Source organism: Lampetra fluviatilis, chromosome 19 (assembly GCF_964198595.1).
Source record: "Lampetra fluviatilis chromosome 19, kcLamFluv1.1, whole genome shotgun sequence".
Classification (NCBI taxonomy): Eukaryota; Metazoa; Chordata; class Hyperoartia; order Petromyzontiformes; family Petromyzontidae; genus Lampetra; species Lampetra fluviatilis.
Genome location: NC_136293.1, coordinates 9,915,906 through 9,976,853, shown reverse-complemented (window position 1 = coordinate 9,976,853; position 60,948 = coordinate 9,915,906). Strand labels below are relative to the sequence as shown.

The 60,948-nt window shown below is 47.4% G+C and overlaps 3 protein-coding genes across 9 annotated transcripts in view; 2 read left to right on the top strand and 1 right to left on the bottom strand.

Moving 5' to 3' along the window:
• Nucleotides 1–801: 801 nt before the first annotated feature.
• On the bottom strand, nucleotides 802–18,446 carry LOC144937644 (uncharacterized). Of its 4 annotated transcripts, XM_078865019.1 has the most exons (13): nucleotides 18,041–18,446; nucleotides 15,884–16,780; nucleotides 15,554–15,650; nucleotides 15,158–15,298; nucleotides 13,377–14,233; nucleotides 12,901–13,213; nucleotides 12,311–12,427; nucleotides 11,659–11,861; nucleotides 10,382–10,660; nucleotides 9,187–9,238; nucleotides 8,200–8,428; nucleotides 7,711–7,795; nucleotides 802–3,859 (listed from the first exon to the last, which is right to left on the bottom strand). In XM_078865019.1, the coding sequence occupies exons 2-13, from the start codon at nucleotides 16,721–16,723 to the stop codon at nucleotides 3,746–3,748; spliced, it is 3,327 nt and encodes a 1,108-aa protein (XP_078721145.1). In that variant the 5' UTR covers nucleotides 16,724–16,780; nucleotides 18,041–18,446; the 3' UTR covers nucleotides 802–3,745. The 4 variants fall into 4 exon arrangements, with proteins under 4 accessions (XP_078721145.1, XP_078721143.1, XP_078721144.1 ...); XM_078865017.1 differs by lacking the exon at nucleotides 802–3,859 and having other exon boundaries at nucleotides 6,241–7,795; XM_078865018.1 differs by lacking the exon at nucleotides 802–3,859 and having other exon boundaries at nucleotides 6,241–7,795; nucleotides 18,176–18,446.
• Nucleotides 18,447–22,572: 4,126 nt separating this feature from the next.
• Nucleotides 22,573–35,517, top strand: LOC144937643 (spartin-like). 2 transcript variants are annotated; one of them, XM_078865016.1, is made up of 9 exons: nucleotides 22,573–22,738; nucleotides 25,680–25,913; nucleotides 26,391–27,087; nucleotides 27,510–27,707; nucleotides 28,613–28,748; nucleotides 29,611–29,856; nucleotides 30,394–30,555; nucleotides 33,271–33,361; nucleotides 34,057–35,517. In XM_078865016.1, exons 1-9 carry the CDS (start codon nucleotides 22,581–22,583, stop codon nucleotides 34,166–34,168), a joined length of 2,034 nt encoding a protein of 677 aa, XP_078721142.1. In that variant the 5' UTR covers nucleotides 22,573–22,580; the 3' UTR covers nucleotides 34,169–35,517. The 2 variants fall into 2 exon arrangements, with proteins under 2 accessions (XP_078721142.1, XP_078721141.1); XM_078865015.1 differs by lacking the exons at nucleotides 33,271–33,361; nucleotides 34,057–35,517 and having other exon boundaries at nucleotides 30,394–33,262.
• An 8,982-nt stretch (nucleotides 35,518–44,499) lies between these two features.
• Nucleotides 44,500–60,948, top strand: part of LOC144937641 (neuronal migration protein doublecortin-like) — a 65,689-nt gene continuing 49,240 nt past the window's right edge. Inside the window, exons 1-3 of one of the 3 annotated variants that reach the window (XM_078865012.1) lie at nucleotides 44,630–44,707; nucleotides 46,839–47,536; nucleotides 55,404–55,921. In XM_078865012.1, the coding sequence (XP_078721138.1) occupies nucleotides 47,155–47,536; nucleotides 55,404–55,921 (900 nt within the window). In that variant the 5' untranslated portion in view covers nucleotides 44,630–44,707; nucleotides 46,839–47,154. Of the gene's footprint in view, nucleotides 44,708–46,185; nucleotides 46,326–46,838; nucleotides 47,537–55,403; nucleotides 55,922–60,948 lie in introns of those variants that run through there. The other 2 variants (XM_078865013.1, XM_078865014.1) reach the window with 2 other exon arrangements.

Sequence of the window (60,948 nt, the reverse complement as noted above, 5' to 3'; positions counted from 1 at the left end):
AGGCAAGGTCGCAGTTTCGTGAATATATTTTTTCAGGAGGCATCTTGAGTCTTTTTTTTTATTTGCGAGTCATTTTGTTTTCGTTTATTTGGCAAATGAAGCCGGCACACGATAGCCGCGACTCTTGCGAATGACGGAACGGGATCTTTTCTGAAATACAGCCGTAGTATTAATCAGGGCGGCCTTGAAACTCTTGCAACAAGCGATGATGATGCCCAAGCACAATCATAATCATCATGACCATCATGGTATGGAGAGACCCTTCAGTCACATTGATTTGATTTACACCACGTGGTCGTAGTGAATGACCGTTACAAGCTACATTAAGGCATTGATCAACTCGTAAAAAGTAATCCATTCATCAGTATAATTTGCTCATCAATCTGCACAACTATCACGAAGACAAATATTTCCCTTATAGCCGAAATAGACCTTTGGGGTTAAGTGCTTAGCGCACACCGAGGAAGGCTGGCACGGGATACGAGGGGGTGGGTGGCCAGCACCACGCCGGGCCGCCTTTCTCCCAATTGTCGATTTTTACAATACGCACCAGGTACTAATTTAAGGCCGAGTCGACCTAGGGGATGCCCCGGACCGGTTCAGATAATCGCCACTGGTGTTGGCCGTGAGCACCACCACTGATATCACAAAATGTCAATGTACGAGGTGTCATTGAAAATTTCATATGGAGTTTATTTAAACGAGTTTTAAACCAGAAAAACATAAAATTTGACCATATTATTCAGCTAATTCGGAGTATTCACATAACATATTTGCACAACCAGAGTTGAATTAAAATTGTCCAAACTTTATTGTACAACATAATAAAACGTCAATTATTAATACAGTATCATACATTTTTTCCCCCGAACGAAACATTTTTTTTTTACTTTAAACAGATGTCTGTAAACAGTCTCTAAGAATTGTTTAAATAACACAGCGCTTCAACAGGGGGTGCTACTGACGATGGCAGGGGATGGAGAAGAATGTGTTGCATATTGCGCACAATAGACAACGTTTGGAGGTATCCAGTTGGCTTATTTACACGCGGCTTTCAAAAAGAGGGTTGTGGGTGCAGTGCCAATGAAAACCTCTCAATGTAAAAATAAAACATGACCGTTAAAACAAAAACATATTTAGGAAATTTCCACCCTTTGGAAAATGATACAACAGCCACAGCGAGATTGGTATTATTAAACCTTTGCTTTTACACTTAGGGTAAAACACTGCGCCCCACCCCCAAGGGTATTAATTCCAGCAGACACAAAACCAACAACCTCAGTAGCGTCTGTACGAGACCTGCTGACTGTGTGCCTTTGGACTGCATCGGGCCTCTGCAAATGGAGAAGTTTAAGGCCACGGCGGCTTCTTTTAAATCGGAGCTAAGACCGATGTTGCTCTAGTTTAGCCTTCTGATTTTATTCCGGTGTCTCGTCATTATGTTACCGTTCATTCACGTGTTCTTCTTTTAATTGATTATTTTATAACTTCTGAGCATCTTCTTGGTTCTTTCGGTAAAGTCACGTAGAATAGAAATAATAAAAATAAAACATAAAATAATTCTCACGACGTTTCGGCCACAACGCAAGCAGCCGTCCTCAGGTGGAGAGCAGGTCTGTCGAATTATTTTATTGTTTTATTTTTATTATTTTATTATTTCCATTCTACATGACTTTACCGAAAGAACCAAGAAGATGAATCCCTGCAGTCACAAAAACTTTAAATCGAATTTTAACTTCTGAGCATTTACAATTGTGGCTTTATCTGAGCTAGTGTGAAGTGGCCTTCAACATTGTGCTATGAAAGGCATTTTATTCATGAAGATTATTATAATTATCAATGCACACATCTAAAAACCAAACTTGACTGAAGCATTAATACTGCACAAATCTCACGTACGTCCAACTGAAAACCGAGGCTCATAGCGCCGTAGTGAAACACTTCCATATTGCGGAGTCAACACGTGTTCCGTATATTCACCGGTCTTCAATGTCAAAGTAAAAACATTTTGGTGTTTACAATCTGCCCCCACCTCTACCAGCAACAGGACACATGATCACAATTGAGAGTTGCAGTTTAATTCAGGAATCAAATCCTCTTGTATGTATTTTTTACCATCCCATTTGTGATGATTGTGGGGTTGTCTTGTTTGTAGTATTTCTTTGTTTTCCTATATATAATGTGCATAACATTTGCCTAAGTATACGTATCGCGAGACTCGATTTTGATTAACCTACTTCATGTTGTTTGTCGAGATGTATCATTGCATCCATCAAAACACTGAATCGGCTAATTAAATGTTTTCTTCATTCCCGCAAAGTAGTCACTCAAATATCAAACAACACAATACTGAGATGGTAACAATTACAGCAATGGAATCGACTTTCTGCAAGGTAATTGAATTGCTTCTACAGCAATAAAAAAAACATTACCACAAACTATTCAGCATATCCTAACTCTAGAAAAATGGCTTTTCTAAACAACAATATAAGCTGACATGTAAAATAACATTTGAGACCTATTCGTGGCTGTGCACTCGCCAACACTGCATTTAAAACCACATCTTAGAATCTGGTAATTCTATAATTAAAAAAAACTTTTTTGCACGTGGTTAAGACTACTTTGTTAATTTTCTGCAAAACCGTTTTAGTCCAAAAACACACTGGGGGGCAGGTCTCCAATCGTCATATTGTGTACAGTATTTGCAAAAAGTCTCTTACACATAAGACACTGCTTCAAAAATGTTGGAAATGTCTTGAAATAAACATTCACATACCGAATGTTTTTAAAATCAACTAATTGTTATAAAATGTAAAAAAAAAATCAGTTTTAAAATGTAACATAAATAGCAAAAAAAATAACATGACAGTCAAACTCAACAGAATGCTTGTAGTAATAAGCAGTTAATACTGCTAAGTGACATACTGTTGGCAATCCAACACCCAAACACGTAACAAGCACATACACGCTTGTGCACGTCTTTAGTGTGCTTACCAATACTACACTGTATACTCTGAAAGGTTTTCCAAAGCGAAGAGCAGATGGCTGCATATTGCCACCTGTACGCTTACATCTGTACAACCTTCCTCACCGGCAAACAAAACATCGCGAGGGCACAGCGCTTCAAGGGAGTGAATTTCGACTGCGGCCATCGGTATGTACAATGGGCATAACCGGTGGTCGAAAATGAATTGTAACAGAGCCTCAATGTCGGTGTTGCCAAGCGCACTGCACAAGTAACGCCGTTAGCAAGATTTTACAAACCCATGGCACTCTCGCCGTGCAGTCAAGCACACGTCGTTTTGGTAACGCGGAAAGATTTAAAAAAAAAATTGCAATCCCCTGATTGTTGACTAACATTCACAAAACATGCACTTTTCTAATGCTTTATCACAAATAAGGAAACAGCATTTTACACTTTTTTTGTGTTAAATAAAAAAAACTATACAACATAGCACCATCCTTGGAGGCTTTACAAAAGCCCAATGTATATATATATATTTGGGAACCCCGGCAATTAAAAGTTCCTTGATGTGCATGACCCTTTGGCTGCTCGCTTACATCGGAATGAAGAACACAAGTTTGTAATGCCACTTTCCTCTCGCTACATTTAAGTGTTCAGCCTCTTTCCTTGTAAGTGTACAAAGGGTTCGCACAATAACTGAAATAATTACGAAAGACTAACCAAAGGTAAATTGAAAATGAAAAAATCAATCGGTCGACCCCGTTACAGCTCTTTACGCTTTTAATCGTCGTCGTCCAACACAAACACCTCGATGACGTCGTCATCCGATGAGTCCAGCACGATAACTTCATCATCTGCAGGATACTTCCTTGTTTGGACCATGCCACATGCAGCCTGCAAGGGGACAAGAAGAACAGTTATCGCCTGTTATTAGAAAACCACCAGCGTACACTATTTCATTGGTAAACCACCACATTGCAAAGTACATAAAATTCATGATCTGATCCCCTCTATGAAGGATGTGATCCCTGACATACAATACCCCGGCGTCTACAAACTAAGCTGTGTCTGCGGCAGCAGTTACATTGGGAAAAGCGACATGTCTCGGACCATGTTCGTGAACATAAGGCAGATCTGAAACACGGTAGGACCAATACCTCGGTCGTGGCTGATCGTTGTTTTAATGCGGTGGGCTCACACGACATTTATTTCTCTAAGACGAAGGTACTTTGCAAGCCCACTGGCTATCAACAAAGATTTGTTCATGAAGCCATCCATATACATAGACACAGACACAATTTCAACCTAGAAGATGGGTACAAACTGAGCAATCATTGGAAGGACGTTATCAACCAGTTTAAGTCATAATTGGCTATGATGTTCCCATCCTACCACCTTCCGATATTGGTTGTGCTTTACGCCCATTTCAAACTTGCGCTTTCACAGTCACTTCATGCGCCGACCCCTTGGTTGCGGCTCTGCGATCTGCCATTAACATGCTAATCTCTCTATAACTTACTGATTTTCACCTGGCAGCCCTTTGATTGGTGGAAAACCAACCACCGTCGGGTTGGGCTGCCCACCACTTACATTATTATTGGCAGCTGACATTTGGGCTACGCTCATTTCAAACCCCTGATAAACAGTTTGCATTGGAATCTAACCCCCCTTTTCCTGAAGACGACCGCTTGTGTTGCGATCGAAACGTCGTCGTTTTTTGTTATTTTTTTCTTTGAACCTATCTACGTGACTTTACCGAAAGACCCAAGAATATGAATTCCTGCAGTCACGAAAGCTTTAAGTCAAGGCTAAATACATAATTCCATGAAGGCCAATGGTCAAGAATGTGCCCTCTATTCACTAACCCACACTGACCACCGTGGTGACGTACAATCAAAAGCTGCCCATGAACCACAGCATGGGGAGGGTACCTCATCGAGCAGTGAGCTGGCAAAAGGGCAGTACATGTACACACAATTATTGGTTAAGAAGATGTGCAAAGAGCAATTTCCCCTGCACTGTAAATTACAAACACGAGAATTGTGAATGTCAGCTAAAGGAAGCCTGTTCATGTTGCTAATAAATCCACAGCAAGCGGGGGAGTTCATACTTCTTGCATCGCTGGCAACAAAAAAAATGCCTTTGCTGGGAATTGTACCTGATACCTCTGTGTTGACTTCTGTACTGTAGCAGTTCCTAAATACACAATGTGTCACATCAGTGGACACAAGTCATAGTTTTTAAGCATCAACCAAACCATACGGGTGTGGTAGAAGTAGTTTTGATGTTGAATACATGTTTTACTATTTAGCACTTTCTGCAATCACAGAAAACATTATTTGTGTAAATCTTAATACACCGTGGAATCTCCCAAATATTTAACACCAACAATATATTTTTGGCTTGAGACTTAAAACCGTATATCGCGTGTTGAAATAGAACATTGTTCTAAGCTCTTTTTTCTGGCTGCTTAAAAAAGACCCAGGAAGGTGCAAATTGAAATGTAAGATGTAAGGATCTAGACTTCATTTAAAGGAAGTCCCAACACAATTGTGTACAGCGCTGTCAAACTACATTTTTCACACCTCTCTGGCAATTTATATTTCTATGATTTGTAGTATTCACTGCTCAAATCTAAAGTGGGGTGAAAGCACAGTGCACGTTTCTGTTGGCAAAAATACAAATAGCTTTGTGGGCCTGTCAATATATTTCTCCCAGCCCTTGCAAAGTATGTCAGCAGCTGCTTTGTGAAAGTTTCTGGTACCAAGCTAAAATATTCTGCATTGTATTTACACAACTCGCTGGCCTTCGCCAATCCACTGCTCGATGAAAGGCTCTCCCCGCATGCTGGGTAAATCATAGGGGTTTCTATGACCATAGTTTCACCATGCTGGTCAGCCCACTTTGGGAATGAGATAATCACTTTGCCGTTGATGTTATTCGTAGCTAAGAATCAAAGGCATCAGGTAGCTGTGTTCATTGTTAAGTACGCTCCACCATTTCACCACCAATCTGCATCCCTCCTGCATAGTGTAAGCATAATCAAATGATGTTATTCTTTCTAGGCAAACCACACGATTTAGTAAAGTGTCTCACATTTTTGCAGTTACCCAATACTTAAGGGCAATTAACTGACCAATTTTAAAGTAGTTTAAAAGTATTACATCAATTAAAGCCAGGCCCTCTCATAGCCAAACCTATGTTCTGTAATGCTAAACCAAGGTTCATAACGTCCTCACAGTACCATAGTCCAAAGTGTGATGAAATTGGAACAACTCTTAACTCATACAAGCGTGAATGTCCCTTTCAGGCTTGCCACAGCTTACAATATGCATGTAAGAAATTCAATCACATGTTAATATATCTCAATGAGTAGTGAGCTAGGAAACTCGAGATAGAGGAACCGGTGGCAAGTGTGCCAGATTGATTACGAATTGAGAGGTGCCCTGGTAAAAAAAAGTATAGGTGGTAGGAGTGAGTACATTTTAAGGTCATTGTGTAGCTATCTGTGGGGAGATACTCCAATAAAAAAAGGAAACGTGAAATATCATATGTTTTAAATGAAACCGGCTCGAGTTTTATATATATATCTATCTGTGTTGAACTTATTTCACATTGTACGTAGTCGAGTGTGCTAATCGGAGGTGCGGGCGAACACCAACAAAGGTATTTCAGGACACCCCTTCGATTGTTAAGATGTAAAGCATCGCGTCTTCTTCACTCTGGAAGATGCAACGATTGCAAGTACAGCCCCAACAGCTCCACCAGTTCAGCCATAAGCTAAAAGCAAGCATCCTAAATATCTAAAACTGATCACATTATCTTGAACTTTCGGTAAAACTCACGTACATAGATGGACTCGTCCATCTGAATAACTGCCAAAATCGCTGTCCGTGGTGCTGACGTTAAGAAAAAACTGCCACTTTTTTCAAATTTTATTGCTGTGTTTTTCACACCTGATGATGATTGCTTGTGTTGCAGTCGAAACGTCGTGAGAATTTTATCGTTTTATATTTTTATTATTTTATTGTTTCCCCTTCTACGTGACTTTACCGAAAGAACCAAGAATATTAATCCCTGCAGTCACGAAAGCTTTAAATCAACATTATCTTGAACGTTTCGCAAAGCTTGAGATGGCAGCGCAATTGACGATTTAAAAACTCAACTACCTGCTGCACTACAGCAGATTGATTCCGAATGCACACGTAAAGCCCTTTTTGCAAATACGCCGCCGAACGATGATGGCTTCCCTCCTCAACATGCTGGGTGTGGGATCATTGAACTGGGAGTAAATAAAAGTGTAGCAGAACTCTTTTTCTTGCACAGACCTGTTGCCCAACTCCTAACACAAGCCCACATAATGATACGTAATTATATAATGACTCATCGCTGAAAATATGTTCCTCCAAGTACAAATCAATTCTTACTTTCACGTTCCATGCATGAAGTCATACATGTGAGAACCAATTAAATATAATTTATGCAAACATTACCTTTATGACAATGGAAATAACGAGAATGAGGGCTCAATGTGACAGACAATGCAAATGAGACAGCGCAATCAAGATATCAAATTGTGACCCTGAATCGTGACGAACAATAAAATTATAGGGAGGGGATGGAATTGTTAAACGGTCAGCATGAACTGTGTTCATCAGCAAGTCTGCATTTTGAGATGTATTTGTGCCACCTACATTTAGAATAGGGAAGCCTGAATGATACCGACAAGCAGGAGGAATACTTACACCGTCGTTCTCTGAGACCAAATCACCGCCTGCCGTATCGCCTACCACCACCTCTGTGATCTCGTCTTCTATTTCCGCCCATCTCCTGCAGTGACATCACCAGAAACGAATTTGAAATATTCATATTACAATGTTGCTCTACATTTGAGAGTTGTATGCGCTCAAGGGGAATACTTTTGTTCAGCAAATAAATTGGCGTAGGAAAATTTACGTCAAGTTTTAAATGTGCCACTCACATCTTGGCGCAATTTTCAAAACACATCAACCGTCGTAGCGATCTGCCCCATCGTTGGTGATTAAGACATCGGTATATTTCACAAAAAATATGGAAATGGAACTTTCGCCAACATGCATTTGAACCCTTGATTCATATTAAAAATAATAAAGGTGTACTTTTCTCAAAGTGGGACAATTTAAGAAATTGCACAATGAGCAACTGTATGCCGATTGTCATAGAAACATGTTTGTGCCTGAAATGTGAACTCTGACCTCTCTAAATCTGCATCATCGACTTTGTCTGGTGACGAGGGTGACGTTGATGCCTCGGCCGCATTACGACCATCACCACCAGCAGTGCTGCGTTGTTGTTCCGACGGTGCACGTGGAACCACTGTGTCAGGGCTGGACCTGGGCGGAGGTGGTGTGTTGTCTACCACAGTCCACCGTTCTGATTCTCCAGACAGCTTCCTTTGTAACTTCAGAAGAACTGGCTCCGTTTCTGGAAGACACATACCCCCCATGTCAACACTGAACATTTAAACAGACACATATGGATGTCTAAACCAAGGTTTGCCAACCTGCAATCTTTGTGACCCACCAATTCTGTCTTTTAAATTCAGCAATCTTTTCCAATCAAATACAAGTAATAAAAAGCCTTCATTATTTGAACGGAAATTACATAGAGGAGAGTAGAGAGATGAGGGCGAGAGAAAAGTTGGATTGAGTCCATGGATTGCGAGCCTGTGGAGGGATCTATGTATCGAGATGATATACAGTAAAACCTTGGATTGCGAGCATAATTCGTTCCGGAAACGTGTTTGTAATCCAAAGCACTCGTATATCAAAGCACTCGTATATCGGTTGTGATCACGTGACGCTCGGCAGACAAACTGTATACGTACTACTCGTATTGCAAGACCTCGCTCGTTTATCAACCTAATATTTATTTTAAAAATTTGCTCGTCTTGCAAAACACTCGCAAACCAAGTTACTCGCAATCCAAGGTTTTACTGTAGTTCCATTTACGAGTGGGAGTGAGAAATCTGGTAATATGTCCTCATGTCATATAAGTTTATCCCATAAGTTTGAAAACGCCAATTAAACTCCAACTTTAGAGATTATACAACTCCGCCAACCTGTCATTATTCGTTTTCCCTGGATGCGCCGACTTTAAAAGGTTTGCTTTGGAAAGTAATCATTTGGTTTCTAAGGCAAAGGGGGCAACACATAATGAGATATAAGATGTGGCGAATGTACCGGATGTTCGCTTGTGTTCCACTGGCCGTGATGCAGCCGACGGAGCGACAGCCTATATTCAAGAGAAGAAAACATGTTATGGTATTAAAACACTAATTTCATGATTTAAAATTAACAGTGGACACCAATATCCTTCCAAGTTTAATGTTCCAAAAAAAGCACTCCAATCCTATGTTGTACCCGGTGTACCATGTCATTATCATAAACAATATCTGCACACTGAAATGTGCACTTTATAATGTTGAACAGAATAACATTTTGCGATGAAATAATTAAGCGTTCATATTTTATCTCCAAATTGCAATGCTAAATTGACAACCGAGCGGACTCAAAATTTCCGTGAGATTTTCTAACAAGATACCAATTACCAAAACACAAATGCTCGGTCAATTCGTCTTATGATGAACATTTGAGAAATGCTACTATAGGTCTCCAATTAAACGTTGGTCAATGAAGTGCCATTTATTTAGTGAAAACATTTATGGAAAGTCAACAAGTTTAAACATTTACAAACATAAATGATCATATTTTACTCACAAACATATTTTTTAATGTTATTCATATTGTCAAATGTGTTTAGGATGCACTGAATACACTTTAAGTCAAATTAGCTACGTGTGATGATATCCAATTGTGGAAAACAAAATACTTTTCGATAGGTGTTGAATAGAAACCATTCAGCTTTGTAAAACAATGGCTCAATATATGAACAGATTTTGATTCGTATGAGCTAATTTTCATCTAATAAGTTTCTATATATTTTTTTTACTTTTCCTACATTTTAAGCCAATTTTGTTATCTCGCATCGCGTTGAGACGAACAAAATCAATTTGGATCTCACGTGACATTTTTCATCTTAGAAAATGGCCCACGGAAATGGATATCACAAAGCTACCTTCAAGTGACCTCTGGTTCACGAAGGAGACAGCTTTCCAATCTACTCTGCCACTGAGAGCAATGTCCGCTGCATTTCAGTTCAACTGATATTTTTAAGTTCTCTGTGTTGGAATGAAGCAAAATCAAGTTCAGAACCAAATTTTTTGCTCGGTTTTTTTTTGCGCCATTATTCAAACCACAGGCAGCAAGCAGGTTCCCGGATTAAAACCCAGGATCTTTGGCAATGCCAGTTTATCAACGTCACTTCTTCAATGGACACCCCAAGCGAGTGTTCAAGATCAGAGATTAAACACAACACCTGTTTGGGGGTAGACTCTGGCCGCACAATAGAGTTAGTAGAAAACTGATAGATTTTCATTCTGTAGTCGACGGGGCCGGCATCGTCCCGAGTCCCTTCTTGGCACCGCTGGATGTTGACAAGAAATCCAGCGACGAGGAAGACGCCCGATCCCAGGGCCTCGCTCACGTGGCGCGAGATGTAGCTGTACACAGTGGAGCGCTGGCTGCTCCAGTCACAGTGGCTTTGCAAGTGCACCACCATGCTCTTGCGGGAGCACGCGGGTGTCTCTTTCTGCAACTGGTTGCAAGAGTTGGCAGGGGCGGGATAGGATAAACAATGTGGGGCTCGCTCAAAGATTCAACATTCGGTTCAAAACAATGGCAAGGAATCCAAGCAGTAATGTCCAAAGATTAGACGGCACAATGATAATAGATCCCTTGACTGCGAGGAAACTGGCTACATTATGAATGCACTGACCAATTGGCTAAATAGCAGCTTAAGAGATGTGCAGGAAAGGCTGCTCACTTCATGAGCCACCACAAAATTAGTCGTAGCTCATGGTTCCAGGTTGTGCAAGCGACAAGCTGCCATTGGTTTCCCAGTCCTCGGCGATACACGCAGGTGAATTGAGTAACTGGAATGAGATGGCTTCATCAGAACTGTCTCAAATAGCCAGGTGCATGCCGTCCATGTAGCATCCCAGGTGAATGGTCCTGGTGTTTACCCAGCACTGAAGCATTATCAAACACTACTCGTGTACTTCAATGACAAACTAAACATAATACAATATTTACAGCTGTTTCTCCATCCACAGGTGGCTGAAGTCCTCCCCACGCTGTGTCGGTCAAGGGAAGTATTTGCTTCACCATGCCAATGAGTGCAGGTTGGTGAACCACCATTAATATTCGCCGTAGCCAGGAATAATGCCACCACTCCACCCAATTATCAATTCATCCATCCATACACATCACTTGAAATTGTAAAATCCAATGTGAGGTGCACCCTTATCACAGTAAAATTCTAAATCCGCAACTCTTATTTAGCCTAGATCATGGGGTTTGGAAACAAAATAACAAGTACTTTTTATTCAAATTTGGTTAAAAACTGCAATACTTCAAGAGCCACAATTAACGTGAATACAAGAAGGTGGTCCTGACTAAAGTCACAAAGCAGTCCTTAAAGAGCCACATGCGGCTCTGGAGACGCAGGTTGCAGACCCCTGGCTGAGGTTATCACGAGCTTCCGTGAGAGCTAGCATTGGCTATAATGTATACAAATTCATGGCAAGGCCCTACCTTCCTGCGGCAGGCGCGTGTGATGGAAATGGCCACTTGGGACACTCCTGGCTCGGCACTGATGGCGTTCTCTTTGACCGCTCCCCCATGTTCATCGTCACTCGCATCCAGAGCAGCCACTGGTTTGCTGCACTGTTTCTTCTTGATCGCCCGTAAGCGTAGGCTGCGTCTTGTCGAGGCTGCGGATCTCGCATTCCTCCTCCCTGAAACAGCAACAAGTGTAACTCAAAGTCAACAGCTGCTTGCACTTTAACACTCTGATAAAGCATAATGGCCATCTACGAGTGCCTCCTTGCATTTTTTTTGTCCAATTCCTCATTAGACATCACTTAAGAAAACAAAGTAAGTGAAAACATAACACATGATTAACAAGAGTTATATTTCCCACCAATAGAAGCATGAAGTACTGCTTATCGCCTGTTTGAAGCCCTCAACCAGTTTTGGAGATTCCACATTTCTATGACAGGAGGTTGAGTATATCAACAAGAAAAATTCTGGTGACTTTCCAAAAACCGAGTAACAAGTAGCTTACTGCCCCACTGTAAGTAATAAAGGTTACAGGAATCAATCAATCCAAGACTTAATAACACACCGCCTTCTTCATATTCAACAAAAAGCTGTAGTGGCAAAGAAAAACTACATTTTTTCTCACCTGTGACTGACGAGCCAGACATTTGCTTTCTCCGCCTGTCTTCCCGTTTTACGTTTGCAAGACGTCTGCGGTTGCACTTGGTATATCGACGAAATTCTACGCTGGAATCTTCAGAATCTGTGCCATATAAAGTAGGAAAATAATTATTTCTAGTCTCCACTCTTAAATTGGTCCATGCCACAATCGAAACACAGCACCACTCCACGATTTATCAATAAAATAGTACAGCGTAAAGTTTTCTCGCGGCTGTGCTTTATAGTTCTCTGATGTGTTTCTGGGTTTTACCCGCTGCCATGCGGCATGATGTCTGATGCTTTGTTCCACGTGTTGGAACCTTCAGGAAACGAATGTCAAAAATCACGCCAACCAATATGGCAAAACTCAATAATACATTGAAAAGTTGTAAACATGCCTTGCGTGGTCAAAATGGTTAGAAACTCTAACCATTTTAGTCAAGAGTCGCTTTATGAAATTTAGTACGCTTTAAGAAATATCTTTCATGCTACATCAGCACATCCTCAACAGAGATGCTAAAAAAAAAATCCATTCGTCACCACATTTCACGATAGTGTCTTGCAGACAATACCCACCTTTTCCATTAAATCCAGCATCAACGTCAGAATCCGAGTCAAGGAAGTCGTCATCTTCCTTCTCGTAACACATATCATTGTCCATATCTTCTCCGCTCGCTTCCGCCTCTGTGCTGCTGTCCACCAAGCCTGGACGTCTCATAAGCACCCTCCGCTTACGTCTGCTGCACACATCGCTCACGAGGCTCCGAGGCTTCGAGTTCAAATCTGACTTTTCCACCTTCACTTCTGGAACCAGCAGAGCCTTTTGGTACTCCCTTGTCATGATGCGCCTTTGCATTTTACGGAACGGAAACGTCCCAGCATTGAGTATCTGCCAAAAAGGGAAAGCACATATTTTAAGTAAATACATTGAAGAAAAAAACTAAAATTATACACTAAGATGCTTCAAACAGACATTCGAAAGGATGCCTGATTTACATTAAATATCTATAACAACCGTATGCTATGAAACCACGAACATAACAGTAACATACCATCTGTGTGGTGAGCGCAGAACTTGCGATCATGGCCCTTGTCTTGGTGATGGCGTTCTTGGGAAGTCCGGCGTCTAGCGACCTCTGTTCCATCCACTCCACGGTGCAATCGCTCTCCTTGATGGCTTCGGCGCACGTCCACGTAATGTAGTTCTGCCCAAGACAAGCCGTGTTCCTGTACACAGTGCGCCCCATCTTCTCGAGAGCCAGTATGGGCCCAGGGAAGCTCGGTACCAAATTGTCACATTTCTGCCGCACGGGCACATCCCAGGCCTCCACAGTACAGATCTTCTCCCGTTTTGGCGTCGCACTGAGCCCTGCTTGTACCTTGCTGTTCGACGTGTTTACATCTGCATTGGCATTCTGGCGATCACAAGATGTTCTGGCTGTAGGTGAGATCCATGCTTCAGTCGCAGTTTCAGCCTCCGCATTAATGCTGTCCACAGCTAAGCGTTTTGCACAGTGCCTGTCACGTTCTTCAGTGTTACTTTGTTTAGGGCAACCCGGGAACGTGTGCGAAGGTGTGCCTGGACTCGCCAACTGTGTGGCGACTGATCTGCTCGCCTCGGTCTCCACGAGCTGCTGCCTGAGTCGACGCTGCCTCTGCTGAACATACTCGAACCGCCGAATGTAGCTGTGACCCGCTTTGTGTGGCAGCCTGAATGGGACGGTGGCTACTGTGGCCTCGAGCGAGCGGAGAGGGGGCGGTTCCACACAAATGTCAGAGCACTCCACCTCCAGGTACTGATCCAGTTGCTCGCTCAGAAACACGGACCTGTTCTCAGGCTTGAGGCTGGGGGTTTTGAGTGGGGCAGCAGTAATCTCTGGAGTAAGGCTTCTGGGAGTGATTGTTTCGCCTAAGGAAGAAAAAACATGCGTATGTATAGATTCTGTAAAGGTTTCCAAAATGCATCACACAATTATATTATGTGTATGTATGTTGAATTTCTTTCGCACCTTACATAGCCAAGTGTGCGAATCGGAAGTGTGGGGGAAGGACAACAAACTAAACACACCAAGGCAAATTATTTCAGTGCTGGTTTTCAGTGAGCCTGTGGGCAACCCTTTGACCAATTTGTTAAACCCTGAATCGCAACAAAACTTTACATTGCAATTTCGTTCGTATTGGATCACCGTTATGAGTTATTTGGCCCCTACGTTGCAGACAAATGGACAGACAGATGAGAGTTAAGGTATTTTTGCTTTCACCCATAGTTGTAAAATGTAAAAAATGCACTCATTCATGTATTTTCTCAACTGCAAGGTCAAGCTGCAATATACTAAACTTAATAGCTGCGTGCACTGAGCTCCATGAACATTAAAAAGACTGTCAAATCAGATATTGTGCTTTAAATAAATCTAATTTCTGAGAGCACAAATGAGTATATGAATTAAGCATGAATATTCAATGATCCTTCACATTGACAAGTCAATGAATCGTCTCAATTCAGGGTTATATTTCAAATAACTCTCTTTTTAACAGTGGCGAATATAGCAGCTGGTATTTGTTGCAGGGGTGAATCCATTACACTCAATATTTTTACTTGTACACGCGCACAGCAGTTTTGTTAATACACTAGCACCCAATGCATGCAGATCCTGGGCGTTATGTCCGTACTTAAGCATAGTACGTTACATTTGATTTTTCTGCACTGACACAACATATATGATTTGCAGCACATAACATTCTTATACACATGATCTGACCTATGTAAGGTTAAGGATGCAAGTTAGATGCCATGTTAGACGTCTAATTTACATTGTGAGGAGTTATTACTTACCGGTGTCCTGCAGCTTAAAGTCGGAATGTGGAGGCGATGAGTGGGATGCCTCTTTGCAGCGCAGTGCATTTGAACCCATTCTCCTTCCAGCAAACTGCCTCCATCCCTTCTTCTTGTGTATGACTGGCGGAAATGTGGCGTCTTTTAAAACAAAACATTTCAGAGTTAATAATAGTAAAGCTACCATGGACATCTAGTATCATCTAATAGTCATGCGATTAACAATTCTATAAAAGCTGAACGGGTGTATCTACATTATTTCCCGTGGTGTAATAATAGCTCAGTTTTTAATACTAATAACATTAAAAATTAAATTTTTAAATGCATGTCAGCCATAAACATTTTACAAAAATGTAAACTGTTCAATGTCCTTCATGCCACACTCGTTATACAAACCTGAGAAACCTGTGAGCTTCGCCTTTATGGATTCATCAGTATACTCATCATGAGGGGGGCTCATTTTCCTTGGTAACCGCATTTCTGACAGGATTTCCTAGATAATTGATAAAAAGCAAAGCACCAACATCATAAAATGCGTTAATTATACAGTGCCAATTAGAGAAATCTGCACAAACAACACTCGTAGTAAGTGATCAAATATTTAGAAAGAAGTATTTTGTTTAAACTTAATACATTTATTTTTACTTATCTTGGTCAGTCGCAACAAGCGATTTGTTCATCATAATTTCTTGTAACCAACATATGTAATGACAACAAAGCAATTACCTTAATTGGTTCATGTACAGTTTTTGGTGCGTGATGGAGTTTGCTATTTAAAACATTATGTTTGCCATCATTGCACTCATCACCACTGCGTTTTTTGGAGATGTTCAAACGGGCTTCTGCTTCAAGTTTTGCCAGTAGGTTATAAATAAAATGTTCTTGTTTACCCATGGGGCTACAGTCACTGTCGCTCTGTAATGCAGATAGAGCAGTTTCAAGCAAGCATTTTTCCTTCGAGATTCCTCTTTGATGCTCTACAGAATCACTACGTGTGCCATCTTCCGACATGCCAGCAGTATTTGTTCTTGAGTTATCAGATCCACCTGCTGTCCTTTCACTGTCCAACAGCGAGCTTGGTCTTGTCGCACAGGCACCTGTTACCTCATTAAAGATGTCCCAGAACCCACGTGTAGATCTGCAATACCTCTGGGCAGGTTCTTCTACAGGCAAAGCACCAGCTTTCAGGGGATTCTTTACTTCGCAATTATCTATGATGCCCGCCATAGTTTGATAAACTGTGTTTGAAAGCAAATTTTCTGTGTTTCTGGCTTCAGCAAGATGCCGCTCTGCCAGCTTTTTCAAGGACATCGACGCAGACCCCGACTTCTCCAAAAACATTCCATCCACCTCCAAATACGCACCGCTCTTCCCCTTGGGTTCCTTTGTCGTGCTCACGGCAGTGTGACCAAACAGACAGTTAGAGACAACATTAGTACCACTATCGCCACTGTTGCACAGCTCTACCATGGGCTCGTGACGCGCGCTCCCCCCGCGTTGCCCGGCGAAGTGGAAGTCATCGTCCTCCATGGCTGGCGTGTGGCTGGGCGTTAGGAGGGTCTCCATTCCATTACCATTGTGTCCGCCGACAAACAGCGCCAAAGTTGCTCACGGCTAAACTTTCTGGAAAACAGAAAGCGAATGGACAATATTGATAAGTGCGGCTCAGATCAGAAGACACATGAAGAAGAAAATTTAAACTGTGGCGATTCTGTAGAACAAATACATGCTGCGGTAAAATCATAACTGGTTAAATGCCTCACAGACCATGGTAATAGGCGCACCACAACCAAATATTTGAAAACTGGGGGCAGGGATAAGGGCACCTATTGACTGCAATCCAATTTTTCCAAGCAGCAGTGATGGTCGGCAAAGAACAGTAAAGCAAATGGGTGATAACTTATACAAGCGGATCTTGGTTCTGTCTCCACATACAAATATATGATTTAGTAATCAGTCCATTGGCTTTCGAGACCAATATTACGATGCTGAATTTGTTAATTTAAGCAAACTCGAGCTTGCTAATCTATCTCTGCACAATTTTGAGTTTTTCCCACATGTGCATCCTCGGACGGTGCCCTTGCGCCCACCACACTCCAAATATAAATTCGTAAACGTGTCGACAATCTTAATGCAGGACCCTCATGAGTGTTTAAACTCATTTAGGCATTCTCGATAAATATTGACATATTCGTTCCAGGATAACATTTACGAATTGTAAACACAAAAGGGTCTCATAAAACATGATCTTTCATATCTGGAACTCCTCTACCACTCAAACATGCAGTCCTATAAACGAAACAACGTAACAGCTAAATACTAAACACATTCCCCAGTTCCGTATTTTAAAGATGCACGTGTTTACGTTTTTAAATCTTTCGATTGTATTTGCACTCTGGTAACCTAAAGAGATGCTCTTCGAAACGTATTATCATTTCCAGTGACATTCTGAATAAGGCATTTCAGCAAAAATGTTTCACTGGTTTGTCAGAGCGATAGAATGTAAGACATACAAGTCCCATTTTTAAACATTATATTCAACCGGTCACCATTGCAGGAGATATATCGTCGTCTCAACGAGCTCCCATATGGTTTTAATTTAAGTTCACGCAACAAAAGCGCGGCTATACACTGCCAAGAATGAAGGCATCTCCACTCTCATCACCTTTTGCGGTAAATAACCGATCAAAATAAGACGATATTGTGTATCGCGGGCTGTGATAAGATAACAACAACAAAAAACCCCAGGAAGAAAATGCTAATTCAGCCCCCATCGTGGAGACAAAAGGCTGAAACCATCACGGCAAAAAAAACCCCAACTCAATTAATCACTCTCAACAGACCACAATCACAATACAAAATACACACACACGAATACTTTACCGTTAATCTGTTAAGATATCTCTTTACAGGGTTACGGCGACGGGACATTAACCAGGGTTACCGTGCCACAAAGGGCAGCGGCGGGCCCTCGGGGTCAACGAAGACCGAAACGCGACCTAGGCCGCAGGCTTTTACCAGGCTCGCCTGAAACCCCAGGCGGGAGATGTGCCGCTCAGGCCGGGCCGAACCGCCACGACGCACCAGCTACCTGAATGCTCGGGGTTTTACGGAAAAAATAAACACCTTTGTAATTTTTTTTTTTTACAATTAACGTTTCTGTTGTTGTGCCACTTGAGCTTTGTCCGGGTCAGAAATAAATAACGTCTGATGGTGATAGTAATGTAATGCAGTTAATAATTAAGCAGGCAGCCACAGCGGAAACGCTGGGGGTGCTGACGTCAGCAAATTACCGCGGGCCGTGACGTCAGCACAACACCCAGGGTCACTCGATTCACAGATGACCTATCGGGATCAATATTACAGATTAATCGATTTAAAAAAAAACAATTACGATTGTTGAATCTCACGATTAGTGACCGTGCTTGGCATAATCAAACCGAGAAAACGATCAAATCACCAAGCATATCAAACGGTTCTAGGATTAATAAAAAAAATTAATACGTCAAATGCTTTATCTAATTTCGAACCCAATAAACATTGCAACGTCAAGAGCCGATTTATGTATCTCACCCATATGTTGTCTTTACTCACAATTTAAATGATCATACTACATATCCCGTGTCTGTACCACGTTTGTCTTCTCACTGGGATTGTATAAATTGAAAATGGTGGACAAAATAAATTCAATTTAGAATCCCCAATGAATTTGCATCAGCATGGCACGTGCATTAAAAAAAGTAACGAAGAAGTTATGTTTTAGAGTTTAGAGGAAGTACTGTACTGTACACGACTGTATGTTGAATAATGTTCGGAGATTTTATCACCCTCACCAGGTATACAGGAGGTCGTGGGTTCGATCTCAACCCTGACGCCTGCTGTATATTTGGAGTTTGCGTGTCTCTCTCCCCGTAGTCCCGTGATTTTTCTCCAGGTCCTCCTGTTTTTCCCTCCACATTTAGAATCAACATACGTTTAGAATATCTCAGCTGCTATAAATGTCCACGTGATAAGCCGCTTCGTTGCGCTATCGTTTGTGGCCAGGTCGCTTCTGAAAAAGGAGCTTACATAGCTCAGTGAGCCTTACCTGGTCAAATAAAAAAAACACTTTAAATAGTTTATAGGCACGGCTTGCAGCAACAGGGGATGCATAGCAAGCAGCTTGAAAGCATTCAGTCAGGGATGGAAGTGAGTTTTGTGGAACTGAAGGACCACTCATTCAGCCTTCAACCAGGCGTGTGGGACAGCTGGAGGGTGAGATGCACCGCATGCGAACGGCAGTGATAGGAGGGTCTCGACAAAGCAGCGAAATGGGGGGCGGTGGGGGGGCTACGTGTGTGCGGACAAGTCCCGGGCACTTTGCCCGTAAATGTCGCCGGGTGTCCCATGTGTGTCCCCTGATGAAGCAACGTTAATCGCACGCCACCCTCGGCGGATTGTGCCAACCAGCGCGGGTGCTTGCAGGGCATGAATACTTCCTTGTCTCACGACCTCTTTATTCTACTCTCTCTCTCCTCTCCCTTCCCACCAAAATCTATGTTTTTGGGTTTTCACCAAATCCCTTTTTTCGCGCCGTTCTTTAATTATTTTTCTGGGGGTGACATCTTACAACTGAACCTCCCCCCCCCCCCGTACAACCTCTACAACAAAATGGGATTTTAATAGATTCTCTATAATATCAATGTGTTGTTTTGGAGATATTAGTATGGGTAAAATCATACACTGTATAAGCAGGGATCAGAATGGCTTGATATCCTAGAAAGAGCGTGAGTTATATTTAACTAAGTACTGTATACTGAAAACTGAGTGAAAAGGTGAGTTACGATGTTTAATATTCGTAAAATTAGGTTAAATCTTAAGAGTGGACACAACCACTCATTAGCCGATTGTAACCGACAATAATGAATAACCTTACACAATTAATTCTACGTATTCATTATTAACATTGCCAATGTATATGTTGTCAACAAAACTGACGACGTACACGTACGTCAACGGAACGGGAAAGGGGTTAATTTGCCTCAGCCAAATGTGGGCTGTAGCACACGGGGCGTGATGGCGTCACGTCGGCCATGTTGCGTAGGGGTTGTCTTCCTGGCAGGTGATGGCACTTGGAATGGAAGTAAATACGTAATACCTGGGCCACAGTTTATCCCGCGGCGTGTCCTTTATCTAAATAATCTGTCGCACAACTTGATTGCATACAATGGAATGAATCGCCTATAAGCAGGAAATTAAGTTGCACGATTTCATGGAGAGCGATTGTGGTTGCATAACTGATCGCTCAGGTGTGGACCTGAATTTACTCCCTTTGACACCCATATTTACTTTTACTTATGACATCCAAAAATATTTAACAACCGTAATCAGCCAGACTTACAAGCATGACACATAAAGAGCATTTTCTGAATTATCTTCTGTATCTTCACATAAATCACAAATGTTTAGTCGACTATTACCCATGAGCATTTGTTTAAGCAATCAAGCGACTGGTGTTGACATTCTGAGTCTCATCAGCAGAGTTAGGGTTGTTAAACAAATGCTGCTGGGTTACCAGATGTTGTTGGCGAGAGCACTTCCTCTAAACTATGGGGGGGGGGGCAGTTCTAACACAATATTTCATCCAAATGCATGCGTTATTGTGGAACATTATTGGGTTAAAATTCGGAGATGCTTTCATTAAATCGCAAACCTAAATGATCAAGCTCATGAAATTAATGGTGACCGGCAAAATCTTATTTTAGATAGGCCCTGGTGACGGATCAAATATCCTAAACAAATGCGAGTACTCAAAAACACAAAAATACATGGACAACATTTTGTCAACACCGTACTGAATAATAAAATAATCTACTCTTACGTACCTTATAACTGCTGCTAATGGTCACGCCACTTCTAGCAGAAGGGCCTCCACTAAGGAGAGCTCTAGAGTCTAGAGAACCCTTCCTAGGGGTTATTTTGGTCTCCGAAGACGGGGCAGTACCCACACTTTACCCTATCAGTTGACTGACAGCAGCAGTGATACAGTGATGAGACAACTATGGACCGGTTTCGTCTATTTAACCATTATTATTTCAATACTTCGGGTTTCGCGACCAATATTTTACACAATAGGCTTTTCTGGGGCTAGTTAACGCAAATATAAATGTGTCGTTAAACCTGCCACCACCTGATAGAGCCAATTACTAAGATTTGTCTCGTAAACAAAACATGCCAATTTGTTACCAGTACAGCACATCGGTGTGTTGTGGGTTTACTCTCCAACACACCGATGTGCTGTACTAGTAACGAATTGTCATGTTTGTTTACGTGAAAAAGCTTACTAATTACCTGTGTCGGGTGGTAGCGGGGTTAACGACACATTTTTATGTACACGATCTAACCCACAAAACCTCTATTACGGTTGTGTCTTTATTAGGACCCATCGGCATGAGTCACAGTTTCTCTGTGGGACTCATGCATCACTGCTACTGTCATTCGGTCACATTTACTCAAATTTTGATGGTGACCTAAGGCAAGATGACCACAAAATACATCTTGAGAAAATAATGGGTTTTTTAAATTGTGTGTAAGAAGCACTGTTGTGCACTGTGTGCTTCTTCACACCTGTCAACCCATGTGGTTTACCCGTATTTTTGTACAGGGAAATTGAGGAAAAACATGTTTTTGTCTATTTGTTTGTGTTTCTCCCTTGTGATGACACTTTGTAGGATAGACGTTGAGATTTACAAGGGCACGGGGTTGACCAATAAGGTCTGAATTGGTTTGTAATAAGTTAGGGCACCGATAAGGGGTTTAGAGTATGGCGACGGATTTGGGTGGTCTTCATCGAGCAGTGGATTAACCATCTCTGATGACGATACGAATTCTAGGCGACGTTTTGAGCCGTGGGCCCTTTTTCATAACACATTTCCCGAAAATCGTCGCCCGTTACATTTTTTTCCTTCTTCTTTTAAGGCCACGACAGTGTTCTTGAGACAAATTATTTTTTTGGCTTGTGTGCCCCACACTTGCCAACGCAGCAGTAGCTTCGTCGTCACCATCACCACCACCACCAACCACACCGTTGGCATAAACACTGATCGTTTCACGTTGATTCTGGACACGTGCATACGTTCTCCATTGAGAGATAGTCATACTCTTAGGTTTGTTCGGTAAAGTCACGTAGGTGACAAGAAATAATAAAAATAAATAATGATAATTTAAATAATAATTATTACTTATTTTTACCTACGTGACTTTACCGAAACAACCTAAGAGTATGAATCCTTGCCGTCACGAAAGCTTCAAATCTAGAGAGATAGTCACTCAGCAACGCCGTTCAAAGTTAAATGCCACCCTCCCCCCCACCACCACCACGACTGCCACCTCCTCCTCCGTTGCGAAACACCGAACGCGTCATTCACTCACGAGGTGACCGCGAATGGCAATCGACAATTACGTTTACGGAACTCACAGCCACAACGCCAACCAACCCGCCACCATCACCACCGATCTGGCTTGGCTGGGCTGGCCCCCCACCCCGCTCCACGCAGCCTCTGAACCTCTTGAAGATTCACATTGTCGTCGAAGCAAACCACGGTGAGTGCGACAATCGGGATACGTATTTTCGCAGTCCGTTGAAGCGTCCGTAGCATCGTGACACATTTGTTATGCCACGTAAACTCGTCGTGTCCTTCTCGCTGAACGCGTAACGTGTGCGTAGCTCGGTTGGAGGGTTCGCGATTCGGGTGATGGTTTACGCACGGGCCGAGGGTGATCCTCACTGTCTCGGTTGTAAGTCGAGTACTTGTGTCTGTTCGTCCACCCCCCCACCCCAACCCCGATCGTGGACGTTGTCAATCTTTGGCAGGATCTGTTGTTTGCGTGTTCATTTTGCGCGCTCGGTGTAAAAGAAACGACCGTGTGACCAAGTTTTTTTTTAAACTCGGCTCAGCACGAATTTACACCGCTAGAGGTCGCTGTTGTACTTTGTTCTGGTATTTGTAACCCTGATAATGATGATCCGCTCTTGGGTGAACTTTCGTGTCGTATGACTCGTGCCTTCGATGGGTGTTGTGTGGGGAGAAACATCACATGCTGTTTTTTGCAATTCCCATACAATATTCACTTCTGAAAATAGCACTCACTGCTGAAGGCAATGTTTTGGGGAATTGTTGGCCTTCTTTGGAGTTGTGTGGGGAATGTGGAGGGTTTTTTTTGGTCTTGTCTATATAAAGAATGCAAACTATAATAAACACACTGCGCTGGCATTAATATTTTTTGAAGAGTGAACAAAAAAACGCTCGTTATCATCTTAAGTAACCTGTTGTTGAATACACCCATAAACATGCTTTACAGTACAAAGTCACGTAGGTAGAAAAATAATACCTACGTGACTTTACCGAAAGAACCAAAAAGTATGGATTCCTGCAGTCACGATAGCTTCAAATCATGCTTTACAGGATTTAAATCCGGTGAACTCGTTGAGACTAAAAAATATATATTTTAATAACGGTAGTCCTCTCGATCACAGATCAATACTGTGAACACTTGACCATCTGAAACAAACATCAGGCGCCTCGGAAGGAAACAGAAAACTAATTATGCGTTACGTATTTGTATTTAATAAATAATTGACGTTTCGTAAAATAGGGTTGAATAACTCTGGTAAATGGTGTGGTTTAAAAGTCACTTTTATAATTACCAAGCAAGTAATAACACATTTCGATAAAAAAAAATACATTTATTTTATCCCGCCTGTGGACCTTAATATTATTTGTTTCTCCTTATCCCCATTTTTTTGCGGTTAAATTAAATCCTATTAAGAAGGCTTGCCCACTGATAAAACACCGATCACAATTGACCTGAAATTTGTCTGCAGGAGGTACATAATTCATTACATTATTCGTGCAAAATCACGGCTAAGAGAAGTAACCCGGATGTGGTACCAAAGTCATCCTCTTGCCCACGTTTATCCACACCGTTATCCACAACTTTTAACACATAAAGAGGAGAAGCAATGCTGCCCCCCATTTCAACGCATAATAAGTCCCTCTTCGTGTCTCTCCATGTCAGATATATGTGCATCTACATCCCTTTGTAAATCCACTCCTGGAAGAGGGCCTTCCCACATCGTGCAGGCTCTGAAGGGTATTATCCATACTTCACACTGGTCAGTACAGATTGGAAAAGGCAGGGAGCATATATGTGGGAGCATAGAAGGAGAGTACAACAATGAATGTAGCTGCACCATGCTTGGACAGGGCACACAGTGCTACTGCGTTGCATGTCAGTGAGCTGGCCTTGATTGGTAGGAATGGTGTCAGGTGATACTTTAGCTATTGCACAATGCCTTAGTGATGATAAAACAAAAACGATTGCGTGTTCCCTACCTCTACACGGAGAGTTGCAAAGTCCAGGGGACAAAATCCATGATGCAATTTCTCCAAAGCCACATAGATCTACGGGTGTGCGACGTTTGTTGACATAAAGGCAATCTGCTGATTATTTTGTGCAACACAACTCAGTTGACTCCACTGGCTACTGATGTCAGTAATCAGTGCAACAGTGGCTTTCATGAATGCTAATAGCACCCTTACAGTTTATGGAAAATATTTTAAACATTTCTAAATAATACTTTTGACACCGCAGTCATCTGTTGTCCTTCCCCTGCACCTCCGATTAGCACGGTTGGCTATGTACGGTGCGAAAGAAGTTTCACATACTGTACATACAATCAACATCTGCGATTTGCATCTGTTCCCTTGTCAAAGTCCATGCCAACCACACTACGCTTCTAGGGAGGCCCTTCCACCAGCAGTGTTATCAGCAAGTAATTGCAGGGCTGCACCTTTACCCACATAAATAGGAAAAACAGGGAACATACGTTCTTGTGAATCTTGATTTGAAGCTTTCGTGACTACAGGAATCCATACTCTTTGGTTCTTTCACATTGATGACGGACGCTTGTGTTGCGCCCGAAACGTCGTGATTTTTTAAATTATATTTTTTATACCTACGTGACTTTTCCGAAAGAACCAAAGAGTACACATTCTTATGGTTTTTTAAATACTGTATATAAAACACTGACATACATTTGTATAATTTGTGTGACACATTTGAGTGGAAGTTGCAGACACAGAGTGAGATGATGTGGTGTGTGAAGCTTGGTATTTCTACAAAACTGGACACATCACAAAACGTACGTGGTATTTTGCTCGACTCACTCCCGCTGACCACACATCCTGGAAGAAGTGAGAGAGCTCACACTTTACCTCTCCAAACATCACCTGCCGATCGACAAATTGTGTTTTCCCCATTTACACTGCTGGATGGATGGAGGCGGTGGTAGTGGGGTGGGCCGGATTTTAAAAAAAACCTGCATCATTGTTTCAACTGCCCCACCGGGAGTTCCCACCGGCGAGACAGCCGGCAGATTTTTTGACGCAAGAAATTAGCGGTGTTGCACCTTTACCTAGTTCGTACCTTGACACCGTGCCCCCTACTGACGGCATCGCTGTCTGTGTGCGTGGTGGAACAGCATCAGCATGCAGCAGCAGCAGCAGCAGCAGGAGACATACCCAAGCTCCCCGCGTGCACGCCGCCGGCTCGTCAAGTGTAAGCAGCGCGAGGCGCAGGGCCTGCTCCTGCAGGCGGTTCGTGCCGACGAGCGCGGCGATGCGGCCCAGGCTCTGGCGCTCTACCGCTCGGCACGCGGTCACCTCGACGCCGCCCTGGCCATCCCCTGCGACGGCCCGCAGTGCACCGGGTCCAAGTGGGTCGCGCTCGCGCAAAGGAGGTGTTCCGTTTCGGGTTCATCAGGCCGCTTTCAAAGCTTTTCAAGTATTATGCAACTACCGTGATGACTCGTTTGCCATCGCTAGGGCACGCTCCGAAATTGTTCTGTCCGCCACGGTTGGTGACCCGAGCTCGATGTCATCCTCGTCACAGCATGTCAGGTGGCAGCTTGAGATTTGAGCTGAAAGTGAAAGTTGTGGAGTGGCATTTAGAGTGTAATTCCCTAATCACTGTATAAAGAGGCTTTCACGGTGATTTAAGTTCGGTTCACTTGTTTACTTTCTACTTGTGAAATGTTATTTCACAGTGATTGGACCGATACAAACATCTGGCAGTGATAAATATGTAAACCAGTGCCATCCCCCTCATCTTCACCCACGCGCACTGGTCCAGCACTCCGAGTGTACGGTCAAACACGATTGACAAGCCGCGCGTTGCCTCCGCCACTCTGCAGGTGGGATGAGACTCGCCGCACGCAGGCCAAGATGCAGGAGTCGCTGCTCGGCATGCAGTCTCGCGTGCAGGACCTGGAGGCTCGGCTTGAGCCCAGAACCACCTCCATAGTCCCCTCGGCGCCCCCGCTTGCTGCATCCGCGCTCCACGTTCCGCCCCTACCAAGCGGTCCACCCGCATCGAGCGGCGACCCCAACTGCGGCCACCTCTACCCGCAAGTCGCGGCCCTCCCCGAAAAAGCTCCTCTTCCTCCGGGAGGCGTCTGGTTCGAGCCGGCGGGACAGCCGCCGCCTCCGCAAGGCTTACCGCTCGCGTCGCAGTCGTCCCAACGCTTGCCGCCGGCTCTACCTCGCTATGTCGCTACGGGAAGCACAGACCTCCCGCCGATGTATACCCTGCAGCCTGTGGAAGGGCACACGTCGCTGTCCATGGGCACGGTGCACGGGGAGTTGCCACTGCTGCCTCCGGGCTACGCGCAGTGTCAGGAGAAGCCCTCCGGCCTGCAAGTTGCACCCGTGCAGCAGGTGCTGGGGCCGGACGCGGTCGAGCTGTTCCTCATCGCCGACGGTGCACAGATTTTCTTTGTGAGCGTGGCGGGGCTGGTGAGCGCGCCCTCGTACCCGGGGTTCCTGCGCATCGCCACCTTCCGCAGCCAGGGGCCCGATGCCCCTCCCGGCCGCCCGCCGGCCTTCCTGCAGGTGTGTGGTGAAACCCGTCGGCTGTGAAAACTTTCATACCAACAGTGGAGAGATCGTGGCTGATGGTGTAGAATAACAGCCATGGCTAACAACAGTGGCAAGAGATAAATTGGCCTGTCCCTGAGCCATTGTTGTTCTACTGTCCTTTCCAATCTTCATCAACCCACACTGACCAGCATGCTGAAGCCTGGTCAAGCAGACTCCACGATCGACACGTCACGGGGCGGCACTCATCCAGCAGTGGATAGATCATCACTAGCCATCTCAAATCTCAAATAAATTGTTAGAAGGTAGAAAGCATTCGTGGGGTGTAGTAGCATCAACAGCTTTGGCCATGGTGACAATTTGATCTTTTTCTCAATTGAATACTTGCTGATATCCCTCTCGTCTCCTACGGCTCCTTCCATCCTCCGCCTTCCCAGGTGTCTGGGTGGCTCCACCCGCTGGTTCCGGGCTACTCGCCGGTGCTGCGCTCGTCGCAGGGCATCTACGTGTTTCCGGACATGTGTTCGGGGGAGGCCGGCGCCACCGTTGGCGTGCTCCTCTCCCCTGAGCTGCCCGCTGAGCAGCGCCGTCTCTTTGAGGAGCACTTGGGACGTCTGGCTCAGTTCTGCGTCCAGGTGCGAGCGTCGCTTAGTGGGCCAGGTACCTCACCGCGAGGAGCGCCCGCCTTTGGGTTAAATCGAGCCTCGGTTAACTTAAGCCGATCGTCATCTCGCGCAGTTGACCTGTTCTTTTACTGTGTATTTATTTTCAAAGCTAAGCTTACCGCTGTATAAAACGTGTGAAAAAATATTTATTTTTGACTATTTCTGTAAAAAATTGGCAAATGTATTTGAAAAAACATGCAGCAATACCACGTAATGGGTAGGGGTTGGCACACACGCAGCACAAATATAAAACGGGTTTAGGTATCGTATAGTTTTGCGTCGAACTAGGACCGATGTGTTAGAGAAAGGGCCCTTGCCTATGAACATTTGGCAGTTAATCAGGATTGGTTCAAGCAAGCCTGACTCTGCTGATGACACACTGAATATCGAAACAGGTTGAGAGTTTGCTTGCATTTAGATGTAAAGCTTTCGTGACTGCAGGGATTCATCTTCTTGGTTCTTTTGGTAAAGTCACGTAAAAGGGAAATAATAAAATAATAAAAATATTACATTAAATAATTCTCACGACGTTTCGGAAAGACAGCGTCTGACGCTGTCTTTCCGACAGACCTGGTCTTCACCTGAGGACGGCTGCTTGCGTTGTGGCCGAAACGTCGTGAGAATTATTTTATCATGTTTTATTTTTATTACTTTATTATTTCCCTTCTACGTGACTTTACCGAAAGAACCAAGAAGAAGTTTGCTTGCAGTGAACCGAGCGCTGCTTAATAAGATGCACGCCACGAATGCGGTGCTGCTCCGATGGGTCGTGTAAAAATAAATATTTTACATGAGGAGACAATGATGGGGGGACGGGGAGGCCGTTATTGATATTGTTGCACAAATACAAGTAAGCGCTCGCCGTCTTTCCGCAGGCTCCAGAGGATGGCGCCGCTGGTGGCCAGGCGGAGTCGGCCGACGTTCCCAAGGCAGCTGCACCAGACCCGGAGAAGGGCACCCCCCAGCCGATGCCCGAATGGAGCGAAAAAATGTCCCACGGCATCCTCTCTGGTATGAGGGATGTTCAAGGGGGGGGGGGGGGGGGGCTATGTTTTCAGCAGTATGGGGCGCCGCGTGGCGAGATGTTAACTGCCTCGCCAAGTATACAGACAGGAGGTCGTGGGTTCGATCCCAACGCTGACATGTTTATATTTCGAGTTTGTATGTTCTTCCTGTGGTGGTGTGGATTTTTTTCTGGGTCCTCCGGTTTGTTCCCTGCCAAGATGCTGGTTTCCAACAGATACTTAGAAATGCCGATGAAGAGACCACGATGCCCCTGACGCTGTGCGAATGCAAAGGGATGTTTTAATGTGTGAGCGCAAGTATCGTGAGGAGGGCATGGCTTTTTTAAAGTGACAAACTCATTGAGAATACAGTTAAAGTTGCATATTAGCGCGCCACCTTGGAACGATTTAATCCGTGCTTAATTCCAAGTAATGTGCTCGTGACAGAAGTTGTACCTCGCCTCCCCCCTACCAGTGTAATGTAAGCATTTGTTGCTTATAACAGAGCCGTGCTTATATGAGGTGTGCTTGTTTCCAGCTTCTGCTCTATTATGGCGAGGTCCTACTATAGACATATAGTATGTCAGGTTTAGGCAAAGGCGTGTGGAATATCTTGTCTGCAACAGCAGGTCACCTTCAGGTATTCATTAACTGCAGACTGACATTCAATAATTGTTTACACCTCGGTTCGTACAACTAGGCGTGGAGCTGTGGCGCAAGTGGTTAGTGTATTTTGCTATGATTGACACACACCCCTCTTACTGACACACGCCTGTCTTACACACACACACACCACTCTGAGTGACACGCACAAAACTCGCCCAGTCCTGCTGACACACCCACCCCTGATCCTCTCGCTACCACGCCAGGCGCGTCGTGGATCAGCCGCGGGTTGCTGCGGGGCGCCGAGGCGACGGGCAAGGTGCTCAACAAGGGCGCGACGGCTGTCAGGGAGCACATCCCCGCGGAGTCGCAAGTGCCGCCCCAGGCTCACGCTAACGCCAGGCCCACGGCCGCTGCTCCGCCGGCGCAGGCCCCCGCCGCGGCGGAACCGCACCGCGCGAACACGGGGCCGAACCGCGAGCCCTCCTTGGTGAAAGTCGGCAAGAGCCTAGGTGGGTGCGAGTGTGCCCGCTCTGAGTACGGACATCTCTGCAGCCGCTTGGAGGAGCTGCATTCATCGAAATAGAGCAAAGGAATTGTCGCGACCCCCCCGAATCGTGAGAATTCAAACGACTCGCGGGGGGTGCGAATTGTTGTATGCCAATGACTCGCACTAAAAAATATGTTAAGTTTGGGTTTTAACTTAATTTGGCAAAGTTCCAGCTGTGAAAATTAAGTATATTTATTTGACTCCTTTATGATGAACATTTTCCTCTGCAGTATGAGGAATTTGTAAAATCATCATCTAACATGTGAAAGAAATGTTCCAGGCGGCCGCAGAAGCGCATTTGAAAGCCCGCGATGTGATGACCATCTTTATTCGATGGCTAGCCAAAAGCCGCCGCTGCTGCTGCGGGGATGACCGGAGTTCGCGTGATGGTTTACGCTCCTTGACGAGATGAGCGAGGGTACCGTGGGTTCATTTGTGGCAAGAACGTGTGTGTGTGGTGGATGGAGGGGATGAGTCCGCGACTCGCTCTGCCGCGCAGTGGGAGGAGTGGTGGACGCGGTGAGCTCGGTGAGCAAGGAGATGGCTCCTCACCTCAAGCGCTACGGGGAGAAGATCATGCCCGAGTCGCTCAAGCAGCCGGACAGCGACGGCGCCCGCACCCTCCACGGGGCCAAGATGGTCGCCTCCAGCAGCGCACAAGGCACGGCCCTCCGCTCTCTCGTTCTCTCACTGTCCGGAGCTCTCACTCTGCTGCCTTTTGTTGTTTGTTTTACTGGCTTCTCATTGTCACTGTCTGGGTCTCGCTGTTTAAAAAAACCTAAAGGAGCCAACTCTTTAATCGCTGACTCGTGCCAACGTTTGGCTCGCACGCGTGGTGGTGGTCGTGAGCCAGAGTTGTTGGCGTGAACAAAGAATACAAACAAGGCGGTAAAAACGATATATATTTTATTGCAACACTGGATCATGGTGATTCTTCAGATCGCTGTCGTGTTGCATCATTACGCACCCCACTAAGTTAGGAATGAGTGCCGTTTAGAGAGTGGTGGCTGTGATGCTCCGACTGCAATCCAGCCGAGTTGGCGGATCACAGAGAGATCGTGTTTGTGACATGCACTCCTTCAGAGCAGGACAGTGGGAGCGATGTTTCCTCATGTGCGTGACATTTCTCCAGGCACCTTGATGACCTCCCACAAGTAAAAATTAAGGAATAATCCAACATTCCATCTAGTACCTACCCGACGAAGAGTGCTGATGAAGATTTCATCTCTCCATTAGAGAACCAGTGTAAACATTGTCATCACGCCATGCATAAGACGGGCACGAATGAAAGCCCAGTGAGACCACTTGTGTATTTTGCAAGAGATACCTGGGTCATAAAAGCAGAGAAGTACATAGCAGGTTAAGAAGACACGGTAAAATTATATAAAATTGCACCCCTGTGACGAACCATAACTTTAACCGTAATAATTGGTGTTGCAGAAGATCAAACATTTAAACGCAAAAAATATAAACAGTGATCAATAGGCTAAAGACCATAACCTCGTTTGCATTAGCCCACAGAACCCGGGTGTGTACTCATGTGTCTATGTTATTAGTCAACTGGAGTAGACCGCAAATTCTTGCTACGGACAACATTTTCCGGGCAGATTTCACTCTGTGTGCCGGCCTGCATTTCATACGTCAGAATTTTTAGTGAGTGGGAAAAAACATCGTCAAATGTGTCACAATCAACAATGTTGTAGATTTGGTGGGAACACGCAATTTTTCATTTAATATGGCATTTAACTTTTCAGAAAATGTGTTTTTACTCGGAAGTGTTTCTGTGAAAGACCTGCCCAACTCACGCGATAACTCGAGTGACTGAAAACCATGGAAACTCATTCATTTTTTTAAATTGAATGTAGTTCTCATTCAACTTGAATTCAGGCCAACTGGAGAATTTAAAATGAGGTAATGGTTAAAAAAAACACATGTGCGTTCCGAGTTCCTGAACTATGAATCCAGTTTATCATTAAAAAGCAACTGAGAAGGAAATAATGAAATGCACGAGAGACATTATGCCAGGTTCATGCAGCATTATGAACCATGGAACTTTCTCCAAATTTTGCATTAACTGTCAGAACAAAACAAGCACTTAGAGTATATAATTTCTAAAAGGATTGTTCTTACACTCTGCACATTAACTATGTTAATAATGACGATTAATTACCTGTTTTTTATATTGTCCCGTGTGTGATTTATCTTTATTGTGTTGCCTTTATTGCTATTTAATAGCCTTCCACGGGGCTTGTATCTCCAGCTGCTGCTTAACTGTGTGGTGGTCCGCATGGTTAAGCTCCGTTGTGAGTGCTCCACTGTAATCCCCACATCCACTTTGAAGCGGCTAAATCGGCGTTGCGGCGTCCACAAGCACAGCGTGCAGGGCATGCCAATTAATTTATTTCAATTACACACACCCCATCGGAGGAATGGATCAGAGAGTCGTGCCAAACCTACGCCGGAACGCCCGTCCGGAGCCAAAACTAAAGGAGCAGGCCTGCAATTGCTTGCTCACAGTGCTGCTGGTGGAAGGGCCTCCACGAGAAAGAAATCTACTGAGCCCTTGGAGAGCAGTGGTTTTGCTCATTTTCATATGGGGGGCCACTTTCGACCGATAAGACATCATCGGCGTGTTTTCGCACTTGTGTATTTGTCGGGGGCTGCACATCATGGTCCGCACTAAAGGCCACCAGGGGCCGCCAGGGGTCGCCAGTGGCCCTTGGACCTTGCAATGAAGAACGTTGCTCTTGAGGTTATTTTGCCAATTGTTCCACAGTGTCCGGAGGTCTCAGAAAGAGGTGAAAGTACACACGTGACCTGCCAATCGACTGACTGCCGTGTAACTCATTTACAATGCTGGGTGGACAGAGGAAGGGAGATTTTGAGATGCCCCATTGTTATCACTGCCGTTGCCGTGAGATCAAAACGGCGGCAACTGGTTTGCAAGTACATTGTGCTCACCATTGCACCACAGCATCCCTTGCCACTCATTGGAGAGCGACGTAAAATTGACGGAAATTCAACGACACGTGACCGTGCGTTGCACGTTCCACTGATTGCACCGACTTAAAAAATTCACGTCTTGGCGACGCTCCTGCTCTTGGCCACTGGCCGAAGGCGGCGGCGCACCTCTTGAGGAGCCGCGAGGCGTTCATTAGCGAGGCAGCTCCTGCATGCGTGGGGGCTGGCAGGCAGTCAACGACAATCGGCCCACCTGCTCTCGCATCGGCAGCACCATAGCACAGCTGCAAGCCAGACGGACGTGTGTGTGTGTGTGCGCGTGGGCGCCGGGGCGTGTCTTTGGGAGATTCCACCCTTCCCCGTGCTCGGTGAGCGTCCTTTGCTTTCTTCCTCACCCCCCTCCCTCCCATGGCAGGCCTCTCCACCATCTGGGACGGTCTGTCGTCCGCTGCGAAGACCATCGCTCGGAGCGTGTCGTCGTCGACGGTGCAGCCCGTGTCCCAGGGGTGAGCGCGCGGCCGACCGTTGCCGCTCTCGGAGGTTTTTCTGGGAGTTAATTTCGTGATGCGTTTATTCACAGAAAGATGTTTGTGATGTGAAGATTATTCGCGTTATAGCCCGGGAACATGAAATTGGGACGAGGACGAGCAGCACGTGAACAAGTAAAAACGTTCCGTCCCTTTTCAACATGCAGTGTTTGTATTTTGAGAAAGCGTGACCTCAACGAGTGAGTGGCCAAAAATGATCGATGGGGCGATTCGTTTGATCCTTATTTTCTCACTAGAGACACCTACTGACAGATGGATTAATTGCGATATTTTTTTTTACATCTTCATTGCGTTAGGGAGTTCCAGCAGAAGATAAAGGATGACTTCCAGCTGAGTAAAGGTTGACCAGGCCCTCTGACAGAATAAGGCCTTGGTTGCTCAGAATAAAATATATTTCACCATTTCAGCCGACTGGCCTTCATCAGAGAGTGTGGAGGAGAATGTAAAATAGAGTGGAGGGGCTGGCTGTGATTTGTTTAAACAGTCGCTGTTCATTCAGAGGTGTAGCGCAATCATAGGGTAGGCTCCCAAGTGTTCAATACGAAATCTAGGTTTTAAGCAGTCTCGCTGGAGTGTAACGATTCCTGAGAGTACCTCGTGTGTAATAAATGCGTGCATCTCTGTGGTCCTGCCTTTTTTCCGCGCTGGTGCAGTGCTGCGAGTGTACCCAGCGACCGCAATGCTCAGATGAGCGGACATTACCAGAATGGACAGCCAACGATGAACGACATCAAGCGAGACACAGGCATCAAGCGTCAAATGTGATTGCATCCTGTCGGTCAGCGTGTTAATTTGGTAATCCGAAGTTACTCTGGCCTGTCTAAAGATAAAGTCAACTTGCCAGCAGCTAAAATTACTACATTTCTACGTCCACCGCTTATAGGAAGATGGAAATGTTTCTGTATTTCTGACGGACGCAATCTCCAACGCACGAGTTTGTGAGCAGCTCGTGCCACTTTTTCCACACATTTCAAACGGAGAGTATTTTCTATTCCTCCAGAAACATTGGTTGCGGTAAAGAAATTGATATTTCTAAATGAGAAAAGTTTGATTGCTGTTGTAGCAATGCTCCATCTTAAATGATGCGAACTCTACTGATTTCATCGGTCAGTTTTCAGAGCAAGCATTTGCTTGAAATACACCAAAGAGAGTGGATTTTTAAGAATATATTTATTGTTGATTCAGTACCTTATGCACACGTACTGTGTCTAATTCCCCATGTAGCTGTATTGAAACGTGTCTTTGTGTCATAAGGACCCATGTAGTGGTGTTTAAACTTTATTCTTCATCAAACTGGAAATGAATGTAAGTGAAGCCTATTATCCATACATATAATGTGATTAGTGGCCTTCACTCAAGCTCTGTATCTCAAGTACATTCACATGAAATTGCTGCCTTTCCCAATTCACAAGATCTTGACCCAGAAATTGAGAAAAATTACGTCAAATACTGACCATTGGGAACCAAGATCTTCCCGAAGAGTGATACACGCGCTCATCGGTAGAATCTTCCGGAAGATGCGTTCCCCATTGATTTATATTTAAAGGTGATGTTCAGGCGTGACGTCATCGACCCTGAAGCCACTGCCTATTGCTCCGTCACGATGACGGCACCCTCACATTGCCGAACGACGGCATGGTGATGTCATCACGACGCACCGCACGGGCAAGGGTGCGGTGGTGACGTCACCGTGAACATCTGTTTAATGACGTCACCGTGAACATCTGTTTAATGACGTCACACGCATCCCACAGTGTTGCTGCCCCCCCACCCCCCACATGTATCCACGCTAATGCATGGGCAGTGCTGGTGCCTATCTAAGCCACAAGGCCAGTGGTTTATGTTTTTTTAACTGAGTGTACTACTGTTGGTGCATTTTAACCCCGAGCAATCTTACATGAGCTAAATCGGTTGACGTGTATGAGCAATACGTTTATGTTAAGCACAATATACTGTCAGGATGAACATAAGTTATTCTGTTAGCTTGAAAAAAAAACTGTTGTCTTACATTATTTTGTTCTAGCTCTGTTTTTTCGTGTGGTTTTGTAGCAATACGTCGTAGTGTCACCGCACCTGTGTTTGAAATCAATAAAAGTAAAAAAAGACACTTTAAAGCTAGTGATATGCTGAATCTGTTTTTTTAAATGTAGCGACGACGACAGCTGTCCGAAAGAGTGCGTTTGTCTTCAAGGCAGGTGACGCGGTATGACAACGGTGCAAAGTGGGTCACGTGGCGCGTCAGGTGCGACTTTAGCTGTTGCTTACACATTCACATTCATTCCACGTGTTTGGGGAAGGAAGCCGAACGAACAATGGATGAGGAAAATGAACTGCTGTGATGACAATGAGAGGCGCCTCTCTTGTTTGCGCTCTGTGCGGAGTTTACGCGTCGGTACCGTGGACAGCGCCCGGCAGCTCGGAAAGCCACGTGACGATAAACTGCAGTTGCTGTCGATGCTTCGATTTAAAATAACCAATGCTACGCACATCTTACTGGTAGGAACTTCCTGGTTACACCAGCCCACAGGGGATTATTGTGTCCGTCCGTCCGTCGTGCATCCAACAATGGGAGCGGTGGGGCTGGGTGGAGAGGGTGCGGCTGGGTGGGGGTTGGGAGGGGTGGGGCTGGGTGGGGAGGGGCTGGGTGGGGAGGATGGGGAGGGTGGGACTGGGTGGGGAGGGGCTGGGTGGGGAGGGTGGGGAGGAGGGGGAAGGTGTGGAGGGGCTGGGTGGGGAGGGTGGGGCTGGGTGGGGGTGGGAGGGGTGGGGCTGGGTGGGGAGGGGCTGGTCACCCCGTGGTGCCCTTATAAAACTCAACGTTTAACCTACTCACGCCGGCTTGTGCCCGCCCTCACAGTCGGGCATATTTGCGGAATACACCACGCCGCCGTTGACCCTGGCCATTGACCGAGCAACCCAACGTTCCTACCAGCTCCCTCCGCAGCAGGAATGTGTTAAATTCAAAACAGCTATCGTGCGCGGCAGCCTGTCTCAGTGACAGTAGGCACGTGAAGACTGAAGTGATTCGTATCGAGTTTTTAATCAAATTATCCGGCGTGCATTATTAGAGATTGCTGGTGGATATCAATTACCTGCAAGATAAACATTGTAATGCAAGTATTGAATCGTGTTTGCTGCAATCCAAGCATTTATCTTAAAAGCCACAGGTTATGTTTCCATTGCAAGTATATTTTCACGGTAAATGTACATATGTGGATGAAACAATTTTACAAGTGCATTTAAGTGGAATTGGCTTACGTTTTTCTTGTACAAATGAAATACGCTGTACTTTAGCGTATTGTTTCACGATCTGATGTGAATGAACACGCCTTACATTAATTATCAGCTCGTATCCAGGTGCGATGTGTGGATTATTACATCCCAGGATGTTGAATGATTGCTTGGGGCGTGGGGGGGGGGTCTTCATACAGCAGTGGATTGACCATATCTAATGATGATGAAATTATTATATAAACCTTAACGGAAACCAGTTTCTGCAACATGGTGTGCCAAAACTTTTTCTTGATTTCCAGATGCGCACAACAGCTCGTCCAATTTTAAATTGCAGAGGGAGCATAACGGGCCTCTGTCGGTCTCTTTCATCTGCCTTTAGGCCGTCGATCGTTCAGCACGTCCCACGTGACGCTTTAAGCAAATGAACACGCTGTCGGCGTGAATCGAGCCGACTCGAAGTCAGCTGGGACATGTCGGTGTGTGCGTAAGTGGAGCGCTTCAGCGCTACGTTGCGCTCCGAACCCCGGCGACACGGGTTCGATTCCCGCTCACGGTCAACGCCCAGTAGTGACGATTATCCTAACCGGTCCTGTGCCTCCCCTAGGTCGACTCAGCCTCAAATGAGTACCTGGTCGCGGTGTGAAAAAAACACATCGCCATTGGGAAGACAAAGGTGGTCGGGCGTGGTGCTGGCCCACTCACCCCCTCGTGTGCCGTGCCGGCCTTCGTAGTCTCACTTGCCCGAACAGTATGTTACAGGCTATACAGGGTGATCTTTATCTTTGTGTGCACGTGTTCTACATGACGCAGGCAACGTTAGTTGCTTAGCGGTGTCCAGTGGGACGTGTGTAACAATCATCGTGTGCGTTCAGCGTTGAAAGAAACGAGTTAATTTGTATTTGAATGGGGAGCAAATTGGCAAACCCCGGAAAGACGGCGCGTGAGTTTGGGAACACCTTTAGTCAACACGATTCGACTCATTCGTTAAACATTACAGGCGTGACGCCTTTATTTAAACATCATCGGCATTGTTTTACACGCGTGGGCCCAACACTCGCGAACCTGCTCTCCTTTTGCTTAATCGGTCACAACATGCGGGGTTATTATTTATCTTCTAAAAGGGTGCATTGTGTGGAACATCGGCGGTTTCGTGGTTGCAGTGTTGAAAAGGCAAACAGCGTGCGTCTGGGGTTTTTCCAGTCTCGGGAGATAACGCGTGCAGGTGAACTAATTGAGAATTTGGACACAAAGGCGGTGATGATGATGATCATTCTGCTGCCACCACCACTGCTGGGCTTCCACTAGACCAGTCACTCCTGGGAGGCTGCGAACACACCCGGTCTGCCGCGAAAAAAGGACAGGTGGTGAAATCATTGCCAGCGCATTTGAGTTTGTCATTTTGTATCTGCTGTGTGAGGCTACTGATGTGTATGCCAGCTTATGGGCTCCTATGTCAGAAACCACTGGCAGGGCATTCCAGTTTCTCAATTGGTCTGTCTATGTGAGTTTCAAGTTTCATTTATTTGGTATAGCCCTGTGAGCCATGCGGCTCTTAAGTCGGGTGCAACCGCAACAAACAAAATATGAACACAGAACATCTTAAAGCGACGACGCGTAACAGAAACATCCTGGAATAAACCAACAAATATTCAAAAATAAACTTATTAAAACGCTGTGTGCAAAAATCCCAAGTCAACAATAAAAACCACAAGACAATTTAGATTAACCATATGTTTTCGAATCACCAAAATAAAGCTATAAAAACAATGTAACAACAGTAATCATAGGAAGTGTGAAGATTAAAATGATATACTGTACAGTACTGTAAGTAAAAAAAAGTGCTACAGACTCGACTATACATGAGCCAAATTTAATATTTTCTATCCCCTCCAGAACTATCATGAGAACTCTATATCGCTCACTCGCTCCATCGCGCGCAATCGTATAGGCGTATGAAACAGATTTGGCCAATGCAGCATTGCTTGAGGTTACGTTTCAAAGCTGGCGAGTTCGATGTCATTTGTTGCCGATGTTTGCACCGCGTGTCGTTTCGGCCATGGTGTCCGACGTTTCGCTGCACGTGCTGTGAGCTTCAGCTCCCCCGCCCCACACCCCAAACTTTCAGCTCCCAAAGAAAGCGCTCTCCCAAACACGTGGAGCGAAACGCCGAACATAATTCCGAAGGCGCGGTACAGTCCGACGACACCTCGTAGAGGGGAACTACAACACAACAGCGAACCCCCCCCCCCGCCTTGTGTCAAGCAGTGATGAATGCAGGTGGTGGAGGAGCGATACGTCAATCACCCCTTGGGTTCTCAACCGTTAAAATATATATATAATGTGAATAAATACATGGGTTTCATTAAACAAAGTAAGTTGTAGTGACGTGCCCGTCACTACAACTACGTCCAGGGGGTGAGCGCGCACCGCAGGTTAAGAACCACTGCTGGTGTAGATGTTAATGATGAATGATGATACAGTTTGAGATGACGTGATGGTGATTGTGTGGCGTTGATGATTACAATAGTGGCGTGCTGTCGTGATAACAATGCAGATGCTGGTGCTACGGACGGCAATTGTGCTGTTAGTAATTCCGTATTAGTGGGAGGTGACTTTGACGCTTGGTAAAGTGGTCGTGAGTATTCTATGGAGGAGGCGTGTGAAGGACGCTGCTGCTAGGCATTTGGAGGCAGTCGCCCTCCAGCAACAACGGAGGGGAGAGGAGCGACGCTCACAACAACGAGCGGAGCGCCGGGCGTCTAAAATACAGCAAGTTGACGTAGTAGGGGGTACAGCATCTACCGGTGATCTCAGTCAGACAACCCATGGCACCAGTTGGGTCTGTCCCGAGACCTCCTCCTGTCAGCGAGCCTTCGACACTTCACGTGGCAGCCTCAACGTGCACCTGGCCTGGCACAGGCTAATCTGGAGTGTCCGTGGGATGCCCGCTGATCCTTCCAGCAGCAGCCACCAGGCGGAGCTCGGTGAATACTCGAGGGCGGGAGGAGGTTTCTTTTTTTTTCAACGTCCGTTGAGCCAACTTGGGGGACACGACAAAAATCTGTAATCTCGTTGTAACATTTAACGCGTCGACTACATGCGCGGCATTTCTGTCAATCAATCTACTGCTCGATGGGTGTCTCCCCGCCCCCAACGCGCTTTTGGTCGTTCATGGTAGGTGGGGGTGGGGGTGCAAGAGGGGTTGACCATATTTCACCACGATGGTCAGTGCGGGTTGGTTCTGAAGAGGGTGGGAGGGGTTGTCAGACGACCGGTTTCGATGTCGCTCGCCGAGTGGCGTTCGTAGCCGTGGCCAGGAATCGAACCGGGGGAAGGGGGGTTTATAGCGCAGCGCGCTCACCACTGCGCCACCGCTCCTCAGGAGGTAACGTGCCGAGGAAAGCCGCCTCACTGAGTCTCTGAGACTATTTTTCTAAAATAACTCTCTCTCTATATAACCACAACAATGATGGGCATTATACATAATTGACATCATCGTCGTCATTATCATTTCGTAATGGTAAACAATGATTATGCTATTGCGATGCTGTTCTTTTTTTTTTATAAACTTGGGGTGCATTCACCGCACGTATCTAGCTGATGACGTAATGCAGTAATTCCAAATTCTATTGTTACAATGCAGACAAAGACAAAGGGGACCCCCTCCGCGTGTGGCCTACCAAACTGTCGGGGCAAGTGCTGTTAGCGAGCACCCATTAAGGCCGGCACGGCGCACGAGAGGAATCGGTGGGCAGCCCTCAGCCCGGCCGCCTTTGTCTCCCCAGTGGTGATGCTAACGTATCGCACCAGGTACATTACTGATTTAAGGCTGAGTTGAGCTAGAGGGGGGGAGGGCACAGGACCGGGTCGATTAGTCACTGATGTTAGACGTGAGCGATAATCGATCTCGGGTCGCCGGATTCGTGAGCGGAGTGCGCTAACCGCTGAGCCACCGCTCCCCTCTCACAATGCGAACATCCTGCATACCACGCCAACGCACGTGTACGTACCCTGGATAAGTTTGCATGTATCGTAGGTAAAAATAAATCATCAAAAAATAAATAATAAAAATAATAAAAAAATACTAATAGAAATAAAATAATAAATCACGACGTTTCGGAGGCAACACAAGTGTCCGTCATCAGGTGGGACCGTCACAGCTGACTTTACTGTATTAAAACCTAAGAGTATGAATCCTTGCAGTCACGAACGCTTCAAATCTATAATTTGCATGTATCGTAGGTGTTGGGAGTAGAGCGGTGGTCACGAGTTAATACATTGACATACCAACCCGGATACGCGAGTTCGATTCCCGACCACGGGCATGGGCCCACCACCCCCAGCGCCTTCATCTGCATCCGAATCTGAATTTAAACTGGCGGAATCCGATGAGCTATGAAGCTCTTTTTTCACAGATGTCCAGTAGGATGCAGGTCGGAACGTTCCAACAACAAACAGTACAACAAAACACGATAGCAGTCTCATGTATAGAAAAGGTTAATCGACTCTCGTGGCAAATTATAGTCAAACCACCCCCCCCCCATCGGAGACCTTAACATCCAGCAGTGGATTGACCAAGGGCTGTACATTCACGCGAATTGCGTGGCGGAGTGGCAACAAATGCATCGATCAATAGCGATTGTCAATCTCGCGATGCCCATGCGTCGAATTTGCGCCTCGGCATTGCCGATGGGACTTTTAAAGCACATTCCTCTGGAGGGAGCTGGTAGGAACGTTGGGTTGCTCGGTCAATTGCCAGGGTCAACGGCGGCGTGGTGTATTCCGCAAATGCCCGACTGTGAGGGCGGGCACAAGCCGGCGTGAGTAGGTTAAACGTTGAGTTTTATAAGGGCACCACGGGGTGACCTGCTTCTCCCCTCCCCACCCAGCCCCACCCCTCCCACCCCCCACCCAGCCCCACCCTCCCCACCCTCCCCTCCCCACCCAGCCCCACCCTCCCCACCCAGCCCCTCCCCACCCTCTCCACCCCACCCAGCCCCACCCTCCCCTCCCCACCCAGCCCCTCCCTGCACGGCGGACGGACGGACACAATAATCCCCTGTGGGCTGGTGTAACCAGGAGGTTCCTACCAGTATCACCGTGCCCACGTGACCTGGCACGCGCTCGCACGTGGACGGGCTCATGTCGAGGAAGCCGAGCGACTGATTGCTCGAATTTCAACCTCGGAACGATTTCGCTCTGCTCCGATTGGCCTCTGAACTGGTCTCGTTTGACGTGACCCCTACATCACTGCTCCGCGTGCGTGGTGGTGAGGTCGTGTTTGTGTCGGGTGAGTCACCTGATCATCATCATCTTCTACATCTTCTAGGAAAGGTTATTTTTTGGGTTTTTTTTACAGCAGCGTATGGGCGGGCAATTGTCGCTGTCTTTTACGTCGTGACTGCGGTGGAGGTGGTAACAGTTGTTAGCAGGGATGTTGTTAGCAGGGATGTTGCTAGCAGGGATGTTGTTAGCAGGGATGTTGCTAGCAGGGATGTTGCTAGCAGGGATGTTGGTGCAGATCATTGGGGGTGGTGGGGGGGTGTCGGTCGGCAACCAAAATAACAAGGAGAGCATTTTTTGTTATTTGGTTCCAAATTTTAAAACAAGAGCCGCAAAACACCGCGTGGTGAATACGAGAGACGGTGGTGGTCCTTAATAAATAGAAAGTGTCACGAAGCAGCTCCTTAAAGAGCCACCGCACGCGACTCCACCGCAGGGAGCCGGCCCCTGGTGCAGGATGATGGTGACGATGATTCTGAGAGCCAAGCACGATGTGTCTTGATGATGGCCGTGGCTTAACTCACCACCACCACCATACCCACCCCACTCTCCCCTACTCGGTCGTGAATATATTTTCCGGTGCTCAGGCCTGGACAGTTCCGCCTAAAATGTAGCCCTGACGATGATAAGGCGATGGTCATAGTGTGATTGTGATGATAATGGTGATGGCTTGGCAGTCGTAGTGGAGATGGTAACAGTGGTGATGATTGTGATTTAATAATGGTGGAGATGATGATGATGACATGTATTTATGTTGAACTTCTTTCGCACATTACGTCGCCGACAGCGCTAATCTGGGGTGCAGATCGGACGTGGTGGTGATAGTGGGGTGTTGATTACTAAGCGAATGGTAGTGGCTTTGAGTAATAATGCAGATGCCGATGCTACTGATGATAATGCTGCTGTCCGTAAGATTAGTGGTCGGTGATGCTGCTGCTGCTGCTGCTGCCTGCTGCTCGTGGTATAATTCTAATAAAGATCGCTGGGTGATGGCGATAGTGATGATGAAGCGATATATACAATCCGTGAGAAATGATGGCCCGGTAACGACAGTGACGGCAGACTGCTCTTGTCGGTGATGAATGTGCCCACGGATATTGATGGATGATTACAACGATGACGCTACCAACTCGGGTAGCGAGCTCGGGACAGGCAGGCGTTGTGTAATTAATACAATTTTTAATGATTCGCTATTCGCATCCGGTGTGTGCACGAGCCTCTCGGATCTCGGGAGCCGGGACAACTCCACGTGCGGAGCGCGCCAAAGATAAAGATCCCCCGTGTAGCCTACGCAAGACTCGCGGGGCAAAGTGCTGTTAGCGAGCGCCCATGAAGGGTCGTCAGCACGGCATGCAAGGTGGTTCGAGGGGGCAACGCCGCACCCGGTCGCCTTTGTCTCCCCAGTGCCGATGTTTAAACGCGCTGCACCAGGTACCCGCTTAAGGCCGAGTCGACCTAGGGGAGGCCCAGGACCGGTTCAGCTAATCGTCACCGGTTGTTGGCCGTGAGCGGCGAATCGAACTCGGGTAGGGTCGGGATCGTAGCGCAGCGTAGCGCCGGCCGTTTCGTTACCGCTCCCCCACCACGCACATGCGTGCACGGATCCGCGCGCGCGCGCACACGAGCGCGCGCGCGCACACACGCACGTGCCCGCGCATAACTTAGCATCCGAGACATGATATTCACATCAGAGACGTGTGAGAAAAAGCGTGGAATATTGTAGAAGGGGAAGGAGGGGGTGGATGTAACGATGCATCGTTCATCTCGTAACGGCCCCCATGCGTGCGTCGAATCGCTTGTGTCAGAACTGATTCTTTGTTCGAGTCGTATACGTGATGCGTGATGCGTTCACGTGATCCCGGCCGCCGCTAGCGACCGCTGCAATAACCGCAATGTGACGAGAGTAGTCGATTTATGAGAATCTGTTGGCGGTTGTGAACGATTTGTGGATTAAACCAGCGAGTCTTGCGTCTGCAGAATGGATGTGGTTCGATTCGTCTTCGCCGCCGTTATCGCCTGAACGTTGCGGCCACGGTTGGTGCTTCGTCCACCACGATAGGGAACAGGGCGAGTCTCGTTTGTGAGAGTCCTGGTTCCGGAAAGGTGACAAGTCATCGAATCGTCCGCGTGGATGAACCGTTTACACCTCTGGCCGGCTGCGTACGTTGAGTGGTGATGGTGGTGACGACGACGACGATGATGGTCGTGAGAGAAGGACAAGTACTGGGCTACGCGCGAGGCTGTGCCGACTGTGGGGTGATGATGGATAATAATGGTGATGTTGATGGATATTAATGATGATGATGAAGAGGCGTAGGAGGAGAGAGGAAGGGGAGGCGCGCAACTGCTGACGCTGAGTGATGATGGTGGTGATGGTGATAGTGGTGGTATATATCCACGTTGAACTTCTTTCGCACCGTGCGTGGTGGTGATGGAGGAGGTGGTGATGATGGCAGTGGTGGCGATGTTGGATTCGGCGGTAGGGATGGGGGAACCCACCACCCGTGGCGAACGGCGTCGAATCACGGGAAGCTTGGGCAGGCGTGCGGGAAGGAGGAAGGGAGGGATGGAGGGACTGGGAGGGGGTGGGTGAGATGGGAGTGAGAGGAGGGAGTGAGCCCGAGAATGGGAGGGCGATCGCCTCCCCCCCCACCTCCCCTCCCCTATCGCAAACTCCCCATCCTCGGCGCGCCTGCGCGCACATTCTCACTCCGAGCCACTACGAAGAGCGGCGAGCGGGGAGAGCTCCCAGCCACGCAGAGAGCAGCAGCCCACGCGCCCCTCGAGGTGAGACGCACACACCGACGTTGTCCACGTGTGTGCGCGCGCGATATTCTCCATACGGTATTGTGTACACATCCCCGATGGGTTAACGTCTCGCCCAATATTTCGCGGGTGGCTGGTGGACTGGTGTTAGTGGTTGACACGTGACTTAGTCGCCGTGTCAGCCGGAGCGGCGGATATACCGGACGTGGTGTGCCGGGTAACGCGAATAATTTGCGCCGACGGATCCGACTGAAATTAATCTGTGTGCATCCCTGTGCGGGCGGGCGGGCGGACGAGTGAAGGTGTGAGCGAGTGTCGGGATGAGAGGCTCTGAGCGACCTAATGTCCGTTTCTTTGTTTGAATGTGAGTCGCGCCCCTGAGTCTCTGTTGCGCTCACGGCTCGATAACGCAACGGACCCGCCACCGCCCCCCTCGAATGGGGCATTGCATTGCAAGCTCGCTCTCCATCTGCAGTCGGCAACGTGCCAATCAACCGAATTGAATATTACCATCGTGAAACGAAAATTATCAGACGTGCAGTGGTCAAGTGGCTCGCTCTTTCAATTCATTTCGGGTAAAAAAAAATTTGATTGCGATGTTCAGCGATTTAACAAAAAATCCCAACTTGGTTATTTAAAAAATCATCTTCATCATCATCTATTCATCTTGCGTCAGTCAGCGACTGTCAGTGAGTCATCGCGGCTATTGTCCGCGATTGCCTGGCTTGACTTACCCAGAAGCGCTGGCCCTCCGCTTTATATTCGGCGGAATTGCGTTCGCTTATCGGTTTATGAAATCACAGACTGCCATTTGAATCGTAAAAAGCCAGAAAAAATGGGATGACAATTATCTGCACACAACAGACGGGTATGGTTTTGGTGGAAGTGCTGCTGCTGCAACTAACACGAGCTCAACATATCCGTCAGTAACACGGTATTAAAAGGACAAAATATATATAATTACTGACATTTCGGCCAATAAAGTTTAATTAAAGAATGTTCCGTTTTTGTTCTTTGTGCTCACGCACCACTCAGCAACGCGGTATCACGCTGAACATCATCTTGGAGATGAGCGCCGCGCGTGAAGGCTTCGCGCCGACGAGAGAGAAGCTGCTGCTGCTGATGCTGCTATGAATGCTAATGGCTCCACGCGTGCATCGCGGCGTTTCATCGCCGCTGCCTTTCCCTACCGCTTATCGTCTTGGCTCGATATATTTCTTTATTTTGCAACGCGCGCATTGACATGAGATGTCTCTGGGTTCATCTCGGTGCATGTTCGCGCGCCCGTATGTACGGATCGGTGTTTCTTGGGCACCCCCCTTGCCTCCTCCACCGCCCTCCCCAGCTCACAACGCCTTAATCCCCCCCACCCGCCCTCAACTCCCTCCCCCCCTCCCACCCCACGTCAAACCCAGACCACCCATCCCACCCATCCCCCGCAGAGATCCACACCCCATCCTTGCCAGACGCTCCTCGCATCGCGCACAGCGGTCTCAGATGCGTACAGTCGCCCTTACAGCGACGAGTCCACGGTGCTGTTACGATACGATACTGAAAAGAGGAACGTTTGGGCAGCCGTCGTGTGCCAGCCAGAACCCTCCTGAAACGGAGGGGACGGGGTGGGGGTCTAAGAGACTCGGTGAGGCTGTTTTTGAGGCCACTGACAAGCAGAATTATTTGTTGTGCACCAATTTCTCAAATGTTTGCCGCACGGTGTTGTGGGTTTCGTGATACCCCTGCGGTATAGATTAATATTAATCGTCATGATTGTTTGTGCCCTTGTTTTGTAGTAATTTCAGGTGATAATGTTTTTTTCTTTCAATTGTGAAGCTATTTTGTAATTCGTAACAATGCAGCGATAATGACATAATACGCGTACTGTATGGATTATAAATGACCCGATGATATTGCTACCAAGGTGTTTTACCATTTTTAAAACCCAACAACCAAACGTGACGGTTGCCTTGTTGGCATTCGATGTCGACGATACCGCGAGTTGCATTCATCATCATCGCATCACCAGCTACGTCACGGCGATGACAGTCGCTTCTCAATAGCCCCGTTGCGTCCAACAAAGAATGCTCGCGTCTGCATCCATCCATCCGTCCACCCTTCTCCATCCATCTCCTTGTCTCGGCTGTGCGGAGTTCAGGTGTCTGCGAACGAGGTGCGAGAAGACTCCCCCCTGTCAAGGAAATCCGAACGCATCGGCCGATAACGTCAACTGCGCTGCACAAGGCAACACTTTTGAAACCACCACCACCACCACCTTCGCGACCACCACCGCCGCTCCGAATCAAGCAGCAGCACCTGCTCGGGACCGTTTGGCAGACAGCGAGGCAAGCGGCGTCGTAGCTTCAGCACACAACAGCGCCGACCACCAGCGTCATCGTCGTCAACAGCAGCAACAGCAGCAGCAAGAAGAAGAAGAAGTAGAAGTAGAGGACACCCACCACCTGAGCGCCGCCATGTCCTTTAACGGGGACTTTTCCGAGCTGGAGCACTTTGACGAGCGGGACCGCGGCTTGCGCTTCAGCCGCGGCTCCCGCGGTGCCAACGGCCTTCCCAGCCCCTCGCACAGCGCGCACTGCAGCCTGTACCGCACCCGGACCCTGCAGGCGCTCAGCTCGGAGAAGAAGGCCAAGAAGGTGCGCTTCTACCGCAACGGGGACAAGTACTACAAGGGCATCGTGTACGCCATCTCGCCGGACAGGTTCCGCTCGTTCGAGGCGCTGCTCGCCGACCTGACCCGCACGCTGTCCGACAACGTGAACCTGCCGCAGGGAGTGCGCGCCGTCTTCACCATTGACGGGCAGCACAAGATCACCAGCCTCGACGAGCTGCTTGAGGGTACGTGCTGCCCCGGTGCTGCCCCGGTGCTTGCCCCGGTGATGCCTCTGCCCGGTGTCGAGCAGAGAAGTTGTCGATTTTAAGGGCGTCGAGTGTCCGAGGGTAAAAATGGACGGTTGTCGTGTGTGTGGGTTATGAACCCATCTGTGCAGATCTTTCTTTGTTTATCACCTCTTATATTCTAATTTAAAGGTGTATGTGTGTTGAACTTCTTTCGCAGAGAACATTGCCAACCTTTGGTAATCGGAGGTGTGGGGGAAGCAGAACAAACTAAACACGAGAAGCAGTTCTACAGAAATGAGTTTTCAATCTAGATGGTTTACAAGTGGATAACTCCAGTGGCTTCCTAATTTCCGGAAGGAAGCGCGTTCCAGACGGCCTCGGAAGCACATCTGAAAGCGCCGCGATGCAGTGACCGTCGATGTGGTGGTCGTGGTGGTGGTGGATGACACGTGTGCCCTTGCTGTGTCTCCCTGCGTTGTGCCTCGGGTTCTAGACGTTCGTCTAACCCTGGCTAACGTCTCTGGTGGCTAATGTCCGCTATGGTTAATTGCCTAATGAGTCAAAAATATTGAGATGCTGCAAATGTCAGTGTCAGCAGGGCTTAATATCTCACTCAATTATCAGGCCGCTGTTAGTCTTACTTGGAGTCGGGGTTATCGGCGTAAGGAACTGGGATACAAGGTATGCCGATCCATAGTAATCATATAGTCATTGTAGCCTTTATTCCTATGATCCTAATGAAGACAAAATAAGAAGCATAAAAACCAAACAAGGCGAGATGGATCTGGCTGGGTGCCAAAATAATTCCAGGACCATCGATCCGTTTTACTGTCGGCGCTGATATTAATCACCGAGGTAAAAATGCGCGCTGTGCATCGTCTAAAGTTGTGGAGCTCTGCGCAATGTGCTCCGGTGCCATGGGGCCCTGCAGTGCCGGCCCGAGCCTCTTGGGGGCCCTAAGCAGAATTTGATTTGGGGGCCCCCCTCCCACCACGCAGACTCATCTGTGCTAGAAGATTATTGACACAAATGTCACACTATAATGTTATAGCGAATATTATAAACGAATACAGTGAGGTTTTCACTTGTTTAAGTTATTTAATTGTAAAAAAAAAAAAAAAAAAAAAAAAACGATTCGGGGGCCCCCTGGTGGCCAGGGGGCCCCAAGCAGCCGCTTAGTTCGCTTATGCCTCGGGCCGGCCCTGGGGCCCTGGGTTCGATTGCCGATCACGGCCAACGTTTAGTGGTAAGAAGTGGCTATTTAAACCCATCGTGCGTTGCGTCAAAACATCGGAAATGGGGGGGGGAGGGAGACAAAGGCAGCCGGGCCCGGTGACTCATGAACACACAACCCCCCTACCCACCCCTCTCGCCCCAGCTCCGAGCGTGAAGGCGGCGCATCTTTATCTTTGTTTCCAAGGCGCAGCGGAAAATCCAAATTAAATAGACGGACACAGACGACGCGCACGGGGGGTGGGTGGGTGGGGGGGCACCAGCTCCGGCTCCTCGGGGGTCGATGCGCAATTGGCTTCTCGAGCAGTAAAGCGTGAGATTTATCTCGTGGCACGAACTCCACCCCCCACCACCACCCATATCCCTCCACCTCCTCCTCCTCCACCACCATCTCTCATCTCCTCGCATGAGTTACGAGGACAGAGCGCGGCGCTGGTAACGGGCGCCTTCTGGGCTCGCAACGAAGGGACGGGGCATCGATGATAATGATAGAAATACAGCCGCGAGACACTCGCACGCATCGAGAATCGGCGCGAGCGTGGAGACGCCACGCTTCGTCGTCGTTGTTGTTGTTGTGTGTGCACGCGCACACTCCACTGCTGGATGGACGGGGGCGGGGGGGGGGCTTTCCCAACCACCCAGCACGCATTGCGTGGCCGTGAGGAATATATTGGCGAGGCTTCATCGCGGCACCGCTGAGCGGTCGAGATTCGGCTGCCTGTGATTTGAAGTCTGTTTTGTCGAACCAGGTGAGAACTCGGGAGACCAGGATTGCCTCGTGTGCAAGGGTGACCTTAAATTTCGATTTAAAGCTTTCGTGACTGCAGGGATTCATCTTCTTGGTTCTTTCGGTAAAGTCACGTAGAAGGGAAATAATAAAATAATGACAATAAAACATAATTCTCTTCTACGTGACTTTACCGAAAGAACCAAGAAGAACAGTGACCTTAGCTGTGACGGTCCCACCTGATGACGGAGACTTGTGTTGCCTCCGAAACGTCGTGATTTATTATTTTATTTCTATTATTATTTCTATAAATGTTTTAATTATATATTTTTATTATTTATTTCTCCCTACGTGACTTTTTCCCGAAAAAACCTAAGAGTATGAATCCTTGCAGTCACGAAAGCTTCAAATCTAGAGTGACCTGGGGAATTCGTCTGCCGGAAGGGAGGAGGAGGAGGAGGGGGGGATGATTGTGATGTATAATCCCACTTGAAAGAAGTGCGGGTAATTTTCGATTTGAACCAACTTCTCGAATGTGGTGAGTCGATGGTCACAGATTCGTCACCGATGACCGTGCAGACAACAACAAAAAACCCATCGAATTGAATTGGGATTTGTCAGTAAATGTTACAAAAAAATTAACTGCTCTGAGAATTGGAAATTAAGCACGTTTCTCTGCCACACGATATTGCTACAACCTTTATTGTATCAATGTGTGTGTAGTGACAGAGAAAGGTCACTACTGTGTCGGCCCGTACGAAGGCTGGGGGCCCCAAGGGGGTGCCTGGGGGGTCACGTGGTGGAGGGATCCGGACCCTCCCAGAGGTGGGGGAAGTGAGGCGTGTCCTGGGAAGGGAGGCGTGGCCTGAAGAGAGCCAGCCACGCCGGGGCGGAGCCAGCCACGCCAAACCAAATATAAGCGTGGTGTGAACGCAGAGCGAGGCTGCTGTTGTACTGTACTCCAAGGTGAAGACATCTTCGGTCGTCAAGTCCCGAGTCGTCGTCCTGGGCCAGGCAGGCCGTTGCCTGCCTGGTCCAGTCTGTGTCGTGTTCCAGAGTGTTAGTGAGTTGAGGAAGGTGGTCACCACCTCATGTAGAGTGTTATATTATTTACCGTTTAATAAATAGTGTTGCCTCCAAGTTGCGTGTGTGTGCACCTAATTTGAACCTACTACATGTGTATGTGGTGGGGAGGGTGCGCCCCTAGTGGTTGGTGAACGTGTAAAGGCAAGAGCCGTGGTGGGAACGAAGGCGATGGATGTTCAGCGTATTGTGCGCAGTACTCGCCAACTGTGCTAATGGGTGGAGATTGACACGGCGTGCGTGTGCGGTTAGCGCCTCGGCAAGAATTTGCATCTCAGCTATGGTCTGGGGTAGGGTTCGGCCGTTCCTGTCTGGTATATGATCTGGGATACGGTTTGGGTTAAGGTTTGGGTCTGCGGTGGGTTTAGCGATGTGGGTGTTGATCTGAGCTGGATTACGTTTTGGATTAGAGTTAATTTAGTTCAGAACACAAGGATAATGCGAGTGTGCTGAGGTCATGATTCCTTTTGAGCTGGGATATGCTCGAAGTAAGGGCTAAGCTTCGAGTTAGTCTTTCCCCAGTTTAAAGTTATGAAGTTGGTTATTGTCCAGGTGTGGGTTGATTGGATCTGGGAGATATTTCAAGTCTGGGTTTAAGATCTGGGCTTGGGTTGGAGTTAAGGTTTGGGTGTGGATCAGTATTTGGGATGGGGTTGTGGTTTCGGTCACAGTTTGCGTGAGGATTTGTGATCGGTTTCATGCAGGTCTGGATTCGGATCTGAAGTGGGGTTAGGGGCATGATTGAGCGCCGTGCGGTGAGCAAATGCCCCAACACGGGCGCGCTCACAGATCCCTCTGAGCGCGAGGACTCCCATATGTGCTGCAAGAGTCACCCTGGCCGGAGGCGCTGATTGTGTGGCGATGAAGAGTGGAGGGGCCGATTTAACGAGTGGAGGCTGCTGGCTCTAATTAACGGCTGGAGGAGCACTGACAATGATTTTTAAGCTGCCTCGAGCCAAGCCGTCACTCAAGACTTACGGCATGGGGTCAGACTGGCAAGGGATCTGATGGGTGGAGATTCAAATGTCTTGTAATTATAACGATCTGTCATCTGTGTCTGCGTACAGAATATGCGTGCGGGTAATTGCAATTAATGTCACAATACAATTGGATTGATAATGTCAAAATAGATTACTGCATTGCAACACGCTGCAAGAGAAATGAGGGCTCGGGGAAATGTCAACACCAAAGAGGGACTTAGCAGAGATGAGGGACTTAAGATACAGTATAGTTTTGTGTGTATGTATATTGAACTTCTTTTGCACCGTACGTAGCCAACCGTGTTAATTTGGAGGTGCAAATGGATTCCTGGGCGGAGGTGGGCGTGCATTAAGATTAGGTTTTAATTATTGTACATTCGATGCACAACACCCGCCAAATGGAGACAACATTATCAACCTCCAGATATGCAGTGGAAGTCACGTGGCACCGCGATAAATCCTATTCATTCAGACTTCATTATTTGTTAACACTGATGAACGTCGCAGCCACTATTGGCTCTGCAGGGGTCGTGTGAATCCGTTACATTACACGCATCCACCACCCCCACGCCCCTCGCCCCCGTTATCAATCCACTGCTGGATGACGGCCTGCCCGTGCCGTGTCGGTCAAGGGAGTTGTTTGACCATACTTCACGACGCGGGCCGATGAAGGTGTGGAGCACAGACGTAGGTGCACAGCGCACACAGGAGTGCAAGTGCTGCAATAGATTGCGCCGCACTGCTGCCCACAACGTAGGCCAGCAGGAGCCGATAGCACCTGGCTTTTATGCGTGGCGGTCGCCCATCCCAAGCGCTATCCATGCTCAACCCAATCGATGTACTGTAGGCAATTGTCAAATGATGGTCACGCAAAATCAGAGTGAATTTGACTTTGGTAATTGCATGCCTGCAGTGATGACCCCCGAGTGAGAATTTTGGTAAATGCCCGGTTTTGTTTTTGAAGTCCGTAATGTCGATCAGCACAGACAATTGATGCACAAACCTCACAAGCGGCGTCATAAGCACCGTTTAATATGTGAACAGGGGTGCCGCTGTGGTGAGACATTTATTCCCACGCCTGGCATGTAGGAGGTCGTGGTTTCGATCCCGACCCTGATGCCTGTATATTTGAAGCTTGCATGTTCTCCCCGTGGTCGCATGGATTTTTATTCGGGTCCTCCGGTTTTTCCCTCCACATTTAGAAACACGCGTTTAGAGTATTTGGTTGCTGTAAATTTCCACGCGATGAGCCACTTCGTTGAGCTATAATTTGTGGCCAGGTCACTTCTGGAAAAGAATTGTATAGCTCAGTGGGCCCTACCTGGCAACATTCTATTTTAGTTGAATAGTTTAGACCAGCGGTTGTAAACATTTACTGCAGCCTTGCATCCCCTCGGTTCTCAATCGTAAAAAAAAAACATTAGAATATTAATAAATACAAAGGTTTGATGATACAAAGTAGTTGTACTTATGTGCCCGTGCTTAATTTGTGTTTTCGATGATTTACCTTCTAAAAAAAATCTGTCCATGTCTCGCACCCCCAGAAAGGGCATCTTGCACCCCCAGGGGGTGCGTACACCCCAAGTTAAGAACCGCCGATTTAGACAATACTTTGGCGATGATTTCTTCCGAATTTTATTACCAGTTATTTTGGACCAATATCACGTGCGTTGAGCCCGGAACCCGAGACAGGACACGCTGGGGACTAAACTGCAGGGCGGATGTGTGAACAGGTCGGATACACAAACATCTATGGACATTTACCGTTACACCAAAGTGCGCATATAGGTTACCTATATGCCGTTTAAACACTAAGCCAATGTACGTGATATTAGGAACACATGGCTGTGTGTGAAAAGGTCAGATTTGTGAACACCTGCACAAGACGAGAGTTTCACCCAGCGACGTCCGTCCCCAGGGTGTACGGCGAATCGAGGGCGACCGCCCCAGGCCCCGCACTTTGGGGGGCCCCCACACGCTTCGCCCCGGTGTCAGATGCAATACTTCCGGTTTGGTCTGAAGGAGTCGGGGGAGGCCTACACGGTGGGATTTACCCCGGGCCCCCCACCCCCATGAACGGCTCTGGTTGCTCTGTACAAAAATAGCACACTCAGTGTGGGGGGGGGGGATAATGGACACGCGCCGTTATATAGCATATGGTCTCGACCCCACTTGGCGCTGATGGCGGCGGCGGTGATGGCGGTACGACGTGGACATCATCGGTGTGGCTTTAAGGCAGCAGTGGTTGTTAAACGGTAAACGCACTGCCCCCCCCCCCCGCCTTTTAACTGCCCCCTAAGTGGGGCAATAAACCCAGATGGGAGCCCCCACTCAATTGCGCTTTGGTATTATAAACGCAATGCATTGTGTAAACTGCTGGCATTGTCTGCAGGCCCGTCCCCCCACCCATGTATTTATTTATTGGTGGGGAGACTTAATTTGTTCTACTTGTCATGTGCCGCCAGTAGGCACTTCAATGCGTATCTTCAACGGTGCCCTCTCTTGGTCCGTTCGTCGACACAAATTTGTCGTGGGTCTCTATGTAAGTCTATAGGTTTCTATTTATCCAGAAAAGCCCCCATGAGTTGTATGACTCTTTTTCAAGAGGGTCCTGCATTGGGTTTTTATTTTAAAATGTCTTAAGCCAATTGGTGAGGAGCGTTTCATTATACAAGTGGGAGGAAATCCATGCGAGCGAGGGGGCAAAACTTTATCCCTGTACAGATGGACACAGATGGCGATTAGTCCACTTGCTGGACTGCCTTCTCCTGGCAGAGCCAGGGTATGGGCACCTTCTGGACGCCCATGGGAAGGGAGATTCACAACATTTGTGTGTGTGCGGTGATCCATCAACCCTCGCTACTGCCTGCGTTGTGTTGGATCACGGGCCACGTGCATAGCCACCATCGCCGGGCTTTAGTCACGTGGTGGCTGAAACCCAAATTCAAACCCAGCATCTCAGTGGTTCCAGCTCGGTGCTCTGATGCCTGCACCGCCTGGCAACCTCGTGGTTTGAACTCTTTGACGTCACAACCGCAATCTCAACGTGTTTTGTGGAAATCCTTTTTTTATTATTATCATAAGAAAAACAAAACTAATGTGCGGATTAATTTGATAGTTTTGTGGTCCATTATTGGTACAACACAAGCCTCTTAATGTTTCCTGGTAATGTGCAGCTTCCACGGTGTTGACGAGACAAATTGCATTATTTAGTGGCATTCGGGGAAATAATTTAAATATTGTTGGTGCAGATCCTCTCCGAGAAGCCATCGATTGCGTCGTCTCTCCGAGGACCTCTGCACCAATATCACAACACCTCTCGCGCCTTCCCTGTTGCCCCAGCTGCTCCGAAATGTACGCGACACCCGCGCTCTCATCCCAATCAATGCCCACGCTGCTGCTGTCGCTATTGCAGAGTGGCGATGCTAGGCCTGAGCAAACCGCACAAAAGCTTAGAGCTCCAAGCAGATCAAGAAAAACATGGGATGCACCAAAATATCAGCTCGAAATCCGACTAAACACAAAAATCTCATTAAATAAAAAGCGTTATTCATCTTTCTCATCTCTATTTTTTCATCTTACTCTATCTTGTCCACGTTTCTCTCATATTACTACCTTATCTGTATCTATTTGTACGCGTCTCGCTGCATCTCTGCTTCATCTTAGACTCTTGTTGACATCGCTGTTCTCACGAGGAGTTTCTAAATTGAAGGTGGCGGTGACCCCAGTGGCCCAAAAAAGATTCCCTCGTTAGGGCCTCCCAATGGATCAGCACCACCATCATTACTGTGCTGTTGTTTGTGTCCCTCCCTCCCTCCCACCTGCGTTTCCCCCGGCGCAGGCGAGAGCTACGTGTGCGCCACCAACGAGGCGTTCCGCCGGCTCGACTACACCAAGAACGTCAATCCCAATTGGTCGGTCAACGTCAAGGCGGTCGTGGGCATCGGCTCGAGCAGCTCCATCGGCTCGGGCCTCTCGTCCCTCTCGGGCGGCATCGGAGGCATCGGCGGCATCGGTGGCACGGGGGGAGGAGGCGGCATCGGTGGCGTCGGCGGCGCCGCCTCCTCCGCCGGGCTGGGCGCCGGCGTGGCCACGGCGGCCCTGCTGGCGCCGATCGGGCGGGCGCCCTCCTCGCTGGCGAGCGGGGCGCACACGCCGGAGACGCGCGAGGCGAAAGAGTTCATCCGGCCCAAGCTGGTGACGGTGATCCGCGCCGGCGTGCGGCCCCGCAAGGCGGTGCGCGTGCTGCTCAACAAGAAGACGGCGCACTCGTTCGAGCAGGTGCTCGCCGACATCACCGACGCCGTCAAGCTGGACACGGGCGCCGTCAAGCGCCTCTACACGCTGGACGGCAAGCAGGTGAGCGCACGTGCGGGTGAGCGGGTGGGTGAGCAGGTGAGCGTGCGGGTGAGCGTGCGGGTGAGCAGGTGAGGGCGCACGTAGTCGCGCGGGCGGGCACGTGCCGGAGACAGCCGAGCTTTCGCCCAGGCTGCTGGATAAAGGGGCAGCCCCTGCGATTGATCGCTCGCTCACTCGCCGCCTATAGCCGAGGTCCTTTTGCCAGTAACGACACTTTTGTGCGTTTAGTTTGTTGTCCTTCCCCCGCTCCTCCGACTTTAGTATGGTTGGCTACGTACGGTGCGAAAGAAGTTCAACGTACGTGCGGCGCGAGTGAGCCATTACAGGGCTCCTGGGTAAAGATAGAGGTGCGGCCACTGCAATTGCTTTCCCTCGCCACCGTTGTTGGAAGAGCCTCCGTTTGGAGGGTGTTCTAGAGAGGTTTCTCTCGAGGGTGTTTGTATCCCGTTTGTGTTTCCTTGTTTCAGTTCCCAACCTGATCTCGATTGTCACGAGACTGTCTCCGAATTGATTTGAATCGATGAACCGGTCGCGTCGTTACGAACCTTAACCGCAGCAGCAAAAAGGCTTTGGCACCGCCGCACAAATGCACGGCGAGTCGCAGGCACTGGTTCGTGCATGCGATCGCAACGCAGCTCGCGCGCGCGTGGTTGTGACCCAGTAAAGGGGGTGTGCTCATTCGTGAGCCGTTTCCGAGTGGTAGGCTTCACGTGGCTATGGGCTGTGTGAGATGAAAAAAAGTAATGGGCTGCATGAAATTAAATTGTGGGCCATATGATACGAAGTCACGGGGCCATGTGAAATTATTCACGACCTTCGTGAAATGAAAGTCTCCAGCCACGTGAAGTTAATTTGCGGGGGGCCGAGTACGACTCACGGGGGGGGGGGGGGGGGTGGGTTCCCATCCCCTGCGACAAAGCCGCGTCTCGTTAATGACCACGGATCTTCTTGGTTCTTTCGGTAATGTCACGTAGAAGGAAAATAATAAAATAATAAAAATTAAACATAATAAAATAATTCTCACGACGTTTCGGCTATAACGCAAGCAGCCGTCCTCAGGTGAAGAACAGGTCTGTCGAGAAGGCAGAGTCTGTCGAGAAGGCAGAGTCTGAATATTCAGACTCTGCCTTCTCGACAGACCTGTTCTCCACCTGAAGACGGCTGCTTGCGTTGTGGCCGAAACGTCGTGAGAATTATTTTATTATGTTTTATTTTTATTATTTTATTATTTTTTCCTACGTGACTTTACCGAAAGAACCAAGAAGATGAATCCCTGCAGTCACGAAAGCTTTAAATCGAAATGGCCACGGAGTTTGTGAACCCCTTCCCCGTTCCGAGACGTCTGCAAGTTGCACGGCGGTTGTCCCTTTCACCGCTGATTCTCGGAACGAACAAGCAGCTCAGCGTTAATTTAATTTTGAGAGGCATAGCACCACTGTTTTTAAAGATGTTGTACTCACCGCAGAAAACTGTAGCGACACGACCACGCTCTATGATAGCTGGCACCATTCTATATTTGAAGCTTTCGTGACTCCAAGGATTCATACTCTTTGGTTTTTTCGGTAAAGTCACGTAGGTAAAAAATGTAATAAAATAAATTAAATCACGACGTTTCGGAGGCAACACAAGCCTCCGTCTTCACGTGGAACACGCCACAGCAAAATCACTGTAGTGGATAAAAGGGGTTCACAAACTCCGTGGTCATTAACCACTACAGTGATTTTGTTCCACCTGAAGACGGAGGCTTGCGTTGCCTCCGAAACGTCGTGATTTAATTTAGTTTATTAAAATTTTAACCTACATAGCACCATTGTTTTTAAAGACGTTGTACTCACCGCAGAGAACTGTAGCGACACGACCACGCTCTGTGATAGCTGGCACCAAACTGTGCCACACACGCCCTCCCTCCCGCATGGCCGTGTGGGAGCCTCGGTATTCCTTCCGACCTGAAAATGTCCCGATTCAGTTCTGATTCCGTTCCGTATACGTACGTCATCGGAATGGGAAAGGGTTAAAGAGCGTTTGATGAACACCGATCGGTCGGCAGAGCCGCGCGACCTGGGGTAGTCGCGCGACCTCCGTCTTGCGAGCCGACGTGCCCGCCGACGTGCCCGTGTGCGTTGGCGACGCACTCGGAGCCGCGACCCCTCGGCTTAGCCACGCGCTCTGCGCGCCGTCCAGGAAGTACGGACTGCGCGGGCTGTGTTCGACAGATGGCAGTTCCATTAGGCGAGCTCCGTTGTGCATCCCTAATGATGTCATCCCGTTGGCATCCCGTCGGCCCCCGATGCCTTGCTCCAACCTCACGGCATCATTTATCGTGGCATTCGGCGAGACGTAAGTAGGTTATTATAACAAAAAATGTTCATGCGCTGCGGCAAAGTGAAATGCAGACCCGGATTGTTATTTTAAGATTCGAGGTTTTTGTGTATTTCAGCAGTTTTGTGGTTTGATTCCTCAGTGTGGAAGTGCCCGGTTTTTGCAAAATACATTTTAAAAAATTCCATTGTGTGTACGACGTCCACTCAAATGCGTCACTCTAGAATTTCGATATAAATCTTTTTTGAAGAGGAACCTTTTAACAATTTCTAGTTGTTTTGTGGAATGTATTCCTAAGAGCTCAGCTTTCTCGTGAAAGGCGGTGGATAAAGGTGCAGCCCCGAAACTGTGACCAGCAGGGTGGATTTGCCCAAGGGCTGGAAAGATAATCTCCCATTTAAAATTGTTAGGGCATTTCCATTTTTTTTTTACTCTACAGAACGCATTGAGTGTATATTTTCACAAGGTTTTCATATTGTGCAATCCAATCGGATGAATCTTAACACTGGCCATCGAGCTCCGTATGATATTAGTTGCACCCTACTGGGAGGACAAACGCTCACCTCCAGGCCGGTGCTTGTGGACATCCTGTGCCGGACAAGGACAGCTGCCATTCGTGGGGGTCCCCTTTGTATCGACCGCAGCAGGGCATTGGAATGGTTCAAATGGGATGGTGATTGCAAGGCGCTTTTGAGTTGCCAGGGCGTTTTGGCAATCGCCCTGTACACTCGAAGGGCGGTGCTCGTCGCGGTGAAGGAAGGGAAATGGCGAACAGGTAAACGTTTGCGTCCATAAGCCTCGGAAGCATCATGGCTGCCTGCCTTGTCCTTCCCGCTAATAGATCTTAATTGCGATTCTCCGGGTTTAACAGCCATAACGATTCCCCATCTCTCTCCCACTCTCTCGGTTGCATCCTCGCTCTCCCTCCCTCCCTCCCCCTCCCCCCTCTCTCTCCACCTCTGCTGGGTTCACCGCTTCCCTGCCTGCCAGGCTTGCCGTACGTTGTGCTCGTGTCCTCACACGACCCCGCTCGCGGGCACGCTCTCGCTCGCTCGCGATCGCATTTAGAGCGTCGCCGACAGCGGAGGATGGCAGCTGGGCACGCTCCGCTACGCGCGCGTTCTGCAGTTCGCGCGGTGCCCGGTGAGGGAGTCTCACTGGGGCCGCGGGAACGCAGAGGGGAGAGGTGGGCAGCCGAGGCCACCACGTGACAGCGTCCCACCGCTGACCTCCATTTGTGGCCAGACTTACGTGTGAATTATTGAATTATTATTGTAATTTTCGATTTAAAGCTTTCGTGACTGCAGGGATTCATCTTCTTGGTTCTTTCGGTAAAGTCACGTAGAAGGGAAATAATAATAAAAATAATAAACGTCGTGAGAATTATTTTATTATGTTTTATTTTTATTATTTTATTATTTCCCTTCTACGTGACTTTACCGAAAGAACCAAGAAGATATTATTGTAATGTGGAGCTTCACGATGTTACTATAAGGAAACTTGTAATGAGATTGTGATAGGTTTTTACCCTTTCAACTGGTACAAAAACTGACACCTTTATACAAGGCATCATGATTGCAATAACCACAACACAAGCAGTCAAAATGCAAACAAAAAGAAACAACTCTGATGATGATAATGATATGCACTGTCCTTGAAGTTTATTGGTCCACACCCGAGACAGCTTTTCTTAGAGCCTAGTCTCCATTGGTGTTGGACCAGATGACTCCAAAAGGCGTACAACTCAAAAACAGCGCACGATCAGAGTATTGAGAGCTCGGGGTAAGCATTTACACTATGAGACCTCCTTTACCAGTGTGAGATTGTTACAGTCGGTGCCGGTTTGATTAATGAAGACCAAATGATTAAGTTTGTGCGAGTTAGACTTGCGATGCCAGCCCACTGTGAATGCGACCCACTTGCTGTTCCACGTGGGGGACCCATTCCCGTGTCTATGCGTGCCGTGTGTATTTAATGACTTGTATATGCACACTGGCAGAGTGGTGGCACAGTGGTTTGCGTATTGCACCGCGAGCCCGACAATCTGAGTTTGAGTCCTGGCCACGGTGGATATCAGTGGTATGTGATGTCTGAACATCCTGATATCTGACACCCTGAACCCCCCCTGTTCTTCACCAACCAGCACCGACCAGCTGGGTCAGGTGTGGTCAAATAACCCCCGTGGCTCGTACGCCTTGGGGAGGCCTTCATCCAGCAGTGGATTGACAAAGGGCTTGCGTTATTAAATATGTTATTATTGTATGTACATTAGCCTACATGTGTTGCGGTCGGCATGGCAAACAATGGACAATCGCTTTCACCCACTTCACATTGTTGAAGCCGCCGCTACACGCAGGGACATCTCCCCATTTGCAGGGAGAATTGCACACTCAACTATTTGACTATTTTTATTTGACCAGGGAAGGCCCACTGAGCCGTGTCGCTCCTTTTGAGATGCAACCTGGCCATCGCAAATGATCAACGAAGTGGATTTTCACGTGGAAATTTATAGCAGCCAAATACTCTAAGCGCGCGTTGATTCTAAATAATGAAGATAGAAAAACAGGAGGACCCGGAGAAAAATCCATGCGACCACGGAGAGAAAGACACGCAAACTCAAAATATACAGACCGTCAGGGTCGGGATGGAACCCACGACCTCCTTAATGCCAGGCGAGGCAGTTAACATCTCGCCAAACCGTGGTTCCC

Bases quoted from the DNA above. Each gene is read 5' to 3' on its own strand.
- LOC144937644 (XM_078865017.1), bottom strand. From the start codon at position 16,723: ATGGAGACCCTCCTAACGCCCAGCCACACGCCAGCCATGGAGGACGAT. The intron at 11,862-12,310 runs GTGAGAAAAAAT...TTGCTGTTTCAG, and splicing joins GTCTGGCTCGTCAGTCACAG to GGAGGAGGAATGCGAGATCC. The intron at 10,661-11,658 runs GTAGGGCCTTGC...TCTTGCAACCAG, and splicing joins CACGCGCCTGCCGCAGGAAG to TTGCAGAAAGAGACACCCGC.
- LOC144937643 (XM_078865015.1), top strand. From the start codon at position 22,581: ATGGCAATCGACAATTACGTTTACGGAACTCACAGCCACAACGCCAAC. The intron at 22,739-25,679 runs GTGAGTGCGACA...GTGGTGGAACAG, and splicing joins TGTCGTCGAAGCAAACCACG to CATCAGCATGCAGCAGCAGC. The intron at 27,088-27,509 runs GTGTGTGGTGAA...CCGCCTTCCCAG, and splicing joins GCCCGCCGGCCTTCCTGCAG to GTGTCTGGGTGGCTCCACCC.